A 71,002-nucleotide genomic window follows, 5' to 3' on the forward strand; every position below is an offset into this window, starting at 1 on the left:
GGCTGGTGTGTTCGATGCGGAGGATATCTTCGATCTAGACCTGGATCTCATATTATCGACGGCGCGGGTCAGAGTCAAGTTCATCGCCGGGGAAAAGCCGCAGACCATGGATCCAGTGTCGTCGCCGAGGATCAGCTAAGCTACATCCTCCAATTACGAATCCGCGGCTGAGGATGGACCAGATACGTCTTCCGAGCCGAGACACATGACCTTAGGTCCCTCCAAGGCGTCAATACTGGAAGCGCGGGCGAGGATCCGGGGACAGGAGGCGCCTTCAAATGTGCTGACACGGAATCCAGGGCGTAATACCCGCGATCTGATACCATCCAGCCAGGATCGAACCAGATCCAGCAAGAAACCAGCTGGATTATCGTCGGATCGAGCTCAAGCTAATCGACAAACGAATCCCTCCCCGACGGTAGGCCAGGCTACAGCTACCGTGTCCTCCGACACCTCACCAATCACCTTACAACGGCACTTCGAAGCTGCGATGAGTCGTTTCCTGGCCGAAACAAGGAATGAGAATGCCCAGGTCACAAACGCAAGTACCCCACGACCATGGAGCACAAGACGTCGAAATGGAGTCAGTAAAGTAAAAAAAAACTCCCATGATAAGTTCGATCCAGATGATCGGGATGTCCCATCCCCCTCGCCAGCGGCGGTAGCAACAGCTGCAGCCGGGACGGATGGTCCAGAATGTACGGATCTCAGCTATATCGGATCTGAAGGAGTTCACGGGCAAGGATCAAGATGAAGACCGAGCGCAAACATGGATCAGCAAAGTCAAGCCAGCCGTCATGAGAGATCAAGCATCAGATGCAGAAAAGTGTCTGACATTTGCGGACTTGCTGGCGGGGCCAGTCAGAATCTGGTATCGGCAGCTGGGCAGATCCACTAGGAACAAGTGGCCAGATTTTCTACGTGGTTTCCAAACGCAGTATCGTGGATGGGGGGTGATGGTAGCGCGACAGTACTACCATGCTCGCCGCCGATCGGACGAATCCCCGCTAGAATACTTCCATCGGCTCAATGTGGCCGGTCTACGGGCCAAGTTGAAGATCAAGGATGGGGAATCCAAGGTACTACGGGAACATGTGGATCAGTTCTTCGAAACCTTGGGAGATGCTGATCCGGCCGACAGGTTGACCCTGCTACGACTGCCAGATGCCGACGTACTCGAAGAAGTGCTGCGGGTAGTGGATCACGCGACACACCGCCAGAAGAAGGCGGCTGTCGGATCTGGCAAGTATCGTCAAAAGGCTCCGACACACACGGCCCCAGACCGACGGGTCCACCAAGTCAGGGCGCCCGACGCAGTAACTGAATCTGGATCTGGTGGATCGGACTCCGATCCGGAAGATTACCACAGAGTCTGTCTCACCGCTCCCACCGATCGTATGGCAAAGACTGGAGATGACCCCCGAGCTGTGGATTCCTTACCCGGGGGTCGTGGGATGCACAGATCCCGAGATCTCATCGACGGGACAGGACAAATCTGGTGCTCGCAATGTGGATCCCGGAAGCACACAGAAGCTGGATGTTGGAAACATCTGGGTTTGTGAGAAGTGTGGCAAGAAAGGTCATCCCGGGGATCACTGTTTCTACGTGTGGCGGGGTTGCGGCGATATCCACGATGCTGACAAGCGCCCGATGTAGCGATCTACAGCCAGATCCGCCAATGGTTCAATCCAATTAAACACAGAGGGATGTTGCCCGAGGTGACAGAAAAGGTTTTAAGCTAGGACGCTCGCCGGGTTGGAATCCGGTACGAGCCGAGCGCTCTATGTTACTGCATCTATGCATTTGTGAACAAGACGTCGCTAGATACAGGTAGCAAGCTCCTAGATCCAGTCGATAAAACACGTGATCTACCTGAAGTGTCAGTTGCCACGATCTCTAACTTACGCCAAGTAGACAAATTTTCCAGATCCGATTTTACTTCGCTCTTGGATCTACAGAGGGAAAAATCACGCGGTTATTGGGAGAAACAGCAACATGGGCCTACAGGGAACACGTTAAAGTCCATCAAAGATTGATTTTTTTTTATCAGTACTGGGCTTTTGACGAATCGTATGCGCCCGTAGATAGCTTGTCTACTAGGTAAACAAATCCGTCCTCACGACGATGCTGGAGCGATCGACACCACTTATAACACAAATAACGTGCTGTATAAGCTCTTCAGCTTCATAATTCACGACATGTTTAGACATGTAAGTACCGCCGTTATCAAATCTGTTTCATGTTGTGACCTGATACGCTAATTGTGGTGTCTATATCGTTGCTACTCGTTGTGTGACTGGTTTATGTGTGAGTCTATGTTCCCTCGTGGCTTTGTGGGATCCGATAACGATATTTTCCAAATCCAATACGGGGTCAGAGGGCAGAAGAGCAGTCCATTCGTATGTTAATTATCCGGCTCTCCAGAGTCTGGTCGATGGACTTGACGCGCGGAGCGCTGACTCGCGGCGTCGGCCCGAGAGCTGGTTCGGTGCAGGGATGGCATCTTACCAGGTTATTGCCCATTGCGATCACGGTCGTCACCGTCTGAATGGCGGACGCCATCACAGCCATGTCCACGTGGTTGTTTGGTGCTGTACCGCCGCTCGCAGCGGCACTAGTCATCAATTCAGCACCGTGTTGTGCCTCGTCGCTGCCTTGTTCATCGGGTTCTTGATCCTGGGCTCCCCAACAGCTTCATCATCAGGCACACGACGCTCTCGCTGTACTCGCCATCGGTATTCCCCACGTGCACGCCCATGACGTCCTTCCTTGGCAGCTCCAAGGACCTCCTTTGCTGACGCTTCTTTTTTAGCTCGGCTACCGCCCTAGTCAATCGCTGCATTGTGGCTGCCAACCCCATCATATTTTTACTTTGCACCACTGCCGCGTCTTCGCCACTCTCCTCCGCTTCGCGGCCATGCGTTTAGTCCCTCTCATCGGTGGCTATGACCCGTCCGGGCTCCTTGGTATCCTTGTCCTTCGAGGTCGACCGCTGCTAATTCACCGACGCCCTCCGTTTGATCTTCACCGGCTTCGCTTCAGACTGATCCGTCGCTTGTTGCCGCTTGCCCTCTCCCGTGGGCTCGTCGTGGCGGACACCCTCCGTACGCCTTGGCTTCTCGTTACCGGACGCCCGGACTCGGAGTCCGTGCTGCTGGGTGAGCTCTCTGCTCCGGCCTCCCTGACTTGCCGTGCCTTCTGTGCTTTCTTACTTAGGGCCATGCCGAACCGGGCGTTGATCGTGCCATCCGTGCCATAGGGGTAGGCATCAACTCAGGTGCCATTTTCTTCATGCCGAACCGAAATCGGTTCGTGCCACCGCGCGTGCCATGCAGATTTCGTCGAGCAGCAACGTCTCCCATACGCAGCTTCGCAGCACAAAAATGACTCGCTCTCGCAGCTCGTAGCGGAAGGCCGCTGTGTTGCGGTGGGCACTAAGCACCATTTTGTGATTTCAAGTGGAGCGTTAAGGCCTGCGCGAACGAGGATGGAGGAGCTGGTTGCTTTAGCCGCTGCTGGAAGCAATGCTGTAGCTGGAGATGTTGATACTGGTGACGCACTGTAAATTCGAATGTGGCGGGTGGCATGGCATGGCACTACGCGGAGCCATGGCACTTTCTCGGTGCCATGATGGCAGGTTGCCCCCTAGCCCGCTCATCTGGCAGACCAATCAGATGCCGTCGTGGCACGGATGGCACGACATGGCTCCGGTTCGGCATGGCCCTTAGAGTAGTGACTGTACCATTTGCGTACCTCGTAACCTTTGTAACCCGGCGTAGCCACTAGCCCGACTGCCTTCTTGGAGCGAATATCAGCGAGTTTCCAAGAAACTGGCCCCTACGAGCTTGATGGTCAGGAATGCAGAACTTCAACAGTAGCAGACCATTACGGTCCAGACTTACCAGATACGCAGATTCTTCGAAGTACTTTTCAGGCGTTAATGGAATTGTAACAAGTTGATGACGTGGTCTACCAATGATCTTCCGGTAGAGTGTCAGCTGGCACGTAGCCAGCTTCAACGTGGGAAGAATACGATCAAAGGGTGGAAGGAGCCCAACGGACTCAGCGGACACACGGTTAAGACGGAGATCGCAGACGGCGAGCAGTCGCGACCAGTGACGTTGGACGGCAAGAAGAGTAAGGAGGTGGGGACTTCTGAATTTGCGAAGGACGAGACAAGTAGACTGAGGGGGTGTCGAGAGACGAAAGACAGTCGAGGGCTGGGAGCACAGTCAACGCCAATACAAAGACGACGAAGAGGCTGTTGAGGCACAGAGTGTGTCTGACAGGACGTACGGGGGCTGTGGTAGACACACTGCAGTGCCGTAAGACGAAGGACAAGCAGGATCCAAGGAGGGGAGTGTATAAACGAGCGAAGCGACGTACGGTGAGACCAGACAGGGGAAGCAGAGTACCCGAGCTTGCTGTGGTGGCCGAGGGTAGGCGCCGTGGGCGTACACCCAAGGGGCTTAAGGGATGAGCGCGATCTGGATCGCATCGGGACGTCACGGTGCTTCGGCGAGGACGTGAGTGACCCGACTGGAGACTAGCTGCTCATCGACGACGAAAGAAGAGCGCAACGAAGAGCGAATCTCTGTTAGCTTGCGTAAGATTAGCTAAGGAGAAGGAATACAAAACGTAGGAGCCAAGGGTTCCGGCACAGGGCTCAGTGAAGCATCTGTTGGCAAGTGACGTCTTCTAGTACTGCCAAGTATCAACTACGGAAAAGGGACAGACAGCACGACAGGCACAAAAGCAATACGACTTGCCCAGCGAGTCGGGCAGGAGGAATAGCAACTCGTTACAATGTGATCATACAGAGGCCTGTCTCAGAGCAACGAAGAGTCGGTTCGCGGTGATAAGAAAGACAAAGAGAGCTCGGAAAGACAGGCAGCCCCGCCCCGCTTTATGAATAAAAGGTTTTGTTGCAAATATACGGAAATATTTGTAAGGCATAATTTTATTTTTCCTCGAAGCGATAAAAACGCGGTTTAGCTTTTTGCAGTTTATTTTTTTCAGCTGCGAATTAAACCACGGTGCCAACGTCATGCAAAAAAACAAAGTCTTGTTTCGCTGCTGTGCTGTATATCGCAAAACCAACATCTACAGCTTATTTCGCTGGTCGTATAGCGGCACATTTACATGTTAATCTCACCGTGAGATGATTGGAATATTTTAATTAAATTTGGATCCGTCAAACTCGCCGCGGATTAACTTATTTTGAAGATGACCCAAATGGCATTGTAAAGCAATTATTGGAGGGCCTGGTTTGCATTTCATTTCTTTTGAGATACATCCCCTTGCTCTTTAATGATAGAAAACTTATCGCACACGGCACCAGTGGCACTCTCTACCGTTGGCAATGTGATATTCGTCGGAGTAACCGCCATCATGGTGATGGCGTAGTGCTTGTTGTCCATCAAGACATGCCACTTCGGTGACTTCGGATGTTTGTACTTGTGCAGCCCTTCGGGGCCTCCTGCAGAGCCAGAAATCACGTACACTGGTGCCTTTGGGTTTAGGTAAGTCGCATTGTCTTTGGAGACACCGTCCAGCATGGCGGTGCCGTTCGCCGTCGGGTATTGACGTTCGTACGCATGGACGTGACCTTGTAGAACCAGATCCACCTTGTACTTGATGAACAGTTTCTCGAAAGCCTCTTGCACGTTAAGCGACTCAAAGTCGTTGTTAGGCTTGTCGTCTGCGTCGCATGAACGGATCGTGTACATCGGTCGATGCATTCCGACAACAATCCACGGGACCTGGTCGCGGTTAGCGTCCGCAGCCTTGAGATCAGCTTCGAGCCACGCTAACTGATCGCCGAAGGGGCCGTACACTCGGTGCGTATGGTAGGCGTTACTCGGTGCATTCGGATAATCGGTCTCGGACGAGATCGTCGTGAAGTGTACGGACGCGTACTCGTAGGAATACCACATGTTCAGCACTCCCCCGCTTTCAGGCGCTGGCATCCTGAAGCGCGCGTTGAAAGCCGAGTAATTGCCGAGTTGATTCAGTTTTTTGTCGGAGAGAAGACAAGCTGGGGAATGGCATTCCGCCTCATGGTTTCCCACCAGTACCATGTACGCCATCCGCCTCATGATGTTGGTCATGGAATTTATAAACTTGTTGTACACTTGCTCGTAAAAGAAACCGAAAGCGGATTTAGCTGACAGAAACGCGTCGTCTGCATAGGACACGTCACCGAGATGATAGACGAAGTCCACCTTGTCCACCAGCGAGTTGACGTACTTGTTGGTCTCAACGGCGTTCGCATCGGCTCCCATATCTCCGTACACTGCGATCGTGAATGGACTTTGGTCGCCGCTTTTGCGAGCTGTGGCGAATTTGCTTATAGCACTTCGAAATTTGGCTTCAGAGGCGCTACCGACCTTGTAGAAATACGTTTTATTGGGCTTCAGACCTTCCACAACCGCGTGGTAGCTGTACAGCTCGTAGTGGTCGTCCTTGTAGTATGACTTTGTATCAATAGTAGCATCCTTTACCCGAGTTAGCTTGCTCTCACTTGTGCCAATCCACACCGCTGTGTCTTCTTCAAGAGCAAACGTTGTCCACGATATCGCCATACCCGTTCCGGCTTCTTTGCCGGCAAAAGCCAAGTGAAACTGCTGAGGAATTCGAGTCGAGTCGCTTGTAGAGCTCACACGACACTGTGACGTTCCACACGATCTTGGGAGCTGGAACTCCCACCACGTATATTGAGCTGTTGAAGCAAAATGTGAACTGAGCTACATCTAAACTCTACTCCTCTTTGCTCTCTCCTGCCAGTCCATGGCAGTCCAGGGAGAGGCTTGTTGCACTTGCAGTTGCACTTGCAAGTGCAGCAACAGCTGCATGCTGCAGTTTGTGGCCGAGAACCTGTTGACCATGATCATCAGCAGCTTGCCTGGAAGTACTCGTGTTTAGGACAGCTTGTCCAGGGCTAGCGCCCACCATCACACTGCCCCCCAAGCTTTCATAAGCCACGAAGTGCACGTACTCCATAAATCCTTGTGCGTCGGTAAACTTACCACAAAAAGTTAAAGCCGAAAGAACTGTTGCTGAAATCTCGATCATCTTAAGTCCTTGGTTTCTTACGCTGCAGTACGGCAGCTACTGCGCGCTGCAGGCGTTCGTCGTTTTTGTCGTTGGCATAGTTGTTCATGAGCTGCGGTACATCCTCGCTGAGAACTTTCATCGGTTCCCAAGAGTCCTCAATCTCTTCAAGTCCTTGCCACTTGACCTTGACTTCAAACGCCTTCATGGCATCATGGTAGCGGTGGTCCACTAATGCATCAACTGCCAGCAGTGTTCCTTGTGACGCTACGTGATCGATTAAATCAGTCGAAATGTGGAGAGAAGAATCTGCATAGTGCTTAAGTCGCGATGGATGTACCTTCATCGTCTTTCCTGTCACTAGGTGCTCCACAGCGATATCGATCTCGGTATCACTATGAACGTGCTGTAAATTTCACTGTCGGTGACTACGTCCTTCGGTCTCGTGTAGACGCACGTCTTCCACTACTTTGTGCGTCTTTCGAGCGCTTTGTCGCATCTGACTCAGGTTCTTGTCCAAGTCCGGTCGGTCTTCAGGAAGCGAGACAATGCGGGTCTCGCATGCATGCACAATAGGAAAAGATTCCTTTTCAATGACACTCCAGTTGAGCGCTGACCCTGAGAACGATCCACCCATACAAATTAAAAGCTCATGCTGCTGCTCTTGGATCGGCGTGTCATGTTTCCACTGCCCAACTTGCGTTATCACGAGTCCCCAGCCCGTGTCCGATGCATCAGACAACATACAGAGTTGCTTAGATGGGTCTGGGTACGCTAGCATTGCTGAGTGCGACAGCATTTCTTTTACCTTCACGAACGCCTCCAATTCATCTTCAGAAAAACTCACTCGAATACCTGCAGCGACTCGCTTGTTGCGCTTTGTCCCCTGAAGAGATCGATCCAGTAGTTCTTGTATAGGTTTCACCACACGAGAGTAATCAACAAGTCCATCACGCATCCAATTCGTTGCGCAGACAAACTGTTGTAGTTCAGCTGCTGTCGACGGCACTGGAATCTGTTGAAGTGCCTCAATCCGTTCAGGATCATGACCCACACCGTTCTCGTTGATACTCCGACCGCACCATTTAATCTCAGTCTGAAACAAACTGCACTTTTTCGGGTTCAACTTGAATCCTACTTCGTCAAGCCGATACAGAATAGACTCAATAGCGGTCATGAGCTCATCGACCGTATCACCAAATACGAGCAGATCATCTATCCAAACGAGAACGCATTCATGAAGGTACTCTTTTAGTACTTCCTCCACAGTCGATTGAAAACGCAAAGCTGCATCCGTGCAACCCTGCGGTACTCTTGTTGGAGTAAAAATTCCACGATCCGTCATATATGAGAGCAGTTCTTGAGACTCGATATACAAAGGAAGCTGCCAAAAACCCTTGATAAAATCAAAGATCGCATAGAATTTATTTCCTTTGCACTTCTCCAGTCGAACTTGCAGGCTGGGCATGACACCTGCAATGGGCTCAGTCATATCGTTGAATGGGCGATAATCGTTGGCTTGCCGAAACTCGTTACTACCACATTTCCTCACAGGCAATGCTGCACAGGCCCACCTACTTGCCTTGTTCTCCTTCACCCTCCCCAAACGCACCAGCTCAGCGTTGAACTGTGCCATAAATGCCGATTTCTCGGGACTATATTGACGAACTTTGCACTTGTAAGGCCTTGCATTTGGTTTCAGCCGGATCTTCAGCGGGGGTACTCTTGCAGGAGGGTCGTCACCAAGAATGAGTCTCCATCCTTTAAAAGAAAACAAAATGGCACGCAAACGGTCTACTTCAGCTCCAGGCGAAATAATCTCACGGTTCAAACAGTTTGCAACGATACCATCGATCACTTCTGCCACGTCTGCATCCTGCGTGACGCCACGCACAGGTACCCCAGTTGGTTCTCCAAATGAGTCATCGTCATCGCGATTCTGTGCCGCGAGCTGCTCAAGCTCTCTATCCACATCGATTACTAGTTCCGCCAAAAGCACTCGGCCCACAATCAACTCGTCGTCATCCGACTCGACGATTAGACACCGCTTCTGGTCTTGACATCGTACTGGCCCAGCGGCTGTGTTCAAACACAAATACACATCCGCACCATGAGTTGCCGTAAGGATTGCACCGCCTACCGCTTCCAGTTCCACTGGTTGATCCAATTCCACTTGTACAACCGTACAGTTCGAGAGCCTGTAATTCTTTCATCATCTTCTGAGAAATAATGTTCCAGTCTAAGCCACTGTCAGCGCAGTAATGAACTTCGAGCACCGCATTCAGTGTTGCAGTCGGTCGAATCCGATCGTTGCCCTTTTCACGCGGGTTTACGCGTTTGACCCGAAATCGTTTGGCATTCTGCTTCTTTGGAGCACGCTTGGCCATGATTTCTTCCTTCTCAACTTCGTCAATGTCTGGACACTCACTCAACCAATGATCCTTGCCGCATTTAAAGCAACCACCACGTGGCTTGCCCTTTGCTACTGCATTTGTAATTCCAGTGATTGGAGGCCTCTCACTTCGACGAGCTGCACCAGCGTCTTGCTGTGCTTTCCTTTTGCTCGTCCATGGCTTAGTCTGCGCAGCAGTACGGTCGTTGTCCGACTTCTTCGCCACTCGAACTTCGATGTGCCGCGATGGTTTTCCGTCTGGCTTTGCGTGTTGTTGGCTCCTCGGTATCGAGCGGTGCACAGCATCCTGCTCAAGAGCCTTCTCCCTGACTAGCTTGTACAGAGCTACGTCGTTCTTCGCGCTACTCTTGTCGATGAGCTTCTGGTGAGTCTCCACCTGCTCACGTAGACCTCTTGGCCGCAAATGCTTCTTCAGGATGGTGCACTTATGAGTCATCCCCATTGCCGCAGAGAAAGTACCTTGCAGTCCGTTCTGCAGAATAATTTCCTCACACTTTGGGAAATAATTCACCACTCGTGCCTTGACATCATCTTCTCCTAAATCCATACGAAGCTCCTCGTCAAAAAGCGCATCAATGTTGCCAATGTCGCCGTTTTTCACGGTGTTTACAATCTTGTCGATCTCACTGAGGATTCATTCCTCGGTGACATCTTCAAGTGGTATTTCCCAGTCGTACATGTACTTGCACATCATCTTCAGTAGTTGATGGTCGAAAGTACTATTGACTGTCATCATCGCCTTTGCTTTGTCCTCTCCTGATATCGCACAGCGAGCAGAAATTGCATCCTCGTACTCACGACGTTCCTTCTATCACTGCACCAGCTTGGCGTGAGAGATGTCGGTGATCCAAGGTGGAAGGATGGCCGACGATGTGACTGGCACGCTCGCCATCGACCTTATGTCGCCGCCATCACCTCGACCTCGTTGTCGGGCAGGCTCCGCCGTCGTAATTTCGCTGCGCGTTCTCATCCGTGCTTCACAGATACTATTGTTAACAATGTGACGTTCCACACGCTGGAACTCCCACCAACAGTCAACGTATATTGAGCTGTTGAAGCAAAATGTGAACTGAGCTACATCTAAACTCTACTCCTCTTTGCTCTCTCCTGCCAGTCCATGGCAGTCCAGGGAGAGGCTTGTTGCACTTGCAGTTGCACTTGCAAGTGCAGCAACAGCTGCATGCTGCAGCTTGTGGCCGAGAACCTGTTGACCATGATCATCAGCAGCTTGCCTGGAAGTACTCGTGTTTAGGACAGCTTGTCCAGGGCTAGCGCCCACCATCACAGACACGCGTCTGATGGCGTGTCGTCGCCGAAATGATACTGGATAGAGCATGATGCCTCAGGCTTACAGCTCAGTGAAGCCCAGTGGTAAGCACATGTGCTGTCGTCCACCGCACTACTTGAAGTCTCCGAGGCGGCATCCTGGCGGAACAAATCCTTCACCTTGTCCAAAATGCCACTTGGTTCGGCTGAAGTTGTTGACACGCAGCATACACTCACGGCTATTACAAGTCTTGCCAACGACTGCGTTCGCATCTCTGAGGGTAGCGCCCAGTCGGGTGTTGCGCGCAGTGGTAAATCTGAAAATGACCCTTGTTGCCTCGCTCACGGACGGTGTTCAGGGCACCGGTAGCAAAAGTACTCGATTCCATTGCATCCACCATCTCAAGATTGGGTATCGAGCTGGCCCGCCTCACCAGGAGCTTCATGAGTCAATACCCCTGACGAAGATGCAGCAACCGAGCGAGCAGCACTTGAACCTCCTACAACAACATTGTTGTAGCCAGTTCAGCCATCAAATCAGAAAATATTGAACCGGGATGCAGAGGCAAAGTCAACGCACGTTTTGGTACTTCGTACGCCACGAATGTGGGGCGCTGTAGGAAGTAATATAATAGTTGCTGTCCTTAATCATTGAGCAACGCAAAGGCTTTCATGAGAAAATGCCGTGTAACTTACACAATGGAGAATGGTGAATAAATCGTTTATAACGCACGGTTTTGCATATTAGAACGGATCTTCTTCAGCCCACCTGAGCAATCCGGGAGTTGCGTTTAGATTTACTACTACTACAGTAGTGTATTCCCACATCAGAGGTTGCATGTAAACTCCATAAGCTGAAGTGTGTATCCGTCGTGGCTGTTACGTCCAGCAGAAGAAAAAAAAACAAGCTAGTTAAGCTTTATCGAGTGCTATGTTTAGTCTCCAAACATTTACTGCTAGTGTCGGGCTAATTTTACCGTCATCTAGCATAGTCGACAACCAACAGCTTTTCATGCAGTACCAGACCAACTACCCGTACGCCACGAGCACGCAGCAATGCGGTGCGCTATCTCATGCACGCGAGGAACAGCGACGGCGGCAGCAAGAGTATTCTCAGGCTCTGGCCCAACAGGTCGCACAACGTGAGCAGCAGAAACGCCGCGAGCGAGAACTGGATCAACCGTACGGCAGACGCAACAGCGGATTGCCGAATCCGCCTCAACACCATTTCCGTCAAGAAGCGTTCGAGCCAACTGAACGTGGAATGCTGGGCGGGTTGGGACACAACAACCCTCAAGACACACGACAGAGCTTTGCGCGGGGACAACCGCAGCTCCGTCACCGTCTACCTGGTGGTCCCGAATCCTTTGACTATTCTGCAGCAAATACTTTCATGCCAACGTACAATGCCCCTCCTGTGCAGCATCGACCTTCTGTAGATAATAACCAAGCTTTCCGAAATGGATTTGGAGTTCCCCAGCAACCTCATCCAATGCCACAGCAAAGCTGGCCACCACCACAACAGCAGCAACAACCTCTCAATAATGACCCCATGTCCGGGATGGTTGGGCCGCCCCCTTTTGGACCAGGCTCAGACATGCAAATGGGTTGGGGCGCTCCAACTTCTCACCAAAATGCTATGGCACCGACGAGAAACAGTCAATTCTGGGCAGGTCCGGGTACGACCGAGCAAGCTGCACCACCGGCAGTGTACCCTAACTACGGGTCTCCGCAGCGACAGCACTTCCAGCCAGGGAAGCCTCAAGAGGACCCGTCTAGACACCCAAACGCGCAGAATGCTGGACGTCGTCAGCGAACAGACATCCACGATGGGGGCCGAGGAGACTCGGAGGATGCCGAGAGGCTTCGTCGGAAACAGCAGCAGCAACTCGAGATGCAACTCGCTCTGGAGCGACAAATTGAGGAGAAGAGACAGCAGAAGCTGGAGGCTAAGCGACGACAGGAAGAAGAAGATCGACGAGAACTTGAACGCTTCGAGGAGGAGCAACGTCGGCAACGAGCGGAGCAGGAGCGACTTCAGGAGGAGAAACGTCGGAAGGCGGCACTGGAACAGCAGAAGGCGGACCAGGCTGCAGCAGCGGTGGCGGCGGCCAACGCGCAAGCCAAACGCCAGCAGCAACAGAAACTGCACGCTCAGCTGAATCAACCTCAACAAGTCCAGCCATTGCAACAGCAGAACCTGCACCCTCAACATCCTGAGCTCTTTCCGAACGCCTCTCCGCTCAAGAACCCGCTCACCAACTCCCGTGCTCACTTGTTCGAAGACCCCCCAGAGCCTCCACAATCCCCAGTGGCTCCAAACTATAGCTACGGATACTCCCACCAGAACGCGTCTCCAATCCGAGGACACCCAGGCCAACCCTTTGCGCAAGACAATAATGCTGGCCATGTTCTTGACCCCAAGGAGCTACGTCGTCAGTACGACGATATGCGCGACGAGTTGAGCAGACAGAGACACCTCGTCGACCAGCTCCGCCAAGCTCAAGCTCAGATCCAGCAACAGCGTTCGCCTGTGCGAGTGGTGAGCGACAATGTCCCCACGCTGATGGATCTCGAGCAACTCCGCAACGAACTACGTGGCGAACTTGCGTATCGCGAACAGCTGCACCGACAGGAACTAGAGTCGCTGAAACGAGAGCAGCAACAAGGAGACAGATTGCCTGAGCGCCCACCTCAGCGCTACCCACGAGTGAGGAATTCTTTAGAGCTACCGACCCGAATTCCCAACAGAGTTGAGCGTGTTTCGTCGCATCCAGTGGCTATTCAAGGGCAGGAAGAATCGATATGGCAACGAGGGTTTCCAGTAAGGAGACCACAGACTTTGCGCTCCAGTATCAAAGAAGTGGATCATCGCCATGGAATGCCACTTGATGAGAGCGTAATGTCGTTGCGGGGTGAAAGCAAGTTTGTATATTTTGATGATGGACAGGACGGGGAAGCACTGGAAGAGCACAGTGACTCGACGAAAGTGAAGGCGCCTCTACTCTCCCAAAAGACCATTCAGAAGAGTGTCCAGTTCTCACCGACAAGGAAAGCTAGCGTCAAGCAGTCTGTCGCTGTAACGAGGTCGGTCTCTCCCCGAAGATCAGCGCAAAGTGAAGCTTCTGATACTGACAGCGACGACGAAGATCGTGGTTTTGTCGTGGCAGGCATCACGTCTTCTCCGTCGCACCAGCAGTTGACCTCTTCGCCAACATCTCATCGCGCCAGATCTGCAGCGAGCAGCCATCGGTACTCGCAGTTGCCACCAGCTTTGGCTTCGTCTTCATCTTTAAAGTCCTCGAATAAGTGGCGTCTTGAATCTATGGGCGCCAACGATAGTGACGAGGATCTGGATCAAAGTTTGGATGGCGATCAGCTCGAAGCTCTTTTCCAACGTAACGTCCGTCGGCACGAGATACTTTTAGGATTTCAGAGCAAGTTTCAAGGGCAGCCGCAATGCTCAAAGCAACTGAAAGACAATCGATCTCCCCACGCTAAACTGGCGTGGGCAGCGCTGCACCAGCAACTCGAGAGCAATAGACGGAAGTCGACGCTTTCCCAGCGACGGAAGCTGAGCGCAGCGTCGAACGAGTCAAATCCGGAACAAACTTTTGACGACGAAGCTGCGCTCGTGGCGCCATCAACGTGGAAGCTGCCTCTCCAACCAAGGAAGAGAGCAATCAACAGATAAATGGCCAGGTTGTTCTGGTTGTCGTTGACCCCATTAGACGCCTAAGTTGCTCTAATAGTCTATCACCCCCCCCCCTTCGTGCATGCAAGTAATTCGCTCTCTCTTGATGCCTTTTCTGGCCAACACAAAACTGCACTACACAAAACCCACACTTAGCTTATCACCAGTGAAGCCACGATAGCCAGCTGTGGTCCTGCTGGCTATCGTCGCTGTCATTGTCGCCCCAGTGGCCGCTCCAGTGCTGGTTGCTGCCCTGGTTGCCCCCGTTGCCGTTCCAATACGGGTTGCTGCCCTGGTTGCTCGATGGAGTAGCCGTCGTGGTGGCGGGGGTGGCCGTGGTCGAGACCGGAGTCGTCGTGGAAGTGTCAGTGCTAGTTTGTGTAGCAACCGGGGTCTCGGTGGCGACGGGAGCCTCGGTCACAGGGACGACCGTAGCGGCATCCTCGCTACCCGTGCTCGACGTACCAGAGCTAGTGAACGGAGCCGAACCCGTCGAGTCCGAGCCGGGGAGGCTCAAAGAAGCAGTCGAGCCGGAGGTTGAGGCGCCAACCGAGCCCAAGGTCGAAGCGGACGCTGAAGCCGAAGCAGAGACCGACGAGCCGGCGTCTACCGAGCCCGATGATGAGCCCGTGCAAGCCACAGACTTCTCGAGAAGCATCGCCACATCACCGTAGCTCAAACCGATGCTGGTCACCGTATCAGCGGCAGGTTTGGCCTTAGGGAACCACAGGAAGTCCGGGTGGTCGTCGTCCGAATCGTAGACCCACTCACCGCCGATGATTGCTCCGTCGTCGTCCATCTCCAGCAGGTACGTGTAGTAGGCACCTGTCGTGTACGAGTCCACCTTTTCCCGAAGACACTAGACCGCCATCCGTGTATGTCTCGAAGATCCACGACAAACGCGTCTTGACGTACACGATGCTCTTGGCTGCAGCGTTCCACGGATACTCCTCAAGGCCGTAGAATGTCTGCGCTGCCTCCTCCAGAGTCATCTCCGTCTGCTCGTACACCTTGAATCCACGTACCGGCTGGTTCCAAACCTCCGCACCGGCCGTGACATCAGCGACGAAGGTGGCGTTCAGTTTACCGAGCAAATTGGACGCGGCAATGTGGAAGTACGCAGGGTTCAAGTCACGGTACGCATCACTCGAGTGACGGCCGTACTCGTCCGTCGAGTCGGTGCCGCCATTGAAGCGGGTGCCGGTGAACACCGTCGATACCGATGCGCCATCGTAGACGTCCGAGATCAATGCCTTAAGGTCCATAGGCTGGAACGTCACTCCGTTGTGCGTCACTGCACACTTTGGTTCTTCCTCGATCATGGCAGCAGGTGCCCACGCGTGGCAGATGCCGAACCAGGTAGGAATACAGTAGCCAGAACTTTTACCCGCACGGATGGCGCACGAGCTGCCGTCCGTGAGCGACGAGCAGTCACTGTCGGAAGAGCAAACCGTGCGGCTGCTCATCGAATCGACACCGTTGTCAGCCGATACCTTGTTCATGAAGTCGTCCACGTCCAGGCCGAAGGCCGTGGCGTATTTTTCGGCGGGACTCGGTTCGCCGGCACTCCAGATAACGTTGATACTGTCCTGGTACGTGGGCCAGTACGGACCGGGCCACGGCGACGGAGTGTGGACACCCACGGTGGGCAGATGGGCGAGAGTCGACTCCATGGACGTACCGAAGTAGGCCTCCAGCTTGGCGATGTCTTTGTTGGTGTTGGCCTCGAGCTGACGTTTCTTCTCGAACTTCTCCTCTAGTCTGCGGCCGGACATGGGCGAGTGACGCAACTTGCGACTGCTTTCTTCTTCCCAGCCAGTGGCGCAGTTGGGTTCCTCCTTAGAGGCGTCATCCACGCTTGGGGCAGTGGGCGGGGTGACTACGCCAGTTTTGGTCGGCGAGGCCGTGGCGCTTGTCTCGACATCGGATGAACCAGCAACGTCGAGCGAAGTAGTCGGTGCCGACGTGACCCCCGTCTTGGTTGACGGTGCGGAGGTCGATTTAGCGTCCTCCGTCGAGGAACCAGCCACGCTGCTGTATGACGTGGAAGGAGCTGTCGGCGCCGTTGTAACTTCAATGTTTGTGGAGGAGGAAGTCTCATCAGCACTCGGAGCTGCAGTCGTAGTCGTCACGCCAGTCTTGGGAGGCGAGGCAGTAGCGGTGGTTTCAACATTGGACGATCCAGCAACGCTGGTCGAAGTGGTAGGGGCAGTCGTGACACCGGTCTTGGTGGACGGTGAGATAGTCAGGTTAGTTTCTTCAGCCAAAGACCCAGCCATACTACTTGACGACGTGGAAGGAGCTGTTGTGACACCTGTCTTCGTGGTCGACGTGGTCTCCTCGGCCGAAGAACCAGCGACACTGCTGGAAGCGGACGGGTTGATGTTGATACCCGTCTTGGTGGACGTTGTGGTAGACGTCGAAGTGGACGTCTGAGAAACGGTTGTGCCGCTTTTGGTGTGCGTCGTCTTACCCCCCGAGGACGACGTGGTGGACGACTGGGTCGACTGCGTGGTGGACGTCGAGGTGGAAGTGGTGGTTGTCGTCGTGTACGCATCCTGGTTAGCGTCTGTAGCTGGGATGGTCTCGCACAGGACCGCCTTGCCCACCAAAGTGGAGACGGCCTCGGTAGGGGCCGTGCTGGTGTTGGCCAGTAGCTCCGTGTAGGTCACAGTTACAGTCGAGATGGTAGTGATATCGGGTAGCGTGGGGTCAACCTCCACAGTGATGGCGCAGTCCTGGTCGGTGACTTGTCCGCCACGAGCCGGGAATTTGCTGCTGATCTCGTCCGTGGTGTTGGCCGAAGTCACAGGGTCATAGAAGAGCGACGTGCACGATACCTGTTGCATCTGCATGGCCACCAGGGCAGCGGCCGCCGAGATGAGGTAGCGGCGCAGCTTGTACACCATGTTGCTGGCGTCGATCCAACGAAGAGCTGAAGCTGCTACTTGCGTCGAAGGAAGAGTGGCCGAGTAATTTCCTCTACAGCGTCGAAGGAACAGTGGCCGAGTAATTTCCTCTACAGCGAGAAAATTGGGGAATGACCGCGTCCTCTACGAGCCAGCAGGTGCCGAACAGTGCATGAGAGTGCGCTGACCCGGAACGTGAGACTGGCCGTCTCGGCAGTCGGAGTCGAGCGTGACATCCTGTGGTAGAACTGCTGGACGCCACCTACCGGCTGGTAGCAAAAGCACATGGGATATGCGCAGAACGCCAGAGGACGAGGACATCCAGCTGTGTGGCTCGCCTTTGCCGTCTGAATCGAAGCAGCAGCTCTAGCCACAAAAAGCAGCTTCGGCGAAGCGCACAGCATTCGAGGCGGCACACCGGTACTTTAATAACTAAAGTACATGGAGGCTACATGCTGTATGGATAGCAGCGGTGAGTTTTCATGGCCGGCTAGCTCGTTATGCTGTACATGTATTCTAATAATTTCTGTGCGCATTATTTTATAATAATAGGAAGCAATCATAGCTGTCGGTATCGGGACGCGAGCGCGATTAACACAGCAGCGACGCTAGAATTTGTAAGAACCACCGTGCGTTGCGTTTTTTTAAGTTTAAAACTTTTCAAGAAAAAGATATACCGGTAATTCTATCTGTATCTGATAAAAGTTAAGTACTACCACAAGTACTGCAAAATCTACCGGTATGATTTGGAGGGTACGGAGCATTAATACCGGTATTGTAGAACTGTTCCGGTAGACGTGGATTTTGTTGTTGCATTGTGGTCGATGAGCAGCGAGCTTATTTCGGGATTCGTAGAGTAGAATGGAGTGCTGGTACCAGCAGTGCTGGTGCTGGCAGCACCTCACTGGAGCGCGCAGTCGCACAGCTTGTCCCACCGGGTCGTTAGTGAGCCACCCTGTGGACGCGCTCTCAAGCTTGCTGTTCACTCTGAGAGAGCTGCTGCATCAGGAGTGTCCAATTGTTGACCCGCCACGCCACCGCAGCTGGCACGCACGATACATTTACTGTACTGTGTAGTCGACTACTACACAGTACAGTAAATGGGTCGTACTACTAGTAGTAATTTACTAGTAGTCTGTACTTCACGATCCATGCTTCATGCTGCATGAAGTGATCTGGTGTACCATCAGAGGCAGAGCTACTTTTAAAACCGGTATTTTCCAGAGTCAATGAACGATTAAAACACATAGACAAGCTATCGGTACAGTCCATGTAAAATGGAGCTGATCCTCAAATATACTTAAAAATCGAGCGAGATGCTATTAATTCATGTATTTACTTTTATTAAACCGGTAGTAGCTACCTGGATACTTAAAGCTTTAAGTTTAGAATTTTATTTACCGGTACTTATGTTTCAAAATTCATGTAATGCACATGTTCCAGTATTATTTCTAATCTTATTTTACGTACCGGTATCCATGTACCCACCATAAAACTCTTTTTGTTTGAAGCTTTGTTCCATTTTTGGAGCTGAGCAATAATGCCTGTGCCGTACATCAACTTTACACAACGCTGCAAGCCTGAAAAGCTGTTTAGGCAAATATTTGAAAGAGGCACGTAATTCCTGACCTCTGGCCCAGAGGGTAATGTCGCCACTTGATACTCATCCAGCAGTTGTGACTGCGCTGCATGCTGGCCCACCAGGCTGGTACATATGTAGTACCAGCGCCTGCATGTCTGTTTTTCGTACTGGGCGCTGAACCGTTCAGCGTTCAGTGAACGCTCTCCGGATCGAGAACGCCTTACGGCCACAATACAGTGTGGCCATGGCACAATAAGTCTGCGTCAGCACCATAAAATCTGATCACCACAACGGTGCGCTGGGCAGCACATTTCGCAGCACAATACAAGCAGAAAGCGCAGGAAGCGTGCAAAAAGGCCGCGGTTAGGGTAAATCTGGTCGCTCTGAGGCAATTTTCGTGTGACCCACAGCATTCCTGGAAAGCACAACTACCGAGGATGCCGCCGAGAGTTAGCTGGCGAGAGATCACTGTAGATGTCCACGCCGCCGAAGCGGAGGCGGTATTGGCTAGGTTCACGTCGTTCGACATCTACAAGAGCCAAGCAATGGGGTGCACCATATGCCCCGGTGCCGACCACAAGATGCGTTATCGTCTACTAGAGTGCAGCTCTACTTTCTGCGCCGAAGCGAGCCCACCGAAGTGCTCATGGCGGGGGAAGATGGTGACGTGCCTGGACAACGACCACTCCTCCATCTTTGAGTTCGGTCAGCACAGCTCACCTGCCGCGACCCCAGCCTCCAAGAAACTCACTCTTCGGCACAAGGCCTTCTGTCGTGACCTGGTCGAGCAACGTCTGAGACCGATTCGCATCAGACACGCGCTTGCTCGCAAGTTCGGCACCCCTCTTGAAGAGCTGCCAGCGTTGAAAACCGTCCGAAACTTTGTGAACCATTACAGCCGCACTCAAATGGAGAATCATGACCGCGTCCAGGAGCTCTCCGCTTGGGTCCGTGACCATGCCTACACCGGGAGCGAGGGCATGACCGAGCCGTTTACATTTGCGTGGCACATGGACAATCAGGGTAAGCCCATCATCGGAAACGGCTCGGACAAGCGGCCGTTCCTGGTGGGCATCAGCACGAAGGCCCTGTTGTTGAGGCTGTCCGTGCCCCCCGAGAGTTTTATTCTCCACCTAGACGGAACTTATAAAACCAACCAGAGCGACTACCCCGTGCTGGTGGTCGGGGTATCGGACCGCTCGCGTCGGTTCCACCTTGTTGCGCTCTTCGTTATGTCCCAGGAGACGCAGCCCATGTTCCAGGCTGCGCTCATGGCGCTTTGTCGAGTGTACCGTTGGGTCACTGACAAGCATCTATCCGTGTACTACGCTATGGCCGATGCCGATAGAGCCCAGTACAACGCCCTCGCTGCCGTCTTCGGCGACAACCTGAAGTACCAGTTCCTGATGTGCTTCTTTCACGTGATGAAGCACATCCAGGAACATGTGAAGCTACTTTCTTCTGGTGCACAGGCTAGAGTATTACGCGAGCTATACGATCTGCATTTCGCGCGGAGTTACTCAGAGTATATAGGGATGCTGAGACCAATCTTGTCGGGGTGGATGAGGGACCCAACTTTAGTTCCGTTCGCGCAGTACATACACGGGCAATGGCTGACGAGTCCCTTCATGGCGTGGCAGGTGTTCATGACGCCGAGTGGCTTCGCATCCACAAACAATCCCGCAGAAACGTTCAAACGCGCTGTTTAAGCGCGATTACACGGCGCGTCGCAGGCTTAAGATGGGCACTCTTCTTCGAGAGCTAAGCGCGTGCTGCCGAGATCAATCAAGTAGTGCCAAGGCGTTCGAGTTTACTGTGTGCCCCGCACCAACCCTCGCGCGTAGGGTCTCCGAGTTGGTTCGGGAGAAGTTGCTGGGTGTCGGCGAAGACCAAGACCTTGACGCTCTGCGCGCTGGAGCCTGCTGCATCCTCAGGGTTATATCGCTCCCAGCACCGCGTGTGCAGGTCGCGCCCAACAACCGTAGCGAAGAAGCCATCGCAGTGACGGCGCAGATGGGCGTCAATTACGCGCGGAAGGAATTTGAAGGAGAACCGTCGGATGGCTGGCCTGTTGACGTCCTACGGCAATGGTGCCCATGCCGCTACTGGTTTGCCTTTGGTGCGTGCATCCACGTATTGTTCGCTCTACGCGTCACTGCACATGTCGACAGCAGTGGCCGAGAGGTTTTAATCAACCGCCGCAAGCGCAAACGCGGAGAAGTCACGGTCCTACCGGATATTGGTCGTCCACGCACAAATGGTGCTGCACTCAGCTTCGACTGACCCAGTGCATGCAATCTGTCGAACTACGGCGATGTCTGATCATGTGCATATCTACTAGCATGCGTCTAATGCAATACGTGTGAGGGATCTGCAAATACATTTACATGTCTTACGGTTAGATCCAGCATTCATATACGTCGAGTAATGGTGGCTTTCAAAGATCATCTTACCGCGTTAGCACATGTACAATGCTGTAGACGCGAGGACTTCCATCTCCCTACTCTTCTTCGCCAGACCCACTTGATGTAGAAGAACCTCCACGCACGTCCACCGAGCCGGATGAACCCGTCAGCGAACCCCCACCGCTCACGATAACACTTCCTCCTGCCTCGGCCGCGCCGCTGGAACCGCCGGCCGCGCTCACCAGGCCACTGGCACCCGTATCGCTAGAGCCTCTAACCACACGCACAGCGCCAGCTCCGCTCGCGCCCGCAACAGACGACCCGAGCGTCACGTCACCGCTCATGGCTGAGTCGTCGATGCCGCTGCCACTCAACACAGACACCGAGCCGCCCTGTACGACGCCAGCGCCACTACGCCGCCTGCGCTGTCTCCCGCAGAGCTCCCGCCCGCCAACCGAACGGCGCCCGCGACTACTTCTGTCGAAAGAGACGTCGGCAGCCCAGACGATCCGCCGAGCATCACGTCGTTCGCTACAGATTCAGCACTGGAGCCACCACGCACGTCGATTTTGCCGCCGTCGGTCACAGACGACCCCACCGACAAGCTGATGCTTCCTGCCGAGTCAGTGCTGTCCGAGCCAGTCGCAGCGCCGGACGAAATACAGACGCCGCCCGACCCAACTCCAGCCGGGCTCGACACACGCACCACACCGCTGCTACTCGAGCCTTCCCCGCTACCCAACGCCAGTGACGCACCACTTCCCGACGCACTCGCGCCACCGGACATCGTTTCGTCGCCTCCCGTCGCACCAGCACCACCAGCTACAGCAAGCGAGCCACCCACGTCGTCGGAGCTGCCACCGCCCAACACACGCACAGACCCACCAGCACCTGCAGCCTCGCCGCTAGACACAATCACCGACCCACTCAACTGCGCAAGCAACGCGCCAGAACCGATCGCAACAGAGCCAGACGAGCCCGCATCGACCGACTCACTCGTTAACGATACAGCACCGCTGCTCGCGGAAGTCGCGCCCCCGTGAAAGCTTAACGTCACCGAGCCGCTCTCCGTCGTTACGCCGTCGCCACTCAGTATCGTCATGCTGCCGCCAGTCAACGACGTCGAGACGCCACCCACCACAGACACCGCAGAGCCTTCTCCGAGCAAGGAAGCACCACCTGACACATCGATTGATTCAGCACTAGTGTCAACAGATCCGCTATCGATACGAACGGACCCGCTTGCTGGTGGAATGACTGATTCTAGAGTGCCTCAGAGTGGTGTGGACTACACCGGTCGTGCTGGCAAGTTGGCACCGGAGCCTACCCTATTGTGGGTGATGGGCCACTGTGTTGATCAGATTTGCGTTTGTGTTTTGTATATTTCCTCCTCCGGATCCCGCCACCTTCAACGATCTGGCTCAGTCCGCCCAGTAAATGCCCATTTCGACCGGTCAAGATCGCGCTGCACTTTGATGGTCGATCATTAAGGGTAGAGAGTGAAGTCACCGGCGGTGAAGTCTGCGCAGAATACCATGCAACTGTAGCACTGCAGTAAAACAGCAGCCCTCATCTGAGTTGAAGGAAGTCGATGTGGCCGAGATCATGGTCTTGACGCATTGATTAAGGTGCAACTCGGTGAATATGCATGATTACCGGTATTGCTCATCACTACGGTACAAAAGTTAATACATGGTAGCTACTTAACACTTGATAGCAGGAAGTTGGCCATGCAATGGTAACTTTCATTGAGACTGAACCCGTAACGCGCTAACAGCTCGGTGTTCACACCATCACAAATACAAGTGACTCTATCTCACTGAATATCACTTACGGCACTCCTGCAGCAGCTCCACTTACCACCAGTGGAAGAAGGACTGGTACCATTGACGCGGGTGATCGCTGTTTTCGAACTGCTGCTGCTGCTGTTGCTGCTGCTGCTGGTATTGCTGGTAGTGGTTATCGTTCTGGTTGTTGTTGCCACCGTTGTTGCCACCCTGATTGCCGCCATTGTTCGACGGGGTAGCTGTAGTCGCGGCGGGGGGCGCCGTGGTCGAGGCCGGAGCCGTAGTCGCGCCACCGTTCTGCGTAGTAGCGACCGGGGTCTCGGTAGCAGGGGCCTCGGTAGCAGGGGCCTCAGTAGCCGGGACCTCCGTAGCTGCGCTACCCCCGTTCGAAGCGGTCGAACTCGTGAAAGGCACGTCCGTCGTCGATCCCGTCGAAGTTGAGGCAGAGCTCGTGGCTGAGCCGGAAGTCGAAGCACCAACCGATCCCGAGGTCGAGGTTGCCGCAGAAGCAGAAGCCGAAGCCGAAGACGAGCCAGCCGATCCAGAAGCCGAAGCGGAGTCGGAGCAAGCGACCGACTTCTTTAGAAGCATACTCACATCCGCGTAGCTCAGTCCAATGCTGGTCACCATGTCAGCAGCAGGCTTGGACTTCGCAAACCAGAGGAAGTCAGGGTGGTCACTGTCCGAGCTGTAGACCCATTCACCGCCGATGATCTCGCCAGCGTCGTCTAGCTCAAGCAAGTAGTAGTAGTACTTGCCGGTCGTGTAGCGATCAACCTCACCCGAGGACACAAGGCCGCCGTCCGTGTACGTCTCGAAGATCCACGAGAGACGCGACTTCACGTACACGATGCTCTTGGCGGCGGCGTTCCACGGGTACTCCTCAAGGCCGTAGAACGTCTGAGCAGCTTCCTCGAGCGACATAGCGGTCTGCTCGTACACCTTGAACCCACGCACGGGCTGGTTCCACACCTCTGCGGCGGCGTCGACGTCAGCCACAAAGGTGGCGTTCAGCTTACCCAGAATGTTAGCAGACGCAATGTGGAAGTAGGCAGGGTTCAGGTCACGGTAGGCAGCGTTCGTGTGGCGGCCGTACTCATCGGCGCCATCGTCGCCGCCGTTGTAGCGCGCACCAGTGAACACAGTTGCGACGCCAGCGCCATCGTAGACGTTGGAGATCAATCCCTTGATGTCCAGAGGCTGGAACGTCACACCGTTGTACGTCACCGGGCAAGTAGGCTCTGCTTCGAGAATAGCAGCAGGGGCCCAGGCGTGACAGATACCAAACCACGCCGGGATACAGTAGCCCGAGCTCTTGCCGTCACGGATAGCACACTTGCTGCCGTTGTTTAGGGACTCGCAGCCCTCATCCGTCTGGCACTGTTTGCGTTTGCTCCCCGAGTCAACTCCGTTGTCCTTGGATACCTTGTCCATAAACTCCTTCACGTCCAGACCGAAGGCCTTGGCGTACTTCTCAGCGGGGCTGGGTTGTCCCTGGCTCCAGACAACGTTGATGCTGTCCTGGTAGGTCGGCCAGTACGGAGCAGGCCACGGCGCAGGCGTGAACACACCCTGGGTAGGCAAGTCCTTCAACGTCATCTCCATCTTGGTGCCAAAGTAGGCCTCCAGCTTAGCGATGTCCTTGTTCGCGTAGGCTTCAAGACGGCGCTTCTTCTCGAGGTTCTCCTCGAGGTCGTGGCCCGATACAACGCTGTCGCGCAGCTTACGGGTGGCCGTTGCCGGCTCCTCCCACCCAGTGGCGCAGTCCTTGGGCTTAGCTCCACCCTTGACAGTTGACGGCGTCGTGGTATCAGTGGTGGTACCAGTCTTGGACGGAGCAGCGGTGACGTTCGAAGTGCCCGTCTTGGTAGCCGGCGGGTTCACCTCCGTCGAGCCCTGGGTCGGCGAGCCTGAGGTGATGTACGCATCTTGATCGGCATCAGTGTTCGGAGTCTCCGCCGAGAGCACAACAGTGCCCACCTTGGTGTGCACCGGCTCGGTAGGGGGCGTAGTCAAGTTGGCAAGCAGCTCCGGGTAAGTCACCGGCACCGTCGAGATGGTGGTGATGTCCGGCAACGTCGGGTCAACCTCCACCTCGATGGCACAATCCTGGTCAGGAACTTCGCCACCAGCAAATGGTGACGATTTGGAGATCGTATCGGCCGTCTTTGACACGGTGGTCACTCCGTAGTACAGCGACGCGGCAGAAGCGTGCTGCATCTGCAGCGCCACGACAGCGACGGCAGCGGAGACGAGATAGGTGCTGGGCGAGAATACCATGTTGCAAAGAGAGTCGATCTAGAGATCCGGAAGGGATAGCGCGTCAACCTGGAACGGAGGAAGGCTTTGTAATCTTCTCGACGACGAGAAAATTGGGGAATGACCATCCTGCTGGTGGGGGTACTGTACGTTGGATATCCATGTAGCGCGAGATTTGCAGCAAAGAGAGTGAGTGCGAGGCAACGTTACTGTAAAGGCACCAAAAAAGCGAGGCAAGGACTTCTCTATTACAAGTAAATGTATCGGAAGTTTGGCAGTGTAGAAGCAAGGAGCTCTTGTCAATACACTTAAGTACAGAACAGTGTGGCCGTGTGAGTCACTGAGTGGCCGGCTTTGCGTCTTGCTGTCCGCACGCCACTTCATCTTGCACAGTCTCTCGTCGTTAGACTAATTTTCAAAAGGCCCTCTTCGGTGCAAAGAGAGTTCGAAACCGTGAGTAACCTGCGAACGACACGCGTCCTCTTCATGTCATGCAGTTCTCTGCAGCCCAGCCGCTTGATCTCTTGATGTTTTCGGTGTCCACGGATGACTTCGCTTTGAACCCACGGGACAAGCGAGGAGACTGCGTCGAGGTCCACACACAGCTCACATTGCGATCCTCTGCGTGCACACGAATTGTTCATACGTGCGGTCTCAACTTGTCACTGACAAGCACCGGCATGCTGGCATCGGATCATCTCCACAGTAACATGGTCTGTTCGTCGTGCATTTTGCCCCCTGACAGGTCAATTATCCAACCATCCGGCTAGGGCGAACCCCCGGCTTTTTGCCCTAGAGAAGTTATGGAAAATTCACTGCAATCATCCTAGAAAGTGTCAATTCACTGGAACCAAAGATAATCCACAGCCTAGAACTCTCAACAAAACTACATGTATCCGGTGAGGCGATGTGTCTGGAACATGCTGCAATCTTCTTGGCACTTTGCCGTAATTATATTATTCTTGTAGTAGTGTATTAGAATACATGTTAAAATAGTGCATGCACTGTAGTATATTAACATCGCACGAGGGAGTACTGTTTACACCAGTCTTTGTTAACAAAACACCAAAAGTATACTACCAGCACCCCAGAAATCCATGTGGCACCGACCGATACCTATCAGCCACTTGTTATTGTGATTGTGACACCACCAGACCACCACCACCACTCTTGTCCCGGAGACGCTAGCTCGGTAGATTATTTTGGCCAATGGTCAAAGTTCTATCACAAAAGTAGCATCCAGTAATACTCGAGGGGTTCGGGCTTTCCTTTACTATCCACCATTCAGCAATCTCACCCCGCTCAGCCAGCCCCCAACACCCCTCATGGTTTTCCGACACCATTGGCAGACACTCGCGGCTGCGACGCCCCAGATCGAGGCCGACCGTCTACTCGGAGGCCTTAAGAAGTTCCGTGTTGCGAAAAGTGATCTGAAACAGTGCTATGTATGCATGAACGCCACTCCGCAGCCAATGCGGATGCAGCGCCTGGCTTGCGCGTGCAAGGCCTGCGAGGACGTCTCGAGAGCTGCTGTCTGCCCCTGGAAAGGTCGCGTCATGACGTGCCAGCAGACGCATCTCGTAACGATCGAAGAAGCCTACACCCATGCTACCCCTGCCCGCGTCGCAAGCGCCCCCGTGCTAACAAACGCAATGAAAACGGCAGTGATGGATTGGGCTAGTCAAGGTCTCAAGCCAAAAAGGATTTGGAGCGCGCTAACCCAGCGTTTCAATCTAACTGAGGCCACTGTACCACCGCTGGGGAGAGTCCAGCGCTTTGCGCATCACCATGTCGCGGGGCGGCTTGGTGGCAGCGACCTGCGTGCCGCCGTTCACCGTAAGGTGCAGGAAACCTTTTTTACCGGTCAAGAAGAAGAGGCAGCTGCGTTCACGTTTACGAAGCGCACAGATGTGAATGGCAATGCTGTCATAGGCAACGGGAGCGACGCTAATCCCTTCGTGATTGGAATTAGCACGAAGAAACTTCTACGCCGTGCCAATCGGGACGCTGCATCATTTATCCTACACTTGGACGCCACGTACAAGCTCACTCAAGTAGGCTACCCGGTCATCGTTGCTGGCATCTCAGATAGAGCGAGACACTTCCATCTCTTGGCGGTCTTTATTGTGTCGCAGCAGCAACAAGACCAGCACACCGAGGTGCTCCAGCTACTTCGCCGCGTTTATCTTACTGTGGTGGGTAAGCCTCTTACTGTTCGCTACGTGATGGGTGATGCCGACGCAGCCTAGTGGAATGCCGTTGAAGAGGTGTTTGGGACAGACTGCGAGTATACATACTTGATGTGTTACTTTCATGTGGCCACGAAGATATTCGAGAAAACACGCTCCATGGATTTCAGCATAGCAACATCGGTAGTGGCTGATGTCCACGACTTGCACTATACCACGAGCGACGTCGCCTTCCAGGATAAGCTAACTGCAGTGCAAGAGCGCTGGGCAAAGCGCAAGGATCTAGAGGACTTCTCGAAGTACATTTCGAAAGTGTGGTTGAACCAACGATTCGGGCGGTGGCAGTGCTTCCACACACAAAGCGGTTTCGCAACCACCAATAACCCCTGCGAGACTTACAACGCTGCGATTAAAAGAGACGTCACTCTGCGTCGAAAGCTCAAGGTCGGCGCTCTCATACCACTTCTGAGGGTCCTATGTGAAAGCGAAAGTGTCGCTGCAAGACCCTTCACAGCTACTTGCGAGCCAGACGCAAGACTTGTGCGACGCGTCAAAGCGATGGCTAGAGCTGGGCTACTGTCAGTGTACGTCACCTCGAGAAATAGCATTGCTTTCCTGCTATCCAATCCTCCCGACGTTTCGTCACGTGACGTAGTCGATGTTGTTAGTCATCCATCGCCCCGCGCTTATGACGCAATGAGAAAGAAGACAGTAGAGGACCTTCCGATCTCTTCACAACTGAGCAAGCTCACTGCAAATATGGAGACGCAGGGAATGCCTGCATCGGGTTGGCCCGTGGATATGCAATCTTGCTCGTGTCCGTGCAACCTTTGGTTCAAGTACGGATCCTGCATCCACACGCTGTACGCTATGGAGGTGCGCGGCGTTACTGACATACACGGAAGAGAAACGCTGGTTTACAGAGGGGCGAAGTCGCGTAGAGGTGCATCGGGAAGTGCTGGTAGGCCGCGCGCAATTGGTCCGGCGTTAGAAATAGAGTAACAATACTTCATGAGTAGTATAGAAACTTGCTGCAGCAACGGTGAACGCATTCATGAATTCAGGTTGTTATCCCTAAACAAGAGTCGGCTACGGGAATTCTGGTTTGTAGAAGTGATTCAGTAGCTACCGTACTGATGCAAACAACTCACAAAGATGGTGTGCTTATCGACGGTCAAGATAGGCTGCATTTTAAAAACTATACAACAATCACACTGACATGACCTCAGTGACAGCCCTATTGTTCTCCCGCTTATACAAACCGATGTTACGACTCAGTGAATAATGAATCAGTCCTTACTGACACTCTCTGATTATAATTAACACCAGGGCTGCGGCCGATCCAGATTCTGAATCCTGGAGAAGCAGGGTACTTAGGCTCTGTCGTGCCAAGACCAAAACACAGACGCCAAATCTGGCCTGTAGAAACTTTAAGAGATTACTTGAGCTTAGCAAAATACTTTACAAATGAATGTGAAAACAAATATTGCAAGTTAGGCTGCGAGATAACTGTGTCAGAGTGTTTAATTGTTGGATCTTTACGCTAAATAAAAAAGCGCGTGGAGGTCGTTTATACAGAGTGACCAAATCTGGCTTGTACAAATGGTGCGGGTAAGTGTTTCGATGATGCCTCAAGCAAGCTGGGTCCACTAATCGTTAATGTGCAAGATAGGCTGCAAAAACCCATAGTTTCAGAGGAGGCGACGGTAACTACAAGTGTTCTAGAACTTATATTTGACAAAATGTAGCTTGTACAAGTTAAGCAGTAGTACTTTGAAAACTACCTGTACGTCGAAACAGTCCCCCAAATCAAAATTGCAAGTTAGGATGCAAAAAGAAATGTATTATCAGAAATTAGAATTCTGATTAGGAGCAAAGTGTACTGCAGTCACTTTTGGTGCTTGGCAGCTCGTACGGCAGCTAGCTTCTCATTCAGTTTCCGCTTCTTTTCTTTCTTCGCGTTCGCACCTACAGGAGCTTTCTCCGACTTTGCTGGTAGCTTCAACTTTTTGTAGAATATCTTCTTCTCATGCTCGAGGTTTGCCTGGTCATACACACGTCCCTCCATCGTACAGTACGCTGTTAGCAGAGACTCCCACGATCCAACAGAATCCTTTTTACTTCCTGATGCCAGCTTGGTTGCATATCGAAACGACGCAACGCGGTCCACTTCACAAACCGCAGCGTCGCCAAAAACACCGCCCCATTTGTCTTCTTCAGCAGTGCCCTTCTGGTAGACGAGAAGTACCGAGTGAAACACCAGGTTATTTAAGCACACGACATCGCCGGGTCGTTGGATAAGCACGAAGCTACCAGGCGTACGTAGCATCCTATTCAAGGAGTCCTCCTTGTTCCCGTAGTTGAAGGATGTGGTCGCCTTAGAAGCCGGAGGAAATACCACCCAAATCTTGAAGGCCGTCTTCGCGCACGGGGGCAGGTACGAAATCACACGCCCGTGGTCGACGTGTATGGGGGACTCACGGTTTCCAGATTCAAGCCAGTATTCAGACCTATACCTATAGGCTTCGTTGTGCGGAAACACGAGCTTGGAGTAGTAGTTTGGCAGGTGTACGCTGTACTGGTCCGAGGGGCAAAATCGGCCTTCTTCTTGCTCCTCCCTTGCACCCTCCTCCACGAACTCCCGAATGTTGGTTGCTCCGAGGATGTCAAAGATATGCTGGGGGTCGTTTGGAATACGTGTATACCCACGTACCCCTGCCACCAAATCACACGAGCCAACAAACACCAGTGCTGGTGCCTCGGAATCCATCACACGCGCCCATGAGAACGCGCCCAGCACGTATCGGTCCTTGCTGTACGGTATGCGTGCCTTAATCTTCTGCAGGTCGTAGGTCCGAGGGCCATAGTCTACCCGATCGACTAGCTGCACCAACGTATCGATTAATTGCGCGGTCATCGTCGAGTGAGGTCGATATCTAGGCTTGCAACTATTTGTAGAAAATTGGCCAATTAAAAACTGCCAGCGAGTCGTTGGGTGCTACACAGGGATGCCCTGGCTATACATGGGTGCTATTTGAGAAAATGCAGTGTTGAGTCCCTAAACTGACGGTGTTTTTCGTATTTACTCACATTGCACCTTGTTTCAAACAAGGCGCTTGCCTATCCTTGCTGAAGAGATTTAATCTCCATCAAATGATTAAAGGAACTAGATTTATAAATACCATATTTTAATAATAAGAAAATCTTATTAATAAATATTTAAACTAAGATTTTAATCGGGGATCTTTTTCGACGCAACCTTTACATTACGGTCACCGCTGCAACACCATGCCAAATTCATCTACATTATTAAAACAGTATCAATACATGTACTTCTCGTAATGAATATCGGTAACCGTCTACTGCTGTATCCAGGTCCTGGATAGACTCTGTCAAGCAGACTCGTATTGCTGAGTCAGCTGAATTGTACATGTACCGGTGTAGTGCGTACTTACCCACATGATTCGAGCTACGTTGCAGCCCAGCCCCAGCCTACCGACTTCGTATTGCTGAGTCAGCTGCCTCTACGCAGTGGGCCATTGCACTGTAATTTGTCTGCAACTGCAGTGGCACATGTACTGTAAGACTTACAGTGTAAGTGTGAAACGTTGCTGCGCTTGAACTCAGTAGTACGGTACTGAATCAGTACATGTACTACATGTAGTACGCTTAATTGGTTGCAACCATCGCCCAATTCACGTGCTGGCCCAATAGACCCATTGTTCTCTAAATTGGGCCCAACGCTAAATGCGCTTAAACGCAGTACCTGTACCGTTTTACCAGAGTATTTGTGTTATACATTGTAATTTACAAAGAAGGCATGTTCTACATGTCCATCAGAAAATATCAGGCGTTCGCGATCCGCGGAATCGCTCGAGAGTCACCTTCTTTAAAATTCGCTCCAGTAATCAACAAGTCCTTACGCAAGTGTGTTTGTGTACATGTATTGCGGTCCAACTTTTGTGGTACAGTACCGGGTACAGTACACTGAATCAACAACTGCATGCACCGCCTCTGAATGTTGACTTGAACGCATCTTCAACGTCCATCGAGTGGAGAGTTGGTGTTTAACTCTCTTGTACTGTACATGCTGTTTTAATAAACTTTTAGTCTCGAAAAAGAGACGATACGTTGGAGCACTTGCTGAAGTGAAACTTGAGCACTTCATGTACATGCAGTACAATTCTGTACAGCTATAATTAAATAATAGCGAAGCATCTCAGGCAAATACGCTCACAAAAACTAGGGTACAGCGAGTTACTGTACGGTATTTGCTGAAGATGTGAACACGTTGACCACATTCCTGTACGGGGATACATGTAAATTTGGCAGCCAACCTGAGCTTCACGATCGCTACGCATGCAAATTCGAGGCGAAGCCTCGACGTTGCTGGGAGGCTTTCCATGACCATTCCACGCCGTACAGTTGCTTCATTGCTTCGTCGCCATGTGTACCGGTACGCAAATCCCGTGTTGTACAGGTTGATACTACAGCCATGAGATCCGAATCCGAGTCGGATGTCAAGGTTTAGTGCCGTCGTTCCAGATGTCTCATGCAACAAGCTGGCTCGACAGCATGCTCCGGTTCGAGCACTGCCCATTGAGCAGCTCATTCTTCAATTTTCTCGGTTTCGAGAAGATTACATAACTCGTTGCTACAGGTTTCTTTACCATGGTCTACTCACCCAGCTCCTACCTCATCTGCGCCGCCGTGGCTGCTGTTGCTCTGCAGATTCAGCAAGCATCTGCTGGGTCGCTATACTACGGGGCCTTCTCCGTGGACGCTGAGAACAAAATCAGTAAAGACTTACCTCTTGTCGGTACCGAAATTCCGGACCAGGACTGCCCCGTCGAGGTGGAGGTGGACCCGACGCTACCGGACATCACCACCATCCCGACGGTGCCAGTGACCTACCCAGACCTCTTGGCCAACCTGACGACGGCTCCGTCGGAGCCTGTCTTCTCAAAGGTGGGCTCGGTGATCATGTCAGAGGAGATCCCGGCCACCGATGCCGACCAGGACGCGTACATCGACTCGACGCTTCCGTGGGTTGGCACTGGTACGCCAAGTAAAACGGGCGTAGAGAAGTCCGCCAAGGACTGCGCTACTGGCTGGGAGGAAACGACTGTCGACAAGCTGCAGGAGAAGCTCGAGAAGAAGCGTCGTTTGGAGGAAAACACGAACAGGGATATCGCAAAGCTTGAGGCTTACTTCGGCACCAAGATGGAGATGACATTGAAGGACCTGCCTACCCAGGGTGTCCACACGCCGTCTCCATGGGCTGGTCCTTACTGGCCGACCTACCAGGACAGCATCAACGTTGTCTGGAGCCAGGGACAACCCAGCCCCGCTGAGAAGTACGCCAAGGCCTTTGGTCTGGACGTGAAGGAGTTTATGGACAAGGTATCCAAGGACAACGGAGTTGACTCGGGGAGCAAACGCAAACAGTGCCAGACGGATGAGGGCTGCGAGTCCCTTAACAACGGCAGCAAGTGTGCTATCCGTGACGGCAAGAGCTCGGGCTACTGTATCCCGGCGTGGTTTGGTATCTGTCACGCCTGGGCCCCTGCTGCTATTCTCGAAGCAGAGCCTACTTGCCCGGTGACGTACAACGGTGTGACGTTCCAGCCTCTGGACATCAAGGGATTGATCTCCAACGTCTACGATGGCGCTGGCGTCGCAACTGTGTTCACTGGTGCGCGCTACAACGGCGGCGACGATGGCGCCGATGAGTACGGTCGCCACACCAACGCTGCCTACCGTGACCTGAACCCTGCCTACTTCCACATTGCGTCTGCTAACATTCTGGGTAAGCTGAACGCCACCTTTGTGGCTGACGTCGACGCCGCCGCAGAGGTGTGGAACCAGCCCGTGCGTGGGTTCAAGGTGTACGAGCAGACCGCCATGTCGCTCGAGGAAGCTGCTCAGACCTTCTACGGCCTTGAGGAGTACCCGTGGAACGCCGCCGCCAAGAGCATTGTGTACGTGAAGTCGCGTCTCTCGTGGATCTTCGAGACGTACACAGACGGTGGCCTGGTGGCTTCGGGTGAGATCAACCGCTACACGACCGGCAAGTACTACTACTACTTGCTTGAACTGGACGATGCTGGAGAGATCATCGGTGGTGAGTGGGTCTACGACTCGGACAGCGACCACCCTGACTTCCTGTGGGTGCCGAAGGCGAAGCCTGCCGCTAACGCCGTGACCAGCATCGGTCTGAGCTACGCGGACGTGAGTATGCTGCTGGAGAAGTCGGTCGCCTGCTCCGACTCCACTTCCACTGCTGGGTCCGTGTCGAGTTCTGGCTCGGTGGGTGAGTCTACGGAAGCGCCTACGGAAGTGCCGACTACGGAAGTTCCGACGACGTCGACGAGCGCTTCCTCTCCAGGCAGTGGAGCGTTGTAAGTATGGCATCCTCCTGCGCTTCATTCCAATGCATCTGAACAAGTAGCTTCGTTTTAGATTGTCGGCTTTTACTAAGAAAATGGCTCAAAACAACTACGTGATCCGCATATTTCGGCTACCGCGCTGTAAGACCTGTACAGTACCGGTAATATCTCAAATACCGTACTTTTGAGCTGTAGTAGTGGTGCATATCTTTCATATGAGCTTTTTCAAAAAGGCAAAAATTATTACTAACAGAGATTTCATTTAGCACAACGTAGTACTGTACAAGTAGTTAGTAACTGATAACCGAAATTTCATTTAGTAGTAGTTTATTACTACTAACGGAAATTTACATCGCGTACCCTCACAGTAACCGAGAGTCACCTCACTCAAATTTAGTTCATTAAATCCAAATTTGGATTCGGTAACTCGCTCTAAACCACTAGAAAATTGCCCAGCCTGGCCGACGATATCATCGTGTCGCTTTTTTTTATCAGAAGAGCCATCAATTGATCCCAAAACAACTGCAACAGTTGCAATGGCGGGATGAAATTCACCACCAAACTCTGGTTCCTCATTAAAAAATCTTGTATAAGGTCATGTCGGTCGGACGCTGAAGTGAGTGCTAGCTTTAAAATTGCGATATTTGCCTGGTAGAGACAAAAAAACTTTCTGTAACCTCTTTCCTAAGTGTAACCTCTCTAATTTAATGATGTAATAATAATTAGTGCCCTGGGTAATCGACAAAATCCGATGGAAAAATTTAGCAACAGGATGCGGACATCTTTCCAAAAAACAGGATGCTCCCTCAAAACTCCAGGCCATTTGGCACACTTCAAAATAAGCGACATTCTGGATAAATACTCTGGATAAAATCCAAATAAATGACGGATAGATTACCAAGGAATGCTTTAATCTTTGGAATGACGCTTTGCTCCAAGGGTTATACAAAGTCGTCGAAGGAGATCTAAAATTTAAGAAAAGCGGTGCACAGGAAAAGATTAAAACGTGGAAATTCAAAACCCAAGGAGATTCTTGTATATCCCACATCCTTACCGACTATTAAAGAATCTCCGTTATTAGTGCAGATGACAGTATTTCCAGGGAGGACAGCTAAAAGGGCCATATGAACAGCCTCGCTCAGATCAATTTGCTTGCAAAAAGTTTCTTAGTGACACGCACAGCAGTGATGAGGCTGGGAGATTTCTAATCGAAAAAAACTTGGCATCAAAACGCCGTGAGCTTAGCTCGCTGTTGTATCCACATGTACAATTGATTGGCTACCGGGTAAATGAAATCTGACAACACTGCCCCGCATGAACATTATTTAGCCATCCAAATTCTTTGAACTTCTATTTTTTTCTGAGCTCTGCTGTAAATCGCGTAGATTTTATTCTCACAGATCTTGCTGCAACAGACCAAACCAACGCCATTTATTGGCTCAATTAAAATCTCTTAGCGTTAAGCTAAGCGCACAATAGAAAATAGCAGTCAGGCATGTTACATGTCCTGGTTAAAACAGGAAATGACTTCAGCATTCAACCGAAACCTGCGAAAACGAAGAGTCTGAGCCACCCTTGCCTTTCATTATAACACTTTTCCCTTCACCGTAATGCAGCACTCTAGCTGCGAGAGTCGCCATGTTAATTTATTCGAGCGGTCGTCCAAGGATTCGCCCACGAAAGATCAGATTTGGTCTTATTTGTGCACTGAGAGTCTAAAGCATTTCGGGAGCGAACATTTGGCAGATAATCAGTCTGAGCGCGCAGGCTGCTAGCAACCATGCAGATCACTGTGGAGGACGAAGCATACGAGCGTGACGAGCCTTACAGATAATTTGCGTCAGCTCAGAATCAGTGATTTCCTGCAGCCATGCGATTCAGGTGCTAGTGTACGCGGTGCTACCACGGGCATCTCACTACCGCGCCGTGGCTTTTTTTTTAGTCGGTGAGTCGTGAGTCAGCAAAGACGCAGTCCAGTAGCCGGATAAATTTAGTAGACGCATCACCGACGCGTGTCGGACCTAGTTTTCGCCATGCTAGGTGGCCATGTCGTAATTTGTTTTACCTTAGACTTCGTTCCGATTCACCTAGCATGTCGAAAACTAAGTGAAATGTTACCGTCACGACACGCACGGTCGCCGACAACCTCAACGAGGAAGAAGAGATATGCTTTTGCGAAGGAAAGTGCTGAAGATCGTGCCTCCACTACGTGCACTACACGCTCTGTGACGAGAGTATTATAACTGTGGCTGGATGAGCTACTGTGGTAGCAAGTTTGTTGCGGCCCACGTTATCTTTGCAGCGTCCACCGGGGCTAGTCTATGTTGTGTGGGGGCTATTTTGAAGGCATCGTTTGTCGTGGAGTACGTTGGTGATATCATCGATAGGAGCAATTCATGAAGCGGATAAATACTAGCTACGTGATTGGGTTGAGGGCGAAGGCCGCATCTGGAGGGTCGCTTTACTTAGACGCAGCGAGATACGGAAACGAATGCCGTTTTGTTAACCACTCATGCAAGCCCAGCTGTATTTTCGTGGCGTAGAGCTCCGTGCCATTAGGTCTGTTTAAAAAGTAAGATCACAACCGATGCAGGAACTTTCATTCCATTACCACCCTAGTAACAGGTGTTCCGATAATAACATTGCAATAATATTATCACAGCCGTTAGAAATAATATATTGTTCTTCTGAAATCAACAGCGAGAATAAATAATTGCAGCCAAAATAAGCCTTCCATTTACAAAGGTTTTAAGATTAAAAACACGGAAAAGTATAAAAAAACTAATTTGGAAAGACCATGGGAAAATAAGTTATTGGAAGTGGTATTTGGCATCTCAAAAATAAATTACTTATTGTATAATATTGTATTGAAATTCCAATACAATGATTATTTCGGAACACCTGCCTAGAAAGCTATCATTTCACTGTCTATTAGACAGCTTTTGAGCCGACGGTAGGATGTATAGCTGTATCCAATATCACATATACAACAGACGTACCAAGTTGAATAAATACTAGCCGAGTGCCGCCGCTTCGCGGCGGTGGGTCTGTGATGGGTCCCAGCTGTGTAGGCCGCCCGCCTCCGCTTCGGTCCGGCGGACTGATTGTTGTGTTTTATTCATCATGAAAATATTAAAAAGAGAGATGTCACTGTAAAAACGTGTTGTATTTAGAGTGAGGCCACATTTTCACCCATGAAGGCCGCTAGCCTCCGCTTCGCTCCGGCGGGCCGAAGTTTTCTTCGTTTGTTAGCGAAACAACGTGGAAAACGGTAATGAATTATTCCTACCTACGCTCAAAGATCTGTCTGTACACTAAGGTTTTAGTGTAAACTCCGTCCTCCAGCTCCAATTCGGGGTATTCGATCAGCATCTTGAATCCGTTCGACGCCACTTTGCGGCTGAGGTTGCATGATTTGTTGTCCGGAATGCTAAATAATTGGTGGTACAGCGTGACTTCGGTTAGTATATTGTACCTCAAGGCTTCAGCCACCCTAATACGACGTAGTTTCGTGACTTGAAGCCCCTTCCATTCCGTAGTCTCATGTGGCGGTGTAAGATATCGTGGTTTTGCAGACTACCGATGCTCCGTACTACAGATTAAATGTCGTGTTCTTTCGTGGCCCGTGCTCTTCCGTGTCCTTCCCGGTTTCAAGGTTTCAAGGTCACTCGTAGCTCAGGTTAAGCGTTATCGCTTTGGTTTTATGCCCCCCCCTCTTTTGTGGTTGCTAGCCTTTCCGTGCTCCCAAGGGTTTACATGAGCTCCACAGGTTTGTGGTCCATAATCATTCGTGATACATGGCGTCCCATTGCAGGTACCCTCGCCGATGGGTGCTTATCCGTAGTTGTGTTGACCTGTCGTCGATGTATCGTGCGCTCCTGGTGAAGATTCATCGACCGCGTTATCGCGCTATCATGCAATCGCGGTGTGGTTCTGCTGCTCATGCTATTGCGAGCTCATAGTGTAACTCTGTTGACCACGGTATGCGGTCACGAAATCGTGCTCCACGATGCAGCCTCGTGCTCTCCTGAAGCGTTCCCCCGTGGTTTTGTGACTGGTCCGCCGTCCGTGCTATCATATTCTACTGTAATATCGCTCTCCGTGGCTCGGTGAGCTCCGGTTCTACCCTGGTATCGTGCTCCGTGGCTGGGTGATTTCCCGTCTAGTGGCTGCGCGTTCTCCCATAATTTAATAGTTGGGTCACCGTCCATACTATCGTGTTATCTTGTGGTGTCGCAGCTGGTCTGTCGCTCGCTCTGTCGTGAGCTACCGTAGTAACGCTCTTCGTGGCTCGGTGGGCTCCGGTTCTACCCTGGTATCGTATTTCAATGCTCGGTAATCTTCCTTTTATGGTCTACGCGGCTTTATGTTTAGCCCGTCGACCGTGCTCCGTGCTCCACCGTGTTGTAACGGAATAATGTGCGTTGTCACAGCTACGTGTTCTTCTGTGGGATGTCAATTTTTCAGCTCTCTTCCGTGGTCCGTGCGCTCCCGTCATACTCTTTTCCTCCCCATTTTTCATGGTAACGCGCTCTACCGTGGTTCGTACTTTTCAGAATCGTTAAGTGCCTTCATCTATTTAGACCTCTTTCATTGTCCGTGGCATTTCGTGCTTTGTGCTGTTTCTACTATTGCATCATGTACATGGTGTTCCTCCGTGTTTCGTGCTCTTGCTTAATCACGTGCCTCCGCACTAATTTAAAGACTGTTTCCAGTGCTTTGAAGGTACGCTACGTATCGTGCTGGAGAAAGGGCACATTTTCTAAATGTCGCACACTACGTGCGCAAATACAAAGGAAGACGATATTTGTTTTGCGGCGGTGGAGTAGGAAGGTTACCGTAATTAGTAGTATTTTTATCTAGCACAATCATGTGTAATCCTACTACAAATGATTGCAAGCAAATATTTTAAAGAAAATTAAAATACTAACAATTTGTAAGTAAATCTATATTAAAATTACTACGAAGCTTAAAACCCATATTTTAACAATAGTACAAAGAGGACTACTCAAGACTCAATTTGGGCCACCAGAACCCACGATTTCTATTAACAGCTTGTGTATTCATATACTGCGTGTGTGCTGATCGGCATGGTCTACTAATGCTAACGCGCACACTGGCAGCGCCCTTTGCGTGAAGGGGCTGAACATGGGGGCAAAATAATATTCAAGCGGTGCACCTAAGTACGATATGTAGACCACATAAAATGTGAGCACCACATAACGTCAGTTTTAGCCAGTTCCGACTGCCTTCGCTGCGCTCGGAGAAGGCAGGTATTAGCGCTACCCTCGGACGGACTTACATACTTATAAACCGCTACATACTGTACGTTGCCTGGGAGATCTAGGACAAAGCCGGAGTCTGATGCAACACAGCTATACATCACATTATTTAGAAAATCATCTCGTCATTCTGGGGCTTATGCATGTTGTGGCACTGAAGGCTAAGATTACAAAGCGAAACTAATTCGGAATAGTGAACCACTGCCTCGGCATCTTTCTTCTTACATTGGCACGATAATAGAGAACACTGCTTCTTTAGATATTAATAAGCAACAAATAAAAACAACCTTCCATCGTCATTCCATATTATAATTCAACTTTTCCCTACATGTGAACCCTCTCACTCTGATAATTAGCTACCTACAGAGCCAGTTTGCTTTTGTCAACTTGGTTTGCCGTTGCAAAAAGCTGTACCGGTATGTGCGGGTAAGATACGTTTAGATTTTGCTTAGACGGGCATGTATCTCAATATTAGGGCGTCTAGGAAAGGTGCAATCGATTCAGTAAGAAAAATTGTTTCCAGGGGTCTACGAACATTTTTTCCGAAAATTTTTTTTTTCAAGGAGACATGTTTTTCTGAGGATCGTCGCTCAGTGAGTTTTGTACTTTTTGTAGATCTGAATGCACCAATCAAAAGAGGAGATCATTCTCTTTTCAATGATGTGCCTAAATCGCGATTCGTACTTAGGTTTGGAAGCACCTTTTCGTTTGACGCCGTCTCATATAAAGTTTTATTGGGCAGTGCGTGTCAGATAGTGAGTAGCCAGATTTTTTGCGTCGTCCAACTTGGACGGTCCCTATATAATCTCGACAATTTGTCGAAAAAGCAAAAACTGTATTATAAAAACACGCATTACCGATATTATACATGTACGGTATCTGTAACCGCCCGGACATGATTGCGGGTGGTTATCAACAGCATAAACTGGTCAGCGTAAAAATTGGTACACTTGCTTAAATGTATTAAATTAGCCGGTCTAGGAAGTTTGGGCTAGAGCACACACGAAGGTGCTCACGAACGGAGCAGCAAAAGAAGTTTGGCACAAATGGAGAGATCTGGTTGCAGTGTTCAATTTATGTACATTTACTTTGAGCACTATTATTAATAACTTGAACTCACTATGTCAATTCAATGTTAATATAGGGTACTACTCTATGTGTTCTTGTAGGATGTGCTCGCCCCTTCCTACCGCTCATCGAGTCCACTTTACATAATACAAAAGTCGCCGGGGGCACCATTTTCAACGCGCTCGTGCTCCTTCACGGCAGTATATATGAAGTTGCTGCCAGGTTTGTTTTACTGTCCTTGTACCCAAACTTTCCGATTCTGTAGAAAGGATGTTACTTTCAAATTGCCGGAATATTTGTTTTCTTCAATCCCGCAAAATTCGCAGTGTAAAGAAGGTGTAGCGAAGTTTTTAACTGTGTTTGTTGCAGTCTGACTCAGATCTCCAATTGTCGCTGTTATAGGACATTTTTTTAAAACTTACACCCAATGATTAGCGGACGGATGTCTAAACTTGGTTTTTGTAGGACACCCAAATCCACAGACATCTCTCGCTTAGGTAATTGTCACAAAGTCGAAGTGTCTGTAAGCTTTTCTCAAATACATCGACGACGAAACGACTATTAATATGAAGCCCGCCCGAGTTTACATTTTCCTGCATTATCCTGCTTAACCACGCGCTATTAATAAGAGTTGTGAGCTGAAGTACAGCTTGTGTAAGCTGAAGTACAGCTTATCGTGAGCTGGGGAGATACAGCTATTCCAGTGCCGTGAGATGCAGTACTGTCAGTGTCCAGTATAAGACATATCCAGATCAAGACAAACCTGCACATCACGGTACTGTTCATGAGCGTGGAGCCACACGCGGCATTGCAGAACCAAGCACCGCGTACGGACTATCACACATACTGCTGTAGACTTGACTACAGTATGCAGTGGTGAACTGATGGCTGTGAGCAAGCGCAGCTTGCTCACATTAGACTTAGATTGATTATCGGTATATTAAGTTACGTGCTTCCTAATATACTGACTGCGGCGGGTGGTGTCTGACATGAAGTCTCTGCCACACACTTACTTTGGAACTTGACACCTGCGGCTCAAGTGGAGAGACTTCACTGCGCCGGATCATCACCTCGCCTGTCGTGGCGTTCTGCCTCGGCACTCACGTGTTTATACTAAGTGTCTTATTAGGGGTACACATATCCTACTGTACTGTAGCTATCTACTATGACTGCTACACGCAGCCAAGGAACTCGTGGTACCTTACCGATGACGCATGACGCGTCTTCACTGGTTATGAGCCCAATAAGAGAGTAGAACGAGTCGAAAGAAGACGATGATTCGCCAGAAGGCTTGCGGCATGAAGACGAAGCCCCCGTTCAAGCCATTCAGCCGCCTGCAGGTCACTCAAACGAGTCGATCTTGCTAGCAGAAGAATTGGGACGCCTATTGGCTGCAATGCCACACGGAGTCGAACTCCTCACCCTATTGGTGGAAGATTCTCACCGTCTGTTGGTAAACCGAGTGAGAAATCAGAACTCAAGAGACCGAGAACTGGACAGACGTCTTCGCGAAGAAGAAGCCGCCCCCGTGCTCCTCAAGATCCGCCGGTGCCCAGCGAACCAAGTGAGCCTAGTGAACCCAGTGAACAGGGAGGAGGAGGACCCCGAGACGACACGCGCAGTCGAGCATCATCACACGGGACCAGCATGCTGGACAACCAGTTTGGCGCCAGTTATGATGATGTGGAGCTCGGTCGACACACTCAGAAGATGCTAGGCAAGGAGGTGCCCCTGCCCAAGCTGTCCGATAATAAAAACGACTATGAAAAGTGGAAGAGTGAGTTAGCATTGCGTTATCCCACTTACAAGCTGAACGCGATCACGTATGGTCAGAAGCGCTACAACTCTGTAGCAGGAATCAACAGCCAGAAGTATCATACTTGGTATGACACGCGTCGATCCATGGCGTTCACGGCCATGGCGCTGTCATTGGACATGAACCTGCGAGAAATTTTCAAGGTGGACGAGCTCATGGACCAGATGGAAGCTCCATCATTGCTCTGGGACCGCATTACGGCGCACTTCACCAGAGGCGACGGCGTGAACCCTGATTACATCCTGCGAGATGTACTAAACCATGAGCTGAAGCCGGGCCAAACCGTGGATGCCTACGTGACCAAGAGCGAGGAATTGGTGCGACAACTGCGACAAGCCAATGGTCAGCTGGAGGAGTGGGAGCATGCAAGCTTACTGATCTCCAACTCGCAGCGTTTGTTTCGTTAGCTGGCGGAACAGCACACGGTCTGGTGCAGCAAGCACGACCGAAGTTTGCTGACACGTGCTGAAGCTACGCGTCGCCTACGACAAGCTGAACAAGCTCGAATGCAAGTTGACAGCCTGCAGTCAACAGTGGCAGCGCCACGTGCTGCTCAAGTAAGCTAGGTAACGCAAGGACGCAAAATGGGTAAGAAGAAACGGAGTGCAGGCAAGGACGATGAGCTGATGAAGAAGAAGGCCCGTACTAAGTGAAGCAATTGCAACATGGTTGGACATTGGTATGCCGAGTGCACCACCATTACCGGCCAGCAGTTGAAGCCAGAATTGGCTGAGAAGTTGAATACCAAGGGCAAGCGTTCTGCGACCTCTTTCGTTGGTCATGTTGGTATTGATCACCAAGACCATATGGTCCGACGTATCGGTTCAACTACTACTACGGCTGAATCTCCTGTTTATTCCCCTACGTCACTAGCCAGTCCTGAACTTGCTGGGCCTGGTGTCGTTTCGAGTGTTGTACCTACTGTATCTCAGCAGCTGCACCTGCGAGGTGATCAAGACTATCGTCGTGCCCAAGACGACAGTAGGCAACAACAGCGTACGTCTGCGACGTACCCAGTTCGTCACTACCAAGATTATGATCGACGAGAGCCGATGCCTACGTCGCGTATGAACTCATCTCATCTTAAGGAGAGTCATTACGGACCACCACGCGGTGGTAATTTTGATCGAGGATTCAGTGACGACAATTAGAGACATGATGACCGTGCGTGGTCACCGCGTCGCACTGACAATCGTGGAGGATCACCATGTCGCTTCAATGGTCGAGGACGTTTCCCATCGTGGGGCCTATACAATGGCCATGATCAAGGTTATCGTGGAGATAACCACCGACCAATGCCGGGTTACCAAGGCTATGGACACCAGCGTTTATCACCACCACGAGAGAGAGGCAGGTCGCCATGGCGCAGTGAGCGTCGTGGCCCCTCGCCTCCACGCTACAGCGAACGGCGTGGTTTTGACGGTGCTCGTCGGGACGAGCCTCGTATGGTGAATGCAGTCCGCCGGAATGAAAGTATGCAAACGACTGAGAGCTTTGTTGAGTGGATACTTGACTCTGGCTCTCAGGCAAATGTATGCAACGATTCGTCATTGCTCACTACTTTGACAGATCATGCTGCTAGTCGACTTGACTTTGCTAACGGGTCGTCATTATCGACTACTGTTTGCGGTTCTGTATTGCTTCACGTATGCAATCAGGTCACTGGTAAGCTAAAGGACAAACCGCTGGATGAAGTGATCTACATACCAACTGCGAAGGTCAACATCATCAGTCTCGGATACATGCAGATGGTTGGAGGGTTCAAGCTTAACTGTTCGGACTACCAACGAACTGCGTGGCTAACTAAGACTGGCTGTGCCTTGCGATTTGATATGCGGGATCACATCTATCGTCTACGTGTTGCACACGCTGCTGGAGTTATGGTGAATGCGGTACAAAGGAAGGAAGCGAGTTGAGAGAACATGATGGAACTGCTACATCAACGTTTCGGTCACTTGAGCATGGACACGGTGAAAACGATGTCGAACAAGTTGAATGTTGAAGTTAAGGTTAATGGAAAAGATCTGAGCTCTTACGACTGTGTTGCGTGCAATTCAAGTAAAGCTAAGAGGATGCATGATGCGCGGCGACCGGTGCGGAAGCTGCAGCCACTATCTATGCTGGTGATGGACATTTGCTCAATGACTGAACCTACTGCGAGTGGAGCAACGATGTTTATCTTTGTGATCGATGAAGCAACCAGATTTAAGTGGGTGTATTTGCTTGAAAGGAAGAGTGAAGCTACTGCTTTTATCATGAAGTTATTGAATGAGTTGCAGACTCAGTTCAAAGACTATCGTGTGCAGCGACTGCATGCTGACCAGGGTGGTGAATTTGCCAGTAATGAATTGCGAGATTTCTGTGAACAACGTGGAGTCATTCAGCAGTTCACGAACGCATATGCGCCCCAAGAAAAGGGCATTGCAGAGCGTGCAAATGGTGTTGTGTTGCCACGAATCAGGGCTACGCTAACGTCTACGCGCCTACCCAACTTGCTGTGAGGTGAGGCACTGCTGCATGTGGTGCACACGTTGAACGTGTTGCCTACTACATCACTTGGATTTGTGTCGCCAAACTCCAAGCTGTATGGAGAGGTACCAGACCTCAGTGTCTTGCGGACATGGGGGTGTCTTGCGTGGGTTCGCATTCCACCGGAGTCTCGACAAAGGAAGGAAACGCTGAGCTCACGTGCAAGACTGAGTTTATTGTTGGGTTACAGCGGCTCAACTAAAGGCTACAAGTTCATGGATGTGTCTACTTGCCAGGTGATCACTGCGCAGGGAGGTAATGTTCGCTTTCACGAAGCATTCACTGCGGATGGAGACTATGTGAAACACTTGCTGGAGAGCGTGTACCAAGGATGTGACCATGAACTATCATCGACAGTGCCTGTTGATCAGATTAAGACTACAATGGAGACTTATACTACGACTATTGCTACTGGACTAGTTCCAACAAACTTGGATATGCTTGAAGCCGATGCTGTTCCAGTGGGAGTTGTGTGTGCGTCTGGTGGGCCTTCGACTGCTGCTGCAAGTGCAGCCAAGGCCAGTGGGAGAATTGTGACCTCCAGTGGGAGTGCAAGTTCACACAACCAGCGTGTGCTGTGCGCCTTCATCTCTACTTGGACGATTTTCGCTGCCGGGTGGTTGTTCAGCGAGACGCGGCGACGTACGTGTAGGAAGCGAACGACCCGGTGATGTCGGTGACGGCTGATGTGAACCACTTGGGGATTCATTAGCCTCGCTCGTGAATGACGCCAACCGTGGAGATCTTCGGAGCCGGCTGGGCTGTGTGTTGGGAGGCGATGGGGTATGACATACAGTCGTCTCCATCAAAGTACGGTTTCAATCCAGACTTGGCGAACTCTCCAGTAGTCGAGGAAAAGCAGAAGCAACTGCTCGTAGTTGAGGTGTCTCCGGAGGAGTAAGCCTCGATGATCTTCTTGTCGGTGGGGTACGCATAGAATATGGGGATGCGCGATTTGTAGTCGTTCTTCTTCTAGGTGCTCTTTGGGAGGATGCCGTAGCAAGGTTGCCTTGGCTTCCTCCGGCACCGGGTTATTTGCCGCCCCCGACTACCATGACGCGCGCTTTTGGAATGCTTTGTTCGTTGAGTGCACACACCAAATTCCTGTCATGATTCATATTAAGAAGTCTGTATCCTCGGCTCGGCGATCTGCTGGCGGTTGATTGAAGGGGAAATTTGGAGTAGATCTCACAATATGCTTTGTGGCAATCACTCTACGAGATGCAGACAGAAGAAGCCATCTCTGTCGCATTGCTGTTGTCGGCGCTGCTTCTACGCCCTTGAAAGCCGTTCACCGTTCGCGCCAAGCTCAAGTGGGACCTCGAGCTCAACTTGCTGTTGACCGAGTCTCAGTTTGAGGCGTGCTACCGTATGCCAGCTGCAACATTTACAAAAGAAGAAGATCTGTTGGCTCCAAGGCTATTGCTATCGCCGCACGCTTGGGTGTGCAGAGGGTGGATAACTGTGGACAATGCTCTTCAATTGACACTGGGATATCTAGCAGGCGGATCAATGCATGATGCTCGACAAGTTGCCGGTGTGAGTAAATCTTCCTTCTATCGCATTGTTCGGATGGTTGCGGACGCTATCAACGACATCGGAGAGATGCACCTGGCGTGGTTGCTACTAGCAACTTGCTAGCAAAGTCGGGATGGAAGTGAGGAGCAGCACGAGGGCCCAATAATCACTCATTGCGACTGTTTGAGACACGTAAGATTTGTGTAAATTCGTGCCGTGCCGCATAATGCCCCCGCGGGCTAGCAACTTGCTAGCAAAGTCGGGATGGAAGTGAGGAACAGCACGAGAGCCCAATAATCACTCATTGCGACTGTTTGAGACACGAAAGATTTGTGTAAACCCGTGCCGTTCCGCATAATGGCCCCGCGGGTCGAGAGGGGGTGTCACGTCCGAGCCCGGATCCCTCTCCGCAAATGAGCGCTCTAATTGGCCCCGCTCTGTGAGCCGCATGATAAAAGCCTGAGTCTAAGGGATGTACCACTCAGGGGTTAATCGATAATTGCAATGGGCAAAAATGCGAGTCTTGAAAAAAAATTATTTGCTAATCGCATAAAAATGGAGTCGACACGCAGACCTAAATTAGAATTCACACTGACACGCCATTTCAAGATTTATTGCCACCTTGATCTGGAAATGGTGTATTTTAGTCTGGAAAATGGTGTTTTCAGTAACAATATACACTGAAGCGAATCTTAGATCGAAGCCACAAAAATGAAACTAAAATGTGCCCGTCGAACCCTATTATAATCGCCGACGATTTTACTTTCAGTTTTGTTTTGAGCGTCTAAATAAATAAATAAATACGATATGCTACAGGCTTCGTAGGCGCTGAGCCAAGCGCGGCTTCGTGGTGGCTGTTTAAGGACTAGATTGCCGCCATGAGAGAGGCCACTACACCTTTGTGCACTCAAATTCGTTCTAAACGGCAATCAAATCCGTGATGAACAATTCAATTACGTAAATTTCTGAGTTTCAATTACCAAATCTGCAAACAATTTCGTTTTTACTGCACACAAACTCGTGCGCGCCAAAATTAAAGGCTGTGCTGCGCTCGCGCCAAAACAGCGCGTCCAAGACAATGTCAGCCGACGTACTCTCACTTCTCGTTTCACTCTCAACTACGCAGATGCCCCCCTACAAACATCAAACTGTTGCTGAAAAGCAGCGTGTCCTGGAAGCGTACCAGTCCGGACTCCCAGATTGGCTCCAAGTGGCTGCGAACAATGGTTTTGCCCCCTCAACTGCTCGAGCCTAATTGCTCGAGGGCGAGCTGAAAATCTTCCCCGTGGTGGCATGAAGCATTCCAAGATGACGGAGGAGGCTAAAACGTATCTGGAGCAGTACCTTAACGAAAATTGTACGTACAGCCTCGAAACCTTGCGTACAATGCTGTTTCTCGATTGTGGCGTGAAGGTTAGCACAGCCACCATCAGCCGTCACCTCATCGGCATGCTGTACACTGTGAAGCAAGTGCGTGTCGAGCCTACAGCCTGCAACAGTGAAGTCAATCTGTTAAAGCGCCAAGCCTTTGCTAAACAGCTCAAAGAACACCAAGAACAAGGTAACTGTATTGTGTATTATGACGAAACCAATTTTAATATGCACTTGAAGCGTAAAAAAGGACGCGCTAAGCGAGGAAAGCGTGCTGTCCTGAAGCTGCCGCCTTCGAAAGGCGCGAGCCTGCAGGTGCAGTGTGCTGTGTCGTCCAGCATTGGACTCGTCACCTACCGACTTCAACGAGGCAGCATTCGTATGGACAAGAATGCTGCTTTTGTGGAGGAGATTTACGCGGCTGTCAAGGCGTCTGAGGAGTTTAGGATGTACTATGAGGGCAAAATGGTCGTGATCGTCATGGACAATGCTCCTGCGCATCGTCAGACCGAGGATCGCGTCACTAAGCACGCTGACATGGAGTTGCTGCGCTTGGGGCCGTACTCCCCAATGTGCAACCCCATCGAAGCGTGCTTCAGCGTTTTGAAGGCTCATATCAAGACGGAATTGGCGATATTCCGAGATGAGGTATGCGACCGCACTCGGGATCCGGACCAAAACCAAGAGGTCCTCTCCGTTGCTGAGCGGCAGATGCGTCTTCTGGAAAGGACTGCGAAACACAACATGAAATGGATAACGCCTGTGTTGGTCTCCCGAATGGAACTGCATTGCAGTAAAGCGGTAAATGCAGCAGCGGACGGGAAGGCTATGGAGTACGGCACGTAATGTACGGATTTGTGTGCAGTAAAAACCAGTCTGTTTGCAGATTTGGTAATTGAAACTCAGAAATTTACGTAATTGAATTGTTCATCACGGATTTGATTGCCGTTTAGAGCGAATTTGAGTGCACAAAGGTGTACAATCAGAATCACGATTTGCAGCTAAAAGCTCGTCAGAATAACGCCATCGACGTCACGTCGAGTTCGTCACGCTTGATATCAAGTTCGGCATGCCAACACATGATGATGCGAACATGTACATGGAGCTGCTGACGCCATCAATGTAAACGAGGACTGCAAGAAGGCGCTGCGTGTTGTGCAGCTGATCTCGATAGTAGCCTGCGTGTTTTGTTTGCACCGAATAGTGCCCATAGTTGTGCTTGCCCTGTCAAAAACGTCGCAATGCTGTCGATACGTTGGAGGGCGTCCGACTCGGACGCCCTCCAACGTATCGAACGATTTGCCGAAATGCCTATCGGCAACTGATGATTATTTCTCTGGCACCCTGATAGTTGATATGTATTCCTTTACAGAGCTATTCCTTCGCGTTGCGTTATAGCTGCTCGAGCGGGGCAGGAAGACCATCATGCTTCCGGCCGAAGCTTCTGTTGGACACCAACGATTGGTTCTAAAAGTGAAATTGAAACCAAAAACAACTTTAAAATGCCAGTTTAGAGATTGCATAAAAATGTTCTTCCTCTAGCCTCATTTCGGTATTTCAGATGTCCATTTTGCGGATAAAAGAACATGTAGATCACAGTAAAGCTCTAAGACGGCATCTTTCTATTTTTACTGATTTAAAAACAATGGTCTTTCTTTAGCGATTCTCTGCCCAGACACACAATCCTTATGCCTAGCAGGACAGCGACTTCTGCAGCAGCATGCTAACGTCCGCGTAGCTCAAACCAATGCTTGTCACAGTGTTAGCAGCTGGCTTCGCCTTGGGGAGCCACAGGAAGTCCGGGTGGTCGTCATCAGAGCCGTAGACCCACTCACCGCCAATGATCTCACCAGCAGAATCCAACTCGAGAAGGTAGTGGTAGTACTGTCCGGTAGTGTACTGGTTGATGGCGCCCGAAGACACCAGACCGCCGTCCGTGTACGTCTCGAAGATCCACGAGAGACGCGACTTGACGTATACAATGCTTTTGGCAGCCGAGTTCCACGGGTACTTTTGCAGACCGTAGAAGGTCTGGGCAGCCTTCTTCAGTGACATCTTTGTCTGCTCGTACACCTTGAAGCCACGCACGGGCTGGTTCCACACCTCAGCACCAGCCGTCACATCCGCAACGTAGGTGGAGTTCAGCTTGCCCAAGATGTTGCCATTGGCAATGTGAAAGTAGGCAGGGTTCAAGTCACGGTACGCGTTGCTGGAGTGACGGCCGTACTCATCCGTGGAGTCCTCACCACCGTTGAAGCGAGCACCAGTGAACACCGTCGCCACGCGAGCACCGTCGTAGACCGACGAAATCAGGGCCTTCAGGTCCATGGGCTGGAACGTCACGCCATTGTACGTAACAGGGCAGTTAGGCTCAGCCTCCAGAATGGCGGCTGGAGCCCAGGCGTGGCAGATACCGAACCACGTCGGGATACAGTAGCCCGAGCTCTTGCCAGGACGAATGGCACACTCGCTGCCGTCGGTGAGGGACGCGCAGTCATTTTTCGACGTGCATTTCTTGCGACCGCTGTGCGAATCAATGCCGTTCTTCTTGGACACTGCGTCCATGAAGGCCGTCACGTCCTTCCCGAAAGCCTTGGCGTACTTCTCAGCAGGACTGGGCTGTCCCTGGCTCCAGACAACGTTGATACTGTCCTGGTACGTGGGCCAGTACGGACCAGCCCACGGCGATGGCGTGTGAACAGCCTGAGTAGGCAGGTCCTTCAACGTCATCTCCATCTTGGTACCGAAGAAAGCCTCAAGCTTGGCGATGTCCGCGTTTCCGTTGGCCTCAAGGCGACGTTTCTTCTCAACCTTTGCCTGGATAGCCGTGTCATCCCAACCGGTGGCACAGTCCTTGACGGTCTCGACGCCGATCTTGGTGGGCGTTCCCGTGTTAGTCCACGGGATAGTCGAGTCGAGGTAAGCATCCAGGTCGGCATCTTTAGTGGGGCAGTCCTCCGACACATCAGCCTCGCCCACCTTGGTGAACACGGGGTCAGCGGGGGCCGTGGTGAGGTTGGCTAGCAGGTCCGGGTACTCCACCGGCTCGGGTAGAATTGTGGTGATGTTGGGCAGCGTCGGGTCGACTGTCACTTGAATGGCGCAGTCCTGGTCAGCCACATCAGAACCGTAGAACGGAGATTTGTCCGTGATCTCGTTTTGAGTTTTAGCGACAGTCGTGACACCGTAGAACAGCGATCCAGCTGATGCTTGCTGCATCTGCAGCGCCACACACGCGACAGCGGCCGAAACGAGGTAGGTGCTAGGCGAGAAGACCATGGTAGCGGAGAGGGGCTTGTCTAGGTTGTCGGAGACGGCCTGGGACGAAGAGGAAGAAAGTAATCTGCTCGAGGGCGAGTAGATTTGGGAATGAGGAGCGGCTCATCAAAAATTGCTGCTCGCCTGCCCGCACGCCGCATGTTGCTTTAGGAGCCAGTCACGCCTTATTCTTGGCAGAGCGCTAAGGTCAGATGGGCACGCGGCAACTTCACAACACTCTATCTGCCTACTCTATTGTTATCTTCCATGCTCTGCTTCCACGTAGCATACGATACGATCGCGATGATTTGGGGACGTACTCCCTCAGCCTCAACTTGTGGCAATTTGCCGCAAAGACTTTCATACGGTGTGTTGATCCTCAAATTCGCACTCGGTACATGTAATGTAATTACATTTTTTTATAAAAGCATGTACTCGACAGGATCCGCAAGACCCCAGCAAGTTTGTGGGAAAGATCAACGAGGCTGTGAAGGATGGATTAATTTACCGGTAATAACTGGTAGCTCATCCTCCAAATTAAAACAGTGATTTATTAGAACCCTGCTAACACTTTCCCAGGAATAGAGCGTTTAATATTTCGCTTGATACGATAATGTTAAGAATCATCTTTGCTGATGTATTTGCTCGAACTTTAGTTATTTACTTGTAATACTTAATTGTAAATGAAAAAAATGTGTTGTTAATGTCTGGTGAAAACAATGGAGCATACCAGGATCTACATATTGCAATGAAGTCCTGGCGCTCGCTATTAATAAGCTTTAGGCTGGCAGCAATCAACGACGATAAAAACATGTGACTTCTGGTTGTTTTTCTAGACGCCGTTCACGCTGCCTTGGGAACTTCTAAGTACTATAATATCAAATTGTAAACCGGTTAAATTCTGGCCTGCGTGCACTGTTGGATTCGGTTTCTATGCCCTACGATCTTATCCCATTCTAAGGACAAATATAAACTGTCAATGCCCAGGGAACTGAGCGTTCGAATTAATACCGTGTACATGTACAGTCAACTTTTGCTACATGTATATTATAAATACGTGTTGAGTTTTCGATTATATTTATTATTAATAAAAGATTGTGTTCATTCTTGCTATAAAAAAAAGTTTTGCCGGTCGTTTGACGGCATACAGACAGACGCCGCAAAAGTGCAAACTCTGCTAGCTGCGTACTTAGAGCCTCTACAACCACCGCCTCAGAATTTCGAGAAAAAGCAGCAAATGTACAACACAGGTAAGACCGTACGTCCCTTCCGAGTTTGCGTCGGATCCCCTGTACGCAGCTCCTACGGATGAGGAAGAGCGCCTCGCGAAGGAGGCTAAGCAGGCACGTCGAAACGCAAGTGCCAAAAAAAAAAAGAGAGACGCTGCAGTTTCTGATGAGGCGAAGGTTGCCCCGGTTGAAAGTGAAGAAGGGAATGAAGGCCGTGCAAACGTGTTGAAAGCTACACCAGCGCAGCCCAAGACTGGAACCCGAAGCCGAAAGCGCGCAAAGAAAGATAATTAGGTCAATTCGTGGAATGTTAGCAATACATCAGAATGATCCTTCCATCCTATACCCAAATACCCCAAAAAATAAAAATGATGTACCCAAAAATTCAAAATATACCCTTCAAAATTGAGATCTTCAACTTTAAACACATATTTAAAAAGGAAGTAATGCAAACTAGATACTGGGACCATGTGAGATGAACCTTTTACCGCTTTAATCCCTCCAGACCGGATGTAGCATAATGTTACATGACCTTTCCGCTTAAGCTGAATATATTCACCTTAAGCGATTTTTAAATTAAAATTTGTATAAGCGCCCTTTCCCCCGTTCAAGGGGTTTCCAAACTTTATGTTAAGCAATCGTGTTGTTCCTGTACGAGCCTATATGTGAACAGAAGGGTTAGGAGGGTCGTTTTTGTCTAAATTCCAACAATTAGTTTTGACGGGTATCAGTGAAATGCAAATGATTTGCATCGGAAATCTCATTTAACTGGCACGTGTTGAGTGGCTGAGAGCCACTGGCTGTTGCCGCCCTTTCCAAATCTGCATCATTCGTAAATTTGCGCTCCAAAAGCAACAATGGTGAAGCCGCGCGGAGGGGTACCGCGAGACATCGAAGTCACGGGCCGCGGCCTGTCCTTCAAGTCAGTATGACGCGAGCTAAGACAAGAGGGGTGGACAAAAAATCCACCAACACGCACCAGCTTGGACGATCGCTACAAGTATATCCGCTCCGACGGTCATCCCAACGGCGCAGTTGGTCTCGATTATTTCTTGGGAGAAAAAGCCGTGCTTGACTTCTACGCAGATGGTATGTCTCAAGCGACTACAGCTATTAACACGTTTGCTAACATTTACTTTTCATGCATAGTTCTGCGAAGTCGCGCACGGGAAACCATTCCATCGGGCGCCGCCGCTGTCTGTGCGTCTAGTGATCCCGCGGCCGATCAACTTGCCGCTGCACAGGACGTCGTCAGGCAGAACTACTTACCTGATATTGAAGCCGCTGTTGCTCGTGAAACAGCAGCTAGTGAAAGTGTTGCTTCAATTAATGCTTCATGTAAACTTGCATGCTGTGCTGAATGTAATGATGACCGACATGTAGCATAATATGATGAAAGTCTGACATTGTTGTTGCTGTTTGAAATTTACATTGAAGCTGCCACTCGTGAGCCGCCACAGCTATTCCAAGCTTCTCTACGCCCTTAGCGCCGTACTATTCGCCAGCCAGCTCGTCGCTCTGTAGCGACGACTGCAAGCTTCAGAGCCACCCCTCCGTGTTCGCCGTGCCGTTCAAGTTCGGCTTCCCCACCTATCGCAGCCACCACACACGTTGCGGATGAAGCATTCGAAATCGAAGATAATGATTTGGCTTCCAGCCCTGAGGAGGTCGATAATGAGGATTCTGCTGAAGTCCCCACTGGTATGTTGCATAATATGCTGCAAAGTATATTGCGCGCTAAGAGGCATATTTGCAAAAACAAATGGTGCAAAAGCTTGACTATGTTTTTGTGTGGCACGTGGTGAAGGCATTAAAGATGAGTAGGACGCACTGCGAAGTGAGTTGCTGGCGGACACACACGACGACTTGAGCGTTGCTGAATCGAGCGGTGGCGCAGACCAGTACGAAGCAATTGGGTCGGGGGATGAAGCCGAGAGGGGTGATGTTGATCTAGGAGAATATGACTCTGTCCAAAGCGTGTATGCATTCATAGCCTAAGCGGATCTTCTGGCTGATGTGGATGGGACGGAAGCAGAAATCGCTGAAGACGTACTGTTTGACGAGAGCGTTATGAAAAGTTTTGATTAAGCAGATCAAGTTCTGGCCGGTAATATTAAGAATCCGGTCTTGCATATCATGTCGACAGCGGGATGTGAAGATACCGTGGAGCCGGATATCCACGAGAATGATGGGTCCGTATGAGCCCGTCATCAATTCAGGCAGCTATCCAGGTCCAAGACAAGGTTACTCCGGTCCTTGTGTGGACGCTCTGCGTCATGGATACGCTCCTAACACACAATTTTCTACTTTTTGCCGGTGGGTTTGTGGCAACATATTGCTGTGCGTTTGAATGCTTACTACCGAGAGATCCTACCATTACGGATTGACGCCATTTACTCTCGTTACCGAAAAAAACAACGCCAAAACATTAATCTGCCCCGCAAGACCCGCCGAGACATTCAAAATGAGCTGGAAACTATGCAGGCTATTATTCCGCACGAAATTTGCAGCTTTATTGGCTTGATGATTGCCAGAAATATAGCCCTGAACCGCGTGAAGATGACCAACCACTGAAAGACGACTGACGTTGGTGCGATCGCGCGAGGATGATTAGGCTCGGTGTTATCACGGGATTGGTTCATGGAGCTATCGAGAAACATGCACTTCAATTTGCATCAAGACTCTCGAGCACAAATTGATCGTGCGTGGAAGATAAGGAAGGTGGTGGAGGTGCTTCAAAGGACGTTTGTTCGTGTGTTTGTTGCGCCACTTTGCTTGTTGTTCGATGAAGCTGTGCTACCAAGCCGTTCATCGTTCAACAAGATGCGCGTGTACATAAAGGATAAGCCCCACAAGTTGGACACAAAGCTCTTTATTCTTTGTTGTGCAGCCATCGCGTACTGCATTCGGTACGCGAATCTTCTTTTTTCTCTCAAAGCTGTATAAACTAAATTATGTAGTTTACTAACTATTGCTTGGTCTCCTAATGGTGAATATATGCAGCTTTGAGATCTGCTGCGGTAAGAAATAACATGCCAGTGATGCACAAAAGTAAGGACCCGCTGCCGTTGTGCGAAGCATACTGGAGGTGTTTGGCCAAGACGCGCGGAAACAAGGGGTGGGGCTGGCTGTTGCTGACCGCTTCTACACGTCGGTCGCGCTGGCTATTCAGCATCTTCATATGGGCTTCTACTGCGTGGGCACCATTGTGACGAACCGACTGGGGGACTACAAGGAAGTCATTGAAAAGAGGAAAAGTCGACCACCAACAACTCTGCGTGGTTCTTTCAAATTGCATATTCACCATTTGTGCCAAAAATTATGACAGTTAGCTGGTGGGATTCCAGACTTGAGCATTTCCTATGTACTGGAGGAAGCACTGAGATTGACATAGTGGGACGGCAGGATGGGGCTGAGAAGGTGGAGGTTCCGTGTCCGAGCGTGGTGAAAGACTACCGTGCTTATATGGGAGGCGTCGATGTACATGACCAGTTGCGATTGCAACGATATTCTCTACAGCGCGCACTTTGCTTAAAATAATACTACAAGTCCCTGGTGTTGGGCATGATAAATCTAGCCATTGTCAACGGCTACTTCACCCACAACATGTACCACAAGAACACGACTTCACAGCCACTGGCGCACGTCAAGTACATGATCAAGCTCCATCTACAGCTCACACAGCTCCATGCCACTGACATGTACGAAGGCAACACCTTCGGGACCCAGCTTCCTTCCGCTGGACCAAGCTACGAAGATATTCCTGTCGGCCCTAATCAACGGTCAAAGGATGCAGCATGACAGGTGAACGAATGGCGCGATGAAGGCAAAGTGCCGCCAGAGAGCATGCAAGGTTTGCTCTACGCTTCGCGATGACACTAAGCGAGCATCTACGACGACATACATTTGTGGCGACTGTAACGACGTGGGGTCAAACTTCCTCTGCATGCGTGCTCGGCGAAATGTGGGGGGGGGCATGACCTGCTGGGATATCTGGCACAAGGAAATGGCGAATTACACACAAGTTTCTGTGGAAGACGCGAAGTCAATTCGAGTCCGTCGTAAAGCATAAATGCCGGGGGCGCCGTTTACAAATGAAGCTCCAGTTTCTCGCAAGAGACAGCGATCAACCTCGTAATAGCTATCATGCAGATTAAGCTGTCTATAACCCGTTTATATTCAGCAAATTTAGGATGAGATTTACATTTGACCTGAAGCACTCATTGAACGTGAGTGCTTCCTCTTGGGTTTGACATACTCACATCCTAAACTGCATCATGTTCGCCCTACTTTCACGCAAAAGTGAGAATGTCAAGTGATTGCTCCACCGGCTGTGATTTGAGGCTATTTAATTTATTCAGACTTTGCATTGAGCGTAGAACGCATTCGATCGCATCAAAATCGAGAAACTATCGCTTTACACTTCATTGCGTTTAAGCACCATAAACGCAGTAACACAACACGTTATGGTAGCAGCACAAACAGATGTGACCTCTCTGTACGAGTGGCCACTCTATGGCTGTACACCGGGTTGAAGGTCAACCATGGCAAACACTCAATGAGAGCGTCGTATGTGAACGGGTCACACACAAAAATTAACTCTATACAAATTATGTAGATCCATTATGTGAAATGAGTGGCATCAAATTGGGTAAGTCAAATTCACTACTTTTCCAGCGGCGGAGATGCCTCTTTGGTCGAGTGAAGTGGGGACTCTTGGTGAGGTGTCATAGACCGCTACGATGGTTACACGCTTCTGATGGATCGGTGTAGTATGCTAGATGATTGTACCGGCTTGGTCCGTGCGAATTGGCACGGCGCAACACGCTTGTGAGGACGCGCGAAACATGTCCTCTGTTGAATGGTTCTGCACAAGCATGACATGGCTAGAACTCGTAATATGTCGTATTATTCCGATATGAAGCAACGTAGTACGGAGTGTTATTTTGCGTACGCCATGTAAGTAAGGTAATGTTGAAGAAGACGCTCCGCAATTTGTTTTTAATCACAGCATAACTTCAATAATAGTGTCCGGAATTATTTCTTCAGTATCGACTGTAAACAATGAGTCAGACTTCTTACCAAGGACCGAAACGGTTTCAGGACATTTCCTCACATGAACGTGATAGAAAAATATAAGTGGAGGGTGGTTAACAATGCTAAGATTTACTAACTGCCCTTGCTATTGTTCTGAAGCGTGCCAAAATAATGATATAATGGATGGTAGCAGATGCTACAGTAAAAGCGATCAAGTATAGTTTTGGTCAGACCTCAGCTTACTGTACCATATCCCATGGTGTGCCAATGATGTTTTGCGTTAAGTAAGACATTAATTTGTGAATATGGGCTCCAGGATCAATCATTATTTGAATTTGGATTTGAATTTGGATCCTTTCCGTATACCAAACAATGTTGTCTATCTTTCATCTCACTTACAAATAACATGCTGGAATAAGTTAGTAGTTTTGACGTTATTCCCCTCTGGGGCGGCTGGTCAGACGATTTTTATAACAAGCGTGTCCATGCGATTACTGTTTCGCTTTCAGCGTGTGCGTACACGCGCCCTCACTGGTCGGACCAGCTCTGCGCTTCATGTGACCCAGCACCCACCGCTTGCGTGTAACAGCCATGTCTGAGCTCTTTTCATGTTTTGAGAGCCGTGTGTGATTGCAGATATGAGGTCTTTACTAAACTCCTTTTATAATACACGATTTTGCTTTCGTCTTTTTTATTACTGTGATATCGATGCTTTTCTCGCGTAGATATCTTTTTGGTTCTACGTCTGTGCACAGTGATGGCGTTTGCAGAGTATACATTTTTTTGGAGTGTTCCACATGTGATTTAATGTGTATCTATTGGTAAACTACGGAGGGATGTCCTGTACTTAGTCCGCGGAACATTCAGTAGTTAAAGCAATGCGTAGTGCCCATTAACGTGTCCATATATGAAAAGCCTTCCAGGCGTTTCTCGTGTAACCAGTCTAGTGTTCATACCAGACTGACCTCTGGCATGTAAGAAACCCCAAACTTAAACTAAAATAACGTAGAGCCCCCCCCCCCAAGGCAATTTCACGATTGTGCATGCTTCTCACACAAACTATGTGTTTATGTAGCTGTGAATTTGTATCAGCCTGTGTTGCAGTAAATACTACAAATAATTATGTTTGGTATTAAACCAACGCTCAGAGCGCACATGGATAACGTTGAAATCCATCGAGAAAACTTCATTGCGATCATTTTCATGGTTCTCTCTCTCCCATTCCCATTCCGTAAGGTTATGATTTCCTCAAGTTGGATAAGTCGCTAAAACCATAAAAAAATAAGAATACCCTTTTTAAAAATACAATGGATGAGAACCCAAAGCGCGCGACGAAATATCAAAATAAACTGTAAATCGAGCCAGCACAATATCTAAACACAATATCGCCTTTTCATCGAGTAGGTGCAGATACAAAGTAGGGGTCAGCTTCTAACAGTTCGTCCGCCGTAGGGGCCTCATCAATACCCTCGTCCGCAGATTTGGCAGCACCTTCTGCCTCTTTGTTATCGTCACATGCGCCTGTAGTTCTGTTGCACCCCATGTCTCCACCGGTACGTTCACCCGCGTCTGCCTCAACACGAGCCCTGCTACCCGGACAAGGGTCCGGATCAGAGTACGTGAGTTCGTTCAGGAGCTCTGGCACCACGGCGGCGCTGGACACCGGCGTGTCCACCACAGCACAACTGGCAGCGATCTTGTCGCCGTGCGCACGCTTCGTAGAACTTTGACCACTTTCCTCGGTTCCTTCACGTTGCTTAGCAGTAGTGGCCTTAACAGCAACATCAATAGTGTCAATATCGCCTTGTAGAGAGCGCTGGACAGGGTTGGATGATCACAAGAACATTCAACCATCTTGTACGAGCGCAAGGTGCGCGAAGACCACGAAGCTCCACACGCACACACACACACACACACACACACACACAAAGCTCCGTGAGTAGTACTCAGCTACACCGCTCGGTCGAATTGTCTCGGGCGGTAGTTCTGCAAGTCTCAGACCTAGCATGATCGTCTTGCACGGAGGCTGCTGCTTCGCTGCTGCGGCGTACGGGCCGCTTCTCGGAACTTAATTTCATAGCATTTGAAATTAAGTTTTACTTTAGAGCTACTTAGTTCCATGCTACTTTCACGTCACTCAATGAAATCCCACTTTACATTAAGCTACAGCTACTTTTCGAATACAGCTACATGTACTTCAGGTCTACAGGCAGGCTGTGACGGGGTCACACAGCACCTTGCGCTAGAGGAAGTTATCTTCCGAGAGTATACAAACTCTCAGTGAACGGCAGTTCACAGGTCCCCTCTTTAATGAAAGAGAGCGAAGTGACCTAAATAAGGTAGATTGTAAACTGAGTATATTTATAGGTAGGTTAAGTTTGTGGTTAATACAAACTATCAGTTACCTATAGAAATGCAATGTCATTTAACCAATGGTTGGTTTTGAATGACCTTGGTACCTTGTACCAAATATCCCGGAGTATGACATGTCATACTCCTGAAGTGTGAAGTGTCACACTTCATGTAACCAGGGTACACTTAGTGCTACGTACCCCGTTACATCCTCCCCCACTTAGGTTCGGTTTACCGACCAATCAGAATGAAGAGATGTTCGTCACAAACTCTCATTCTCAAAGTCGAAAACCATCGACTCGGCCGCGCGAGCGCGGCGGAGGCTCACTTTACAGTTAGAGCCTCGAGCAGCAACCTGTGCGCTCTTCGTCAAGGTCTCCACTTCGACCGTTAACATGCCTCGTGGCACTGCTAAGAGCGGTGCTAAGACACGCTCCAAGGCTGCAGCCGGTAAGGCGCAGGCCAAGAGCACTAAGCCTCACGGCAAAGGCTCTGCACTTAAGGAGGCTACTCAGGTGGCCTCCGAGGCTATCGGATCCTCGGGTGACGCGGCTGCGGACAAGCGCGCAAGCAGGCGCCGCAGTCCGTCGCCCTCGTCTTCAGACAATCGTCCGAACCCTCGGTTCGTAGAACGTGAGTTCAACTCGGGCAGTGAGGACGATGCCGAGTCCGAGAGCACTCATGATGCTCCTGCGGGCTCTGTGGGAGGGCACAGCCCAGTGCCCAGTGAGCACAAAGAAGACAGCGTGCAGTCGTCCGCTAGTGATCACGGTGATCACAGTCCCAGGACCTCTGTGCGCTCTGAGAGTCCGGCCGTTAAGGCTAAGGGCACTCCCAAAGCCGGTGGCGATGAGGAAGGGAGTCCTCGCAAACGTCTCTCGCTTGCCGAGGGTCTTGCGCGCGCTAAGGCCTCTAAAGCCGAAGGCGCCAAGCCCTCAAAGAAGCGTACCGCCTCTAAGTCTCCACTCCGCGAGGAGAAGGAGACTCGACGCTCCTATCAGAGTCTCTTCGGCTCCTCGGATGAAGAGGAGGAGAAGGAGGAAGAAGAGGAAGAGGAGGGTGCCATTGTTGAGCCCCGGGAGGTCTCGAATGACCTCGACCAGCAGCAGGAGGATTTCCAAGCTGCCCAGCGTGTGCGTGGGGGTTCGGTGGCGGCCCCCGTCAAAAAGGGAGCTGCCATCAACTCAAGAGGGTATTGGCCTCCCGAGGAGAGCTCTGGGCTGACTCTCTAGAGCTCTCGTCGCTCTCGTGCCTTGTGGGCGACCACACTTCTAGAGCATCTATGAACGAGCCCTTGTTCAGAAAGAACAGTGTCGTCGACAACGTGGAGGCTGCTCGGTGTGTGCTTCTCGCGCCACACCGCATTCCCCTTAAGGACTTCACGACTTGTCGTAAGAAGCCCGAGACCCGGGGTGGTCTCTATCCTGTTTGGGGATACCCCTGAGTTATGCCCGAGAACTGTCCCACATGGAGTTCTTGTGAGGACATGTTCTGGGCGTGGGTGGAGACTCTCAAGTACTCGCCCACGGAGTTATGGGAACTCCATGAAGATCAGCAGCTGTCCCACATCCTGGACCAGCGTGATCTTCGTGTGAGGTTTGCCCACTTGATCAGCAAGCGTATGCTGCCAAGGGACATCCTGAAGCGCGCGGCTTCTAGCGCTCACGATGAGCGCGGGTACGGTATGTATTCATCATCCGTACCCCGTTCGGGCAAGAAGCCCCGGACTACTTATGAAGCTGCCGCCGCTTCTGTTCCCAGATTGCGACAGCCTTCGGGCAGTCAATCAGGAGCCGTTCAATCGGCTCCCACGAGTTCTCGGAGTGGGCATAACCCCTCCACTTCACGAGGAGCTGTCGCTTCCCGCGACACCGTTGCTCCTGGAGGATCCGCTCCACGTGGAAGTGGACTTCTCCATTCCGGTCAAGCAGGGGCGGAGGTGCCCTCGTACGAGTACGAGTACTCGGCGCCTCCCGAGAGCCACTCTCGTTCGAGTGCTCCGACTGCGGGTCCGACACGGGACCCTGAGGTTGACCGCCTCCGTCAACGTCTCCTCGTGCTTGAGATTGCACTTGGCCTTGGGACTGGCGGTAATGCTGCCGCCCAGGCCGGGAATCAGGGCGAGCTCGCTCGTCTTGCGGGTCGCCTGGACCTGGTGGAGCGAGAGGTCGCGAGCCTGCACCTGCGGGTGGACCGCCGGGCCTCTTCGTCCGATCTGGACGAGGCCTTTCGCATGATCCGACGGATCGAGGCTTTGTTGCCACGTCCGGAGCCGCCTGCGGCACACTCCCAGACGTACGCGTATGGTGCGTACCCGGCGTACTCAGCGTACTCGGCGTATGGCGCCGGGGTCCGTTCGTATGGAGCCCCTCCGGCGTACGGTCTTGACCGCAGCCTTGCCGTCCCGACCGAGGCTTGGGTGCCTGCTCCGACGCCCTCGTCGACGACTGTGACCGGCCCTCGCTTCGAGGAGCTGGGTCAAGGGGGGTCTGCGAGTCAGCAACCCCCTGCGGGTAAAAGTACCGCTTAAGACGTCCGACATAGAACGTCGGGTGCGTCGTCATTGACTTTGGAAGGTCGATGGTGTACGACGCACCATGTCTGGCCAGGACTGCAAAAGGTCCGATGAAGCGGTGCTTCAGCTTGTTGCTGCCGACAGAGCTAACAGTGTCTAGAGGTAGGTTCCTCGTGTCTAGTAACACTAAGTCACCAATCTCAAATATACTTAAGTTTCCTCTTTCTTGTTTGTCCGAGTACTCCTTTTGTTTATCTTGGGCCGCTGCCATGGCATCGCGGACCCTGCTGACAATGTTCAGCTTGGTATCCATAAAGGATTCCACCTGTTTCCGCAGCGAAACTGGCCTCACATCCGAGACCTGGGAGGAAAGGGCTTTCCGAGCCTCTCCCCCACTTAGAATAGAGGAGTCAGTGTTTCCTCGAAGAGTGAGAGGCACTCTGGGGTGGCGGAAGCCGTTCAAGTAGAACGGCGTGAACCCCGTGGACGCGTGCACCGCGTTGTTGAGCGCAAACTCAACAACTGGAAGCTGCGTCGACCACGTACGTGGCGCTGCCGCGCACACACTGCGCAGAGTGTCCTCGAGCACTCGATTGACGCGCTCTGTTTGGCCGTCTGTCTGCGGATGATCCGCAGTGGACATCTGCAGACGAGTTCCCAGTAAAGGGAACAGCGTTTTCCAAAACGCAGCAGTGAACCGCGGGTCTCGGTCCGAGACAATCGTCTCCGGGAGACCGTGATAGCGGAACACGCCATCGACGAACAACCTTGCGGTTTGTTCGCCCGTCACAGTGACGGGAACTGGAGCAAGATGTACCATCTTGCTCAGCCGACACACGAACACCAAAATTCCGGTGTTGCCGTGTCCGTCGGCGGGAAGCCCAAAGATGAAGTCAAGACTCATCGACTTTCCAACAATCAGCCGGTACGGGCAGGCTCTGTAGTGGAGCCGAAGAGTGCCCTGCGGGTTTAACCCGCTGACATGTTTCACATGTCTTGACGTACCGGGCGACCCACTTGTACATGTGGGTCCACCAGAAGGACTGAGAGACCGACAGAAAGGTCTTCTCGCGGCCCAAGTGGCCGCTGGAGGGCGCGTCATGCGCCTCCGCGAGGATGTCGAACTTCAGATCCTCGTCGTTGGGTACAACCACCCGTGGAGGATCAGTGGGCTCTACCCGACAATAGAGGAGGCCCTCCTTCAACTCATATCGGTGGAGCCGTGAGCGCTGTCGCGACGAGAGCCAGTCGGACTTCGCGCTCGTTCCGGCCTTAAGGAACTTGACGATAGGCGCGACAGCCTCATCGTCCCGATACGCCATGCGTATCCGATCATATAGATCCGTTGTCACCCGCGTGATGTGGGCCAACTCATAGTCGGGACGCCTAGAGAGGGCGTCCGCAAGCACGTTGAGCTTGCCCGGCTTGTACTCGACGCGGAAGTTATATTCCGCGAAGAAGGACAGCCACCTCGCCATCCGTTGGGAGAGGTGAGGCGAGTTAGTCGCCGTCCTCAAGGACGCGTGGTCTGTGTAGATCACAAAGGGCGTAGAACCCAGAAGGTGAACACGGAACTTCACAAGGGCATATTTCATTGCCAGGAGCTCCTTGTCATGGACAGGGTAGTTCCGCTCGGCGGCTTTGAGCTGCCTGGACTGGAATGAGATGACTCGTTCCTGTCCAGCCGTGTCGTCCTGCAGCAATGCACACCCGATGGCGTAATCGGAGGCATCGCAGACGACGCTAAACGGCTTCGTCTCGTCCGGCAGAGCCAGGACAGGGGCCTCTTGGAGACTGGCCTTGATGCTGTCAAAAGCATCCTGGTGCTCTTGCTCCCAGCGCCAGTCGACGTCCTTCTGAAGGAGGCTCGACAAAGGCTTAGCGAAGCCCGCGTACCCAGCGCTGTACTTGTGAAGGTAGTTGGCCAAACCCAACCACTTTCGAAGATCCTTCTGGGATCGGGGCGTCGGCCATGCTGCTATGGCCTTGACCTTGTCTGGGTCAGCCCGAACGCCCACGTTGCTTACGAAGCAACCGAGAACTTTGATCTCTGGTGACGCGAAAACGCACTTGTCGATGTTGGCGTAGAGCTTGTTCGCTCGCATCACGTCCAACACTCGACGGAGGTGTCCTAGATGCACCTCCATGGCCGTCTTGCCTCCCTCGGCACGGCTATGGACGAAAATGTCGTCGAAGTACGTCTGTACGAAGGTACGCAAAGGGCGGAACAATTGCGTCACCAGGCGATTGAACGTCGCCGGGGCGTTAGACAAGCCCTGCGGCATGACGAGCCACTCCCAAAGCATGCCTCTTGGAGTGCTTACCGCGGTGAGCGGGATGTCACTCTCTCGCATCAGGATTTGGTAGTATCCGTCTACCAAATCCAGCGCACTGTACAGTACGCTCCCGGCCATGTTGTTCAACAACACATCCTTTCGTGGGATCGGTGTTTGGGCCGGCACCGTTGCGTTGTTCAGCTTGTTATAAGCGTGAACCAGACGCCACTTTCCGTTCGGCTTACGAACGCAGAAAGTCGGCGTCGAGTGCGGGGATTTCGACTCCCGCACCATGCCTGCCTTCGCTTTCGCGGCGAAGAAGGCATCAATGACCTCGCACTGTTCGCGCGGGAGAGGCCATTGCCTCGTGACACAATACTTTGTGCCGGGCACGAGATCAATCTCGTGCCGTACGCCTCGATCCGGTGGGAGCTGGGTCGGTGGGTGTTTATTCACCACGTCCGCATACTCCGTCACCAAAGGATACACCGGATCCTTGGGGTTCTTGAGAATCTCAGAACCCAAGCGCGCCTGACGCTGCTTGTTCATGTCTTCCAGGACGTTCTCGTCCAAGACAGAGGAGGAGTTCAGCTCCTCCTGAGTGGTCTCAGGTCTTATGAGTACCATCTCAGCGATCTCTCCAGCCTTGAGGTTGGCCAGGAAAGACTCAGCCGTCATTTCCTCGAGGTTCAGTATCTCTGCAACCTCTGGCAACTGTTCCAAGTGGACACCAGATGCCTTGACGGGTAAACCCGTCTCGCTATCGAAGATGTGATAGCACTCTTCCACCGGCCTTGTCGGAGGAGCCCGGGCCCTGGACTCCGAGTCGCTTGAAGCGACGTCGATCGGAACGAAGTTCGGATCCGACTTGAGGCGGCGGCGGCGTCTTTGCCGACGGCTTCTGTGACGGGGAGCTTTGCTGCCCACGTCTAGGGATGTCGTCGCTACGACATCCGAGGCACTCGTGGCCTCGTGTGGTACTGTTGTACCCACACAGGAAGCGTGTTCAACGCCTTCCTCTTTCAGTTAAGGTCTGGGCGACCGCGTGTGGCACTGTGTTACTCACACAGGAAGCGTATCTCGACGTCTTCTTCTTTCAGTTATGGTCTGGGCGACCGTGAGTGGAACTCTGTTACCTCACTCTGAACACGCTGTTCTCAGTGTTCATGACAGCTGCAGCTGTCTGGCGAACTAAGTTACCCGCCTGTGGACCTAAGTTACCCACTTGGCCGGCGCCTCTTCTGGGCGCGGCCACCATCAAAACATCCTCGGAGTCGTCATATACGTCGACGACTCCCAAGCATCTGCCGGATGCTTTGGTACCCTGGCAGCCCTCGCGGGCGCCCCGGGTCCTGACAGAGGTGGGAACATGACTCACCAATGCTCTGTCGGACTGCGCAGGGCGGCTGGCACCGATTGCCTTGCCTCGCCAGTCGATCCAGGGCTCGTGCTTCTCAAGCCAGGGCATGCCCAGGATCATATCATATGGATCCATATCGAGAACAGTGAACTGTTCGAGGCTGTCAAAGTCTTCAAACTTGACAGCCAGATCCACTTGGACGTTGGGGACAGTGACGACCTTCCCGTCGGCCAGTCGCACTGACACCGTCCCGTTGCCCTTGCTTTCTCGCAAAGCTTCGGACAACTTGTTGCTGTTACGAGCAACCGTCTGGCGGCGTGCGAAATTCTTCGACGCCCCAGAGTCAATCAAGATTCTAAAGGGGTGATCGTACCCCCGTACACATCCGTGTACTACGAGCAACCCGCCGCTGCTCTTCGCCGATTCGAGAGTGCGAAGACTCTCAGGGGCTAAGTCCCCGTGGTACGCGCCACCCGCGCACCCATCACGAAGACTTAGTTCTTCCCCAGTAGGGCGCCCCGCCCCTACTGGTTCCCTGCGTTCCCCTGTCCCCGGGATCCTGGCTTCTGCCAGCGACCCTTGAGGACGGGCTTGGGGAAGGACCGTCTGCGGAGTCTTTCCGCGGGACAGTCGCGCTTGAAGTGGCCCATCTTCCCACAGCCGAAGCAGCGGATGTCACGCTGTTCGGCGGACCCGAGTTCCATGGGAACTGGTCCGTTGGGGCTTGTTCGACCGGGAGCCGACAAGGAACTCCCAGGCCACGCTGAGGCCGGCGTACGCGCCTGGCGATGGCTGTATTCTTCTTGAAGAGCCACTTGAATCGCCTCTTCAAGGGTGCTTGCCTGCACCCGGAACAGCTGAGTGCGTGCGGGGCCCACTCGAAGGCCGTCCATGAACACAGTCATCTTGATGTGTTCATTGAGTGGGTTTCCCACTAGGGACGCCGTGAGCTCCCGTATCTCTTGCACATACTCGTGCAGTTCGCGTCTTCCTTGTTTACACGCGAGGAAGCGCGAACGCTGGCGGTACTCGTAGTTCGCCGGGAGGAACGCGGCTCGGAGCTGTTCGCACAGCTGAGCCCAGGATGTGAAACATCCAGGGGATGTCGCTTCCCGAGTGTACACCCAACTCTTAGCACGACCGCTAAGGTTGGAGAGTGCAAAAGCAACACGCAGTTGCTCGGTCGAGATCAGAGCCGCGTCCATCGCGAGCTCTACTTCTCGGACCCAGAAGTGAAGGTTCTCGCCTTCCTTCCCTTCATACGGCTTTACCTTCAGCCGTATTGGCTTCGGGTGAGGCGGGTTTGCTTCCGCCGCCGGAGCCTGCAGGTTCTCCCGCACATGCGCGATGAGGCCCTGCTCGTACGCGTCGAATGCATTGACGCGCTCGAGCTGCTCAGCCGGTGTTGATACCACCAGGCTCTGCAGGGCCTCCATCCCGAAGATGCCTGCCATCTTCCGAACCGACTCGAACTGAGAGTCGTTCATATGGGAGAAGTCGTTCCTATCCATGGCAACGAACTTCGGAGGTTCAGGTAGTCTACCCGCGATGGCGTGGATTGACTACAAGTGCTACCAAGTGTGACGGGGTCACACAGTACCTTGCGCTAGAGGAAGTTATCTTCCGAGAGTATACAAACTCTCAGTGAACGGCAGTTCACAGGTCCCCTCTTTAATTAAAGAGAGCGAAGTGACCTAAATAAGGTAGATTGTAAACTGAGTATATTTATAGGTAGGTTAAGTTTGTGGTTAATACAAACTATCAGTTACCTATAGAAATGCAATGTCATTTAACCAATGGTTGGTTTTGAATGACCTTGGTACCTTGTACCAAATATCCCGGAGTATGACATGTCATACTCCTGAAGTGTGAAGTGTCACACTTCATGTAACCAGGGTACACTTAGTGCTACGTACCCCGTTACACAGGCGGTAAGGTATACTGTGGGCAAGGCGCTGTGCGATTAGAACGGCAAAAAAATCTGGGGCGTCTCTGTGTTTGTGTGCTCTAATATTCCCGGCATTGTTGTGTTGGTCAGGCCTGGTCGTGTGTTTTTCACGGTTGATCATCAAAAGCTTGCGTTACTTGTTGACAAACCTACTTTATATATGAACTTTTGTCAGGGAAGCATTGATCTCTAAATTTTGGAAAATGAGGAATACAAGTGTACCGGTATTCGTTTTTATCCATAGGGTTCGGCTTGCTGTCCTGTCCTTTTCCACACTACATAGCATTATTCGCCTTGCCGTGCTAAATATTGCATTCATTAATTACGCATCTTATATGCCACATTAGCATGGCTTTCCGTGACCCGCCATGTTGTCTTACCCTACACCTTTTTGTTGACAAGCTTCAAGTTTAATAATGTAGCAAATGCACCTTAGATGTTCCAGCGGGCTCCCGGTCTGGAGGGGTTAAAGTTCGGTGCTGAATGCTGTTGGTATTCTTGATCTTAGTCCGACGCTTACTGCTCTTGAACCTCTTATTGTGGTATCGCGCTTAAGAGTAATGCGAAAAGGTACTACCGCGCATTTGTATTGTAAGCCTTGGTGCAGCTCTTATCGTCATCTTTCGAGAGAGAAAAACAATGAGTGCAAAGTATTAAAAGTAATGGGGATTTATGCAAAGAAGAGCACATCAACACGATGTCTTTACGAGGTGGGGAGAGTTCCCAGTTAGCATAGTGACATAGCTACTATCATAGTTAGATAGTCACCGTTGTAGAGGTCGTGTAGCAGCTGCAGGGAACCCGAAAAAAATGTATAAAATTAATCAGAATCTTTAAATTTATTTATTAATTCTCACCCCTCAATTCAGTTTTAAAATTATTACAATTCACTCATGAATTGTCTAGGTGCGGGCTCACTACAGCCAACAAAGTCCACAGCTACCAGCCATTTACAATACAGGCTTCGACACGAATCTACTGAGCCACCTACGACGCAACCACGAGGGCTATGGACAAGAAGGCCAAGTAGCTGCCCTCCGCCAGAATCCCCTAAACCTTCGCCTAGTCAGCCAGAGTACGCGGGATCTGTACCGCTGACTAGAATGGGTGATTTGCGAGCGCCTCCCTTTTGCATTTGTGGAGCGAAGGCTAACCCGGCTGAATGTGGCACTTTCTACTGTGTCAGAGGACACGCTACTGCGCTATATAGTATTGCTGTTCGAGGTGGTGGAGGGCCGTGTAGCCAGAGAGCTATCCAAATCATTTAGTCTTGTATTGGACGGCTGGACAAGCATCAACCGTCCCTACGTCGCAATCTTTGCGGTATTTGACAGTTCCACCGGTATTACCGCGAGGCAAGTGAGTACTACGAGGACTTAAAGTGCTCATCTCGTCGCTTCGTGCGGTTGGCTTTCTCGCCAGTAGAGACGGAGGAAGATGCTAGCGCCCAGAGCCAGTACGACCTAATCGCTGCTACGATGTCGCGATACAACAAACCCTGAAGCGCAGTGAAATTCATGGTCGTCGATAACTGCTCCGTTAGCTAGTACATTGGCTGGAAGGAGGGTGCTATACCGCTTATCGGATGCGAAAGCGACCGCTTTAATCTAGCGGTCAAGGACTTCCTCAAGAACAAAGGCGAGCTGATAACCAAGGTCCATACCTTGATGTCCAAGTTGCGTACGATCAAGGGTAGAGCCATTCTCCGCAGCGTTTCCCATCTGTCACCTCTGCTGAGGAACGACACCAGATGGTCGAGCACGTATGAGATGGTAGAGCGCTACGCCAAACTCCAGCCGGCAATTATTCAGCTGGGCCTCGATGTTCTCGTGGAGCATGATATGCAGCTTCTCCTGCTACGGCGTGCGGAGCACGAGCGCGTCAAGGCGCTTCTTAAAGACCTAGCAACTTTTGAGGCCGTTACTAAGGAGCTGCAGAAGTCTACACTAGCTTTGTCCGCTTCGCGACGTCTTTTTGACCAGGTTATTAAGGAGTACCCAGCCCTGAATACTCTGCTTGAGCAACGGCGAGTACTGTGAAGAACCTCAATTTAGAGCAATGTCTAGTCAAGCCACAGCGTGGAGAGGCGCTAAACGCCGCGGAAAGGTTAGTCTGCGCTGTATCTAGGTTGCCTGATCTCAAACGGTCGTCTTCTAGTTCCGCCGAGGGGTGTTCCATTGCTAGAGCGGCGCTCAAGAAACGCAAGGTCGTGAAGCGCGCGCACTCCGTCGACGTCGCGTATATCCTGCCAACGTCTAACGAGTGTGAGTGCTTCTTCTCTCTCACTAAGCTGGTGCTGTCTGATCTATGGAAGCGAACGTTTCCGGCCAGGCTCGAGATGATAATGTTTCTGAGCTAGAATCGCGACTTGTGGGACCTGAGTACGACGAGGTACGCTCGAGTATGTACCGGGATATTGCAAATAATTGAATTATCAATTTGCTCAGCTCACATCGATGTATTAATCTAAGTATTGCATTTTCGGGTTCCCTGGTTGTAAGGCCGACTCCAATGCTCATTTGTCATAGGCAGCAAGCTTACCTACCAGTGAGGTGCCGCTATTTCAGTGATAGGCTTCGATGCCACAACATTTATAAGCGAGGGTTTATTAAAAAACTGTGATGTATACTTGTGCTGCACCAGTGTCCTAGATCTAATTTAAAGGGGTATTTCGGAGCAGCAGGGTCCTTTTTTTAGCTCGAAAACCTTATTTTATGTCCTCGTACTCCGTAACCCATGTACTCCTACATCTAGCTGTAAACTTTTAATGGCGAGTAATACTGGGGTACTACTACAGGTGGGAGAGGTAGAATCGTCAAACTGAGCTGTATTGAGTGGTCAATCGTCATTTCGCTACTTAGAGATCGCCGATAAAAGCTTCTCTGTCGGAGGACAAACCGCTTTCCAGTCAAAACCGCTGTTTCTCGCACTGACGAGGTCTACAATTCCTAAACCACGGTGAGCTTCTCTTCAACAGTAAATTCTCACTTTTTCAGCGCACCTCAAAATCTGACAGTGAGGGTCGATAGGTATAGAACGCTGAAATTTCTAGAAGTTCGTTAGTGGTGGTCGACTTTTAAGGTGGGGTACAACTAGTATTAGAGGGTGGGCCACCAATACAGTATATGAATCTTTAGTGATGTTACATCACTGATGCATCCATATTTATCGGGTATATCACAGCATTCGGCAAACCCTTATAGCGTGTAGGAAAGAAGGTAAGTAACATGGCTCGATTTACAAAACGCAATTTTTAGCTTGGGTTTCCAGATCTGACTGCACAATTATATACGAAAACATACCCTCCTAGCGAAGCGAGCTGGCACACATTCGTAAAATGTGAGCTCCGCCTGCGGGGCTCTGTGTATCCATATTTATCGGGTACACAGCATTCGGTAAAATCTTAGTGTGTCGAAAAGCAGGCTAGAAAAGCAGAACACTCTAGTGAAGACGCGTCATGCGTCATCGGTGAGGTAGCACGAGATCCTTGGCTGCGT

The 71,002-nt window shown here is 51.3% G+C and overlaps 8 protein-coding genes across 8 annotated transcripts; 3 read left to right on the plus strand and 5 right to left on the minus strand.

Moving 5' to 3' along the window:
* Positions 1-5,276: 5,276 nt before the first annotated feature.
* On the minus strand, positions 5,277-6,584 carry PITG_16951 (calcineurin-like phosphoesterase; the record flags this gene model as incomplete). Its single annotated transcript, XM_002897129.1, has 2 exons — positions 5,277-5,456; positions 5,547-6,584. 2 exons carry the CDS (start codon positions 6,582-6,584, stop codon positions 5,277-5,279), a joined length of 1,218 nt encoding a protein of 405 aa, XP_002897175.1.
* A 6,042-nt stretch (positions 6,585-12,626) lies between these two features.
* Positions 12,627-13,672, plus strand: PITG_16952 (uncharacterized protein; the record flags this gene model as incomplete). Its single annotated transcript, XM_002897130.1, has 2 exons — positions 12,627-13,442; positions 13,655-13,672. 2 exons carry the CDS (start codon positions 12,627-12,629, stop codon positions 13,670-13,672), a joined length of 834 nt encoding a protein of 277 aa, XP_002897176.1.
* A 914-nt stretch (positions 13,673-14,586) lies between these two features.
* On the minus strand, positions 14,587-17,335 carry PITG_16953 (transglutaminase elicitor, putative; the record flags this gene model as incomplete). Its single annotated transcript, XM_002897131.1, has 2 exons — positions 14,587-15,112; positions 15,198-17,335. The coding sequence occupies 2 exons, from the start codon at positions 17,333-17,335 to the stop codon at positions 14,587-14,589; spliced, it is 2,664 nt and encodes an 887-aa protein (XP_002897177.1).
* A 4,595-nt stretch (positions 17,336-21,930) lies between these two features.
* On the plus strand, positions 21,931-22,528 carry PITG_16955 (uncharacterized protein; the record flags this gene model as incomplete). The annotated part of the gene is made up of 3 exons (XM_002897132.1): positions 21,931-22,320; positions 22,369-22,403; positions 22,450-22,528. 3 exons carry the CDS (start codon positions 21,931-21,933, stop codon positions 22,526-22,528), a joined length of 504 nt encoding a protein of 167 aa, XP_002897178.1.
* A 437-nt stretch (positions 22,529-22,965) lies between these two features.
* On the minus strand, positions 22,966-25,473 carry PITG_16956 (transglutaminase elicitor, putative; the record flags this gene model as incomplete). The annotated part of the gene is made up of 1 exon (XM_002897133.1): positions 22,966-25,473. The coding sequence occupies one exon, from the start codon at positions 25,387-25,389 to the stop codon at positions 23,179-23,181; it is 2,211 nt and encodes a 736-aa protein (XP_002897179.1).
* A 6,755-nt stretch (positions 25,474-32,228) lies between these two features.
* Positions 32,229-33,962, plus strand: PITG_16958 (transglutaminase elicitor-like protein; the record flags this gene model as incomplete). Its single annotated transcript, XM_002897134.1, has 1 exon — positions 32,229-33,962. One exon carries the CDS (start codon positions 32,229-32,231, stop codon positions 33,960-33,962), a length of 1,734 nt encoding a protein of 577 aa, XP_002897180.1.
* Positions 33,963-49,129: 15,167 nt separating this feature from the next.
* Positions 49,130-50,888, minus strand: PITG_16959 (transglutaminase elicitor M81D; the record flags this gene model as incomplete). The annotated part of the gene is made up of 1 exon (XM_002897135.1): positions 49,130-50,888. One exon carries the CDS (start codon positions 50,807-50,809, stop codon positions 49,223-49,225), a length of 1,587 nt encoding a protein of 528 aa, XP_002897181.1.
* A 7,559-nt stretch (positions 50,889-58,447) lies between these two features.
* On the minus strand, positions 58,448-59,062 carry PITG_16962 (uncharacterized protein; the record flags this gene model as incomplete). The annotated part of the gene is made up of 2 exons (XM_002897136.1): positions 58,448-58,825; positions 58,982-59,062. The coding sequence occupies 2 exons, from the start codon at positions 59,060-59,062 to the stop codon at positions 58,448-58,450; spliced, it is 459 nt and encodes a 152-aa protein (XP_002897182.1).
* Between the last annotated feature and the right edge of the window lie 11,940 nt (positions 59,063-71,002).

Source organism: Phytophthora infestans, genomic scaffold (assembly GCF_000142945.1).
Source record: "Phytophthora infestans T30-4 supercont1.47 genomic scaffold, whole genome shotgun sequence".
Taxonomy (NCBI): Eukaryota; Oomycota; class Peronosporomycetes; order Peronosporales; family Peronosporaceae; genus Phytophthora; species Phytophthora infestans.